The sequence below is a fragment of the Mus musculus genome, chromosome 1 (genome assembly GCF_000001635.26).
Source record: "Mus musculus strain C57BL/6J chromosome 1, GRCm38.p6 C57BL/6J".
Classification (NCBI taxonomy): Eukaryota; Metazoa; Chordata; class Mammalia; order Rodentia; family Muridae; genus Mus; species Mus musculus.
Genome location: NC_000067.6, coordinates 92549835 through 92621335, shown reverse-complemented (window position 1 = coordinate 92621335; position 71501 = coordinate 92549835). Strand labels below are relative to the sequence as shown.

Genomic DNA, 71501 nt, shown 5'->3' with positions numbered 1-71501 from the left:
GAAAAGTAGAAGAAGAGAATAGAGACAGTTTGAGTTACCTGTCATAAATGGCCACCAGAGCTGGGGTAGTGTTGGGGATTAATTAAATATAAGCATTTTGTTGATTGATAAACTTGATCAAGACACGACAATGCCTAGCCTTCCTCCTAGGGAGGAAGCTCAGCACATGGCCAGAGAAGCAGGTGGCTCGAAAAGCCAGCCCAGCTTTGACTTGGGAAACAGTTGGCGTTCTCTGTTGGTCTTTGTGCCATGGGAGCCCTCACTCCTTTCAGCCTTTAGGGTTCTGCATGCAGAGTAAGCTTTGCTAATTCTTATAGTTCATACTAGGTCCATGATGTGTCCATGAAATAGTTTAAAGGTAACTGAGTCCCACACTTTCGTTTCCATTTTGAAGACAGAAAAGGCTGGTTCTCACTGCTCAGTGATCTACACAGAAGCATTCCCTCCGGCTGCAGGGCAGCCTCTCACTGCCTTCACAAGGCTGTGTCTCTGTCCTAACCTCTGCAGAGCATCTTTCACATCCTTGTTGCGTAGACTGTAGATGAGGGGGTTGAGCATGGGGATGACCAGAGTGTAGAAGATGGAGACCACTTTGCCCTGCTCCATGGATGTCAGAGCACCTGGCTGTGCATACATGACAAATAGAGTCCCATAAAACAAAGACACCGCTGTCAGGTGAGAGCCACAGGTGGAGAAGACCTTGTGCCTCCCAGATCCCGAGTGCATCCTGAGGATGGTCACGGTGATGTAGCCATAGGAAACCAGGACAGCTAAGGTGGTGCTCACAATGATGAACCCACAGAGGCCGAAGAGAAAGAGTTCATTGAGAGCCGTGCTGGCGCAGGCCAGCTGAAGCAGTGGGGGCACATCACAGTAGAAGTGGTCAATACGGTTGGAGCTGCAGAAGGGCAGCTGGAACGTGAGGCTGGTCTGCACAATGGAGTTCAGGCAGCCCACACAGAAGGTACCCAGGACCAGACGGGTACAGGTTGTAGGGCACATGGTCACAGGGTACCTCAGGGGACTGCAGATGGCCATGAAACGATCATAGGCCATCACAGCTAAGAGGAAAGTCTCAGTGGTAGCCAACAAGGAAAAGAAGAAGAACTGAGTGGCACAAGCCTCAAAGCTGATGACTTTGGAGGTGGAGAGAAAGTTGGCCAGGGCATTAGGGGCAATGGCAGAGGAGTAACAGAGGTCGACAAAGGACAGGTTCTTGAGGAAGAAGTACATGGGGGAGTGCAGGCGGGCATCCAGGGTGATGACCACGATCATGGTGAGGTTGCCCAGGACAGTCACCACGTACAGGACAAGGAAGACAGCAAAGAGCAGGGCCTGGGTCAGTGCACCTCCCCCAAATCCCACCAGCACAAACACTCGCAGGGACACTGGAGTGAGGCTTCCATTTCTGTGCACTGCTGTGGCCATGAGTGGGGTCAGATGCAGCGAGGGAGATGGAGGCAGAGAGGGAGGAGATCTCACTGATGCAGTTAGATGCTCCACAGACTGTGGGAAGCTGCTGGTGACATGCTGTCCACTGTGCAGAGTTCACTGGCTGCTCTGATCTCCTGCCAGATGGGCTGGTGTGGGCTGAAACAGTGACATTTTCCTCTAGTTTACATAGTTTGTGACAACTTCTCCTTATGAATGGGGCTGAGCTGTGCTCTAAGGATTTAAAGAGGCCCCTGGATTCCAGTGACCCTCAGGTAACAAGTAGCCTTTTTAGCATCCTGGTGTTACATCTGGTTGCTTGTTTTCCACTGTGGAAGACACTGCTTTTTGTACCCTTGGCTGCCAAGATCCACCCCACATTCCCCAAATGTCATGTTACTGACTAAAGAAGGTTTATGATGGCCTCCTACCCTTCACGCCTTGTGCTGGCTGACCCTTCCATCTGTAGGCTGAACACAGAGCAGGGATCAGCCCTCTCTACATTGAAGCTGCATGCCTTGTGGCTTGCAGAATGCTGACCACATCTCCGTAGCTCAGCCTCCAAACCTGGTCCTGAGTTTGTGCAGAGACTGATTGATTGGTTGTGAGAGGTTCCTGCTAATATCTAGGTGCTGGAGACTGTCGTATGTGTACCCTAGGACTGTGTACGGAGAATGCAGGACTGTGCCCAGACATATTTGGGACACAGATATATCCTCCAACCCTGCCCCACTGGCAGCTCTTTTCCATGCTTCACCTCAGCTTTTGGGGTTTATAGGGCTTTACTCTGCCACTGAAAACTAGACAAAGCTGGCCCCTGCTCTGTCCTTGGGCTATTCATGATCACTTTCTCTTACTCATAGTGACCATAGTAGTGACAGGCAGGGGAGTCCTCTGTGAGGCTGGCTGGCACTTTTCTGTTAGTTCCCAGAAGGTATGCAAGAGGATGCATTGCTGAGGAGCCTGGCTAAGGAGAGATCTGTATCTTCTCCACTGTTCTGGGCTGCCTCAGGTGGCTCAGAGATCTGGGCTGGGTGAATCCAATGATGTATCTACTGCTTCCCTCAACAGTCCAGGAGGTGGAGTGAGAAGAACCCAGCTGAGACAACCACACACTGTGAGACTCAAGGTATGAATGTATTGACTTTGCCTTCACACTCTCTGAGATTCCCTAAACCCTCCCATTGCTGGATCACACTTCCTTTCCCAGTGAGTGTAAAATGCCAGGGAATATTAATGTCGAGGCTGTCCCTTGATTCCTGCTGGAGGAAAAACAAATATAACCTCTCAGCGTTTCAAGGATACAGGGTGTCCTCAGAATCCGTGGAAATGGCCGCTGGCCAAGGGCTGAGGAGGCTGCTCTGCTGTGAGAGAGCTGACTGACAATGCCTATGAAGGGACAGCAAGGGACAGCTTCTCCTCCCCTTGGCCCTGACCCTCCTGATCCAGCAGAACTACTGTCTCCTATGGTGTGGTTAGATGCAGCCTATCCATCTGCAGAATTGAACAAGGGTAGAGCCCCACTCCCACCCCTCACCAAACTATAACTCTGACTTGTATGAAGGCCAGGGATGATCAGGACATGCCAGCTTACTGAGTCAGGCCCCGGAGACGTATTGAACCTACCTTTTCTAGGTAGAGTCAGGTCTACTCCAAGGTCACAGAGCCAATATACAAGTTTCCAGTGCCCCCGTGCTGCTGCGCCTGGTCTCTGTGGAACATGAAGAGGTGGATGTCGGTTGGTCCTGTCTCCTTTTCAGATCAGTTGTGGCTTTCTGGGCAGTGGAACAGAGTAAACATGGACACAGGAGGACACCAGGGTCCCTGCGAGACTTTAGCTGTGCAGATTCTGGCTACATTAGATGTGGGTCTTCTGAAGAGAGATGCAATACTTGCTTCCTCTCTTGTCCCCACTAGCTGGGCAATGTGAGGAGATGCCTGCCTTCGGGGTCACCCTGCTTGAGAAGAGCCTCTGTATCTGATAGAACAGGGATGTGTAGCCTCCAGTGGCTAATTAGGGAGGCACTGGCCTCTGGCAGTTGGGATTCCAATTCCCTGGGCTTCTGGGCTGCAGCCTGCCTGCGGCCTCTGCCTCTGTTATGGATGGAGTTTGTGACCCCTGGGAAGACTCAATCTAATTGTAATTAAAAGAGATTTATTGATTAACTGCTAGCAGGATGAATAATCTCTGAGCCAAATTTGAAAGTGCCACGAGAAGGGGGTGGAGGGGTGAAGGAAAGATTTGTAATAAAGGGGGAAACCACAAGAAAACCTTCTATACCTACTCAAACAAGCAAAAACTGGTCTGATCTGCCAAGGTAAGTGATCCAAAACAATTTTAGGGTATCTGTATAAGCAAGTTACAGAATCCCAAAAAAGAGCTGTTAGTCATATCATAACAAGTAGGTGGGAGTTGCTGAGTCAGGGTTATTGGGAGCCTATCTTCTAGGGACTGGATTTAGAGACAAATGGCCAGTGGGTACCAATGGATGCCTAGCATAAAATGGAGTTTCTTTAGCCACCACACAGAGATGTGGCAGAATGGCAGGAAGCCTGCAGTCCTCAGCAGAAGTAATTGAGAGAGACCCTGCATCCAGTGTACCTCATCAGAGCAGTCACCCCTGAGGTAGGGACGATATGGCCTGTGACATTGCTGCTGCTGCTCTGTCTGGCCATATCGATGTGAGGAGCCTGTTCCGCAGCACTGGGTCACCCCACTCTTTCCAAGGCAGCACTTGGCTCCTCTCGGTGCTATTAGGACTCTAGGTAGATGAGTTCAATGTTCTTTCTTCTTCTGTTGTGTTAGCCACGTGAGTGAAATCTTTTGTGGGGAGGGGGAGGTTGAAAGTTTGTCTCTGTGTCTTCTGAGCATCAGTTCTATGCTCTCCCAGCTTGACCTAGTGTATCTTTGCTAATAATTCTTCAGGTCAAATTAAATCCAAAACATCTGGGAATACAACACAGCTCGGTTTATCTCTATCCAACCCTCTGGCCAGGGTGATGGTTCCAAATAGCACTTCCTATGAGGATATGTCATTTCCTTTCTGCCAGCCCACTAGGCCACAGTCTTTGAGAAAATCCCCAAGTGCACCACTGGACCATAGAGTTTTAGCTATAGTTCAGCGAATAAAGATCACATTTAAGCGGCCTGCTTAGGCTGTGGCGGAGTGACCAGTGGCTTCTTGTCATACCACAGTCCATATTTGCTCACCACGTTTGCTTCTGAGTTGGAATCTACTTTCCAGTGTTTCCTTAGGTATCCATGAGTTACAAGCCCTTCAGCCTAGGAGTTTTGTCCTGGGTGGTTTTGTTTTGTTTTATTATGGTCAACATGACACAAGCTATGCTCAGTTGGGAAGAAGAAACCCCAATGGAGAAAATGCTTTCACCAGATTGCCCTGGGGTTCTTTTTCTTGATTGTTGAAATCTGGAATAGCTCCTACCACTGAAGACAGTGTCATTCTTGGGCAGAGGTTCCTGGTGTGTGTGTGTGTGTGTGTGTGTGTGTGTGTGTGTGTAAGAAAGCAAGTTGAACAAGTTATGGAGAGCAAATCAATAAAGCAGTGTTCCTTAATAATGTTTGCTTCAGTTTTTGACCCCAGGTTTTTGCCTGCCTTGGCTTCCCTCAATAGACCATGACTCAGGATGAGTAAGCCAAATAAAACCTTTCCTCTGCCAAGTTGGTAATGATCGTTTATCACAGCAATAGAAAGCAAGCTGAGACAGCCCTGTTGAGGTTGGCTTTGGTCAATCACAGCAATGTGACTAAAACACCAACATTGGAAGCAGAGTCTTAAGTCATATTTTATATAAAATAGCACTTTAGCATCTAGCAACATTTTTAATTTGGTCACAAAATAAAACAAATGAATGAGTGACCCAACTTTTACTCTGTGACTCACAACATCTGTCAGAGCCCGTGGTCCTACAGAGAAGAGGCGGTGGTGAGAGAAGATGATTTTCAAGGAAGAATGGAGAATTGGATGGTTAAAGAGCAATTTAGAAGCAAAAGAATGGAGAAGATCTAACATGGAAGTGTGCAGGTGTGAGCCACAAGGAGTGCCCGGAGTCCCAGCCCTTGGAAGGTGGAGGCAAGAGGACTAGGCATTTGACACCATCCGGGGCTACACAGTGATTCTCTGCCTCTAAGGAAAAAAAATTATATGAAAAGAGACAATCTGGCAGCTATGATTATGGTAATTTACAATATGCACAAAAGCAGACTAGCATAGCAAGCTTTAAGTACCACTCATTCAACTTTAATAGTAATCATCTCAGTGAGCTTGGGCAAGTACTATGGAATCTCCCCTCCCCCACCCCAGCACCCAGAGCCTTGCATTATCTCAAAACAAGTAGCAGACATCATATAATTTCTTTAATATGTATTTTCTGTGCAGCTTTAAAATGTAAAGCATTTATTTTTTAGAAGGGTGCCCAGTAGCATTTCCATTCTCTAATGGAAAATAATTCCCCGATGTCATCAAGTATCCATCAGCATCCACACGTGCTACAACCTCATTATATGATGTGATTTTTGTGCAGCTCTTCAAATAAGCTCAAACAATGATCTTTCAGATCTGTGATGGCTTCTACGCAGGGCTCTCCTATCACTTTATTTTGTTGCTATTGTTTATGAAGAAGCAGAGGATGATGGTTGCATTTATTTTTAAAATAGATATGTAGACTCTCCCATGGAGCAAACGTAATAGTGTCATTCCACTGATGCTCTGAGACACAGCTCCATCCTGTCTGTCCCCTGTCAGTTGAATCTAGAGCCCTGATTGGAATCCAGTTATAGTTATTATCATTATTTAGGCATCGTTGACCATCTGTATAGTGGTAGGCATAGGACTCTTCTCAGAAGAAGTTGTACCTGTTTGTTTTCTTCTGTATGGAAACAGTCACGGATGGCACTGCCCAGTTTCATTAATTCAATGAGGGTTCCAAAATGGTGGCAGCGATAGTGTTCTGTGAATAGAACAGATTGTTCTTTGGTGCATAGATAAATACTGTCCTCTGAGAAAGAACCTTTGTATTTTCTTTGGATCTTAAAGGAGACTATACATTTAATTTTGGCCTTCATGTCCTCATGTGTACACTTATGTGGGAAATGCTGGAAAACATTTGGCTCCATCTACCTCTTTAGAGACCATCTCATAATGCCAAGTTGGCTCATCATTACCCTCTAGTGGTCATTACTTTTTGTGTCAGCAAGAACCCAAGAGCAGATCCGTGTTTCACTCCACTGTAATTGTGAATTTGCTTGAGCTAAAATGATATGATATTTTCTTATATATTTCAGGAAAAATGTATACCATTAAGAACAAAAGTAATACAGGATTAACATATATAATGAAATTCAAAATAGGTATGAAACAAACTTTTATCATGTAATATTTATACAAACTGTTCTTTATAAATGTTCATGCAGATATGTAGCCTGTCATTAAACACATATAAATGAAATAAAATAAAATAAAATAAAATGGTCTCTTTTTTACCCATTTGGAGTCACTTTAATTTGGCTTCATAATCAAGTAAATAGAATGAAAGCATGAATCAGTGCAAAGTATCAGGATATGCATGGTGGTCTATGGCAGTAATCATTAACTGTGGAGGCTGTGTCAGGAGGGTCACATGTTCGAATCCAGCTTGAGCTACTAGTGAGACCCTGTCTCAGAAGCAAACACAAACAAATGAGAGCCCAACAGTGATCCAGAGTTGTGCCAGCTTGGACGTAAGAGCCTAATTGGTGTGGAAGAGACACAACTTTCCTATGAATATTTAGAAAATATGGAAGGAAAATGCCTGAAATTGTTGTCATGAAAACTTTGATTATCTGTTATCGCAGGGATTAAGGAAGATGTTCACCTATAAAGAGATGTGTCATAATAAAATGTTCAGTCAATCAGGACAGGTGAAGAATATGTTGTCTATAGTCAAGAATGTCTTAAAATGTATAAAGAAGGTGGATGAAGATGTCACATGCTTTGGTAGGGCAGAGAGGAATCAAGCTGGAACTGAGCTACAAGCTCAGGGGTTGGCTGCTTGGATGCTATAGCAGCAGAAAGTGCTGCGCAGGCTGCCTGAGAATTATCACCCTTGACTGTACTCAGTGGTGGACACTGCATGCTTACTGACTTGCCACGTAACATGAGCCCACCAGCGCAATCGTGGTGCAAGAAACCAACCATATTCTGATTGGATTTGAGGCCCACACTACAGGAGAGGTTTCACATCTGATACTGTAAACCTAGTCACACCCACCTTGTGCAAGTGAAGGAATCACAGCTGCTGAGACTCAAGAGCACACTGGCTATGCTGTGCACGGAAAACAATGCCTCATCTTCTTGATCTTACATTAAGTCTTTCCCTTCTCTGTAAGGTTTCTTGAGCCTTAGATGGCGTAAGAGAGATGTTCCGTTTGGGGGTGAGCTTTCAACAGTTGTTTATTCTCAGTACTTTGACCAGCTATGAGATCTCTGCAATAACCACTGTCCACTGCACAAGGCATGCCTGTCAAATCGCCTTATAAATATTCATGTTTATGCTAATAGAATATAAGAAGTTAATAAATATTTATGTTTATGCTAATAGGTTATGGACCGCTAATGACTCCTGGGGAAAAGGCCAGAGATGGTCATAACTGGTAGTCCTAGGCAAGTTTTCCAAGCTCCTGTAAATAACTCATGCTTCTGTAGTGACTCTAATTAAGCTCATTTGTTTACACCCTTAAAAATGGAACTAAAAGAAATGGGGACAGGAAAAGTAAGGCTATCAATAGAAATGGGAGGGAGAAGTAAGGGCAATGGGGGGATTCTGATCAAAATACATTCTATGCAGACATAAGGATGTGCAACTAGTACACATTAATTTTCAATAAGATACATAAGAGAAATATATATATATATATATATATATATATCTTTATGTCTCTCAGAAACAAACAAAACAGGGACACTGGCAGATGACTTAAAACTGAGTAAAAACATAATAAAACATAACACATACAAATTATATATATGTGTATATATAATTTCTAATTATATGTGTATATATATATATATATATATATATATATATATATATATAGAGAGAGAGAGAGAGAGCACTAGGGCAGAGTGTTTATCAAGACAGGGTACTTTCCTGAAACTCATTGTGTAGATCAGGATGGCTTCAAACTCACAGAGATCTACCTGTCTCTGCCTCCCCAGTGCTGGGATTAAACCATGTGCCACTATGCCTAGCTTGCTTTTCTTTTTTTCTTAATGGACCCCAGATCTGCTTCACCAAGCTCACCCTGAACTGGCTACTACTGAGTAGAGGTCTCTGAGAAGGACATTTGCTGCATAGCTGGCACATTGGGTCACATCTTCTGATGTCAATGACACCTTTAGGGGATTCTCTCTCTCTCTCTCTCTCTCTCTCTCTCTCTCTCTCTCTCTCTCTCTCTCTGAACAAAGCACATTAGACTGCTTACCCATCCTGGTGGTGCCTGGTATCCTCTGAAGTATCAATGATGAGTTTTTTGTGATGGCTGCTTCTCTACTCAGAGAGCCTGGTCCAGTTCACTACTCCTGGGACTGAATTTTGCACATAGCAGAGTTTCTTTCTGGCTTGTGTTGCTTTCATTTCTTCACACACACACCCTTTCTGGCTGAAGATCTACCTAGAATCTACTGCATGCCAGCCACGTTAGAGGTGGAGACTCCCACAGAGGTTTCTGTCTTCTCTTCTTGAGCCAGATGGGAGCACTCACATTGCTTGAAAGATGAAGCTATGGATGTTCTAAGCCACTGCCATGCATTGGATAAAGTAGGAGAGCTGTCCAAGGCATTGTCTCGGTGAGAGACCACATTAACCAGCACACTTTAGATCTAAGCCTTATTTAGACGGAAGCCTCTTGTCTTCCTCCAGTGCATGCCAAGACTCCCGTGGTTGCCCTCCCAGGCTTGTGCTAATTGCTATGGGCAAAGCTCAGCCTCAGGAGTAGGGAACTGGATCAGACTCTCTGAGGATCCTACCACACAGCTTTACAACGGCAACCTCACACTTTCCCTTCTTAGACCCCCATTTTTGCTAAGACTTCTAGGCCCTAACTGAACAGCATCCTGTGGAAGGGGGACTATGACTTTCCAATTTGTTGCCTTGCTATCCTTTGTAACGTTAGCTAAGGAAGGAAATGTCCTTTGTGTTCAGAGCCATTTTTCTTATTGGTATCATCTGATGGATAAAGTTAATGTACTTTCTCTAGGAGAGATCACAGCATGTGAAGATATACTTCTCTTTGTTCCTGGCATTGTAAGGAGAAACAGAGATAGGAAGTTCCTCTTCTTGGTCAAAATATCGAATAATGGCTTAAAGTATTTAAGGTCTTTTCTTTTTAAAAAAAAATATTTACTCTTCTAAAATTATTTCTATTTAAGACATTAACAGGAAATTTGAGACACTCTATGAAACTCTTTCCATGGACACTTCATTTCTTCTCTCAAACAATAGGATCTAAAGTGAAAACAGATGAGCTTAGACCCAACAGGGTTTCATTATTTGAGGCTAAGGCCCGGGCTGCCACGTGCATCTGATAAGGCCTTTATCAGTAAATAAATTAGCGGTGGGTGGTCCTTGCTTGTGGGGTCTGCAGCACAGGTGAGAAAAATTAACCACTAATGTACCATCAGTGCCCAGTAGGTGGCAGTGTAGGATAGGCTAGGGCCATGCAGGTGAGAACCAGGGCGCCTCAAAAATGTCTCCTGATTCTTTTTGCTTCCCTAGCATTTTAGATACACAGGCAAACACGGGGGCAAGGCAAAGCTCTGCACAACCTAACAGCTATTTCTAGAAACTTGCCATTAGTCTGCATTTACATAATTGAGGTCATTTTAAAGGCAGATGGTTAAAAACAGAAACAGATCTTTGTTTATAACACAGTTGGGCATTGATATAAATTAGGAAGTAGAGAAACTCAGCTCAAAAATAGAACCTTAAACTACTGTAAAACCCTGCAGTCAGATTTCCCAAGAGGAAAGACAAGATCGTCTGAGATACCTGATGCTTAGATAATTCGTGTCACTGTTTCAGAGCCCAAAGGTGTGATGGCTTGTGAGATTTGCTGAGCCCTGTGCTTGTAGAAACAGAAGGTTCTTTAGAGGGTTGAAGTCGTTCTGAATGTGACATACACAGGCTGCTGCACTTGGCCCCCAACTGAAGACACTATTGAAGGTTTAGGATGAGAAGCCTTGCTAGAAGGAGGTCACTATGGGGAGAGCTTGAGATTTTTAAACCCTGGCTGGTTTCTGTCTGCTCTCTTTGTCCCAAGTGTGGATACAGTGTGACCTCCTGCATACATTCCTGCTGCTGTGCTTTCGCTACCCTGATGGACTGTGCACCTCCTAACTGTAAGCCAAAATAAGTTCTGAGTTGTTTTGGTCAGGTACTTCATGTCACAACAAGAAAAAAAGAGACTAGGGGTTACTCTGTGGGTAAAATGCTTACTGGGAAAGCCTGAGACCTGTGTAAAACACCCCCAACCTCAGTATACTGCCTGGCACCCTGGTACAAGACCGCGCGCAGCTGCAGTCAGCTGTGGGGGAAGGGGTGTCTGGATTTGAGGTTACTTCTTAGGACTGGCCTCCCCTATTTTGTGAGAACTTGAGGTGCTCTGATTGCAGCAGAAGAAAAGTCTCAAATATGACAACAGAAGATCAAACCCAAGCCCTGATACTCTTGGTCGGGGGTGCTCCTAGTATCTTAATGCAGCCTGTGTACAGATGGGATGTGCTGGTAATTTTCTGAATCTTTCTCCTCTATACTGTTCAGCATAGAGTTTGCATCCCTCTTCATGCCAAACTGGCTCTGATTAAGGAGGAATCCTCTCCCGGGAAGTCTGTAAGCTGACTCTTCACTTTTTGCACTACTAACATCTACAAGGTGAAGAAGAGTCTGCACTTGAGTAAGGGTGAGCCAAAAGACGCTGCCAACTGTTCTTTTCTAGCATTGAGTTCTAACACTGCGGATAACATCACATGGATTGTTCCCTCTTAACTGCTAAAACTGCGTAAAATGGCAGAGAGAGACAGAGAGACAGACAGAGAGAGACAGACAGACAGAGAGACAGAGACACAGAGAGAGAGAGACAGACAGAGACACAGAGACAGCAGTCAGAGACAGACACACAGAGGGAGAGGATGGTGGGGGAGATAATATCACTGAAATTGAGATACATGCCATTTACAAAACAGAATGTGCCAGAACTGTTTAAATAAAGGAAGACTTTGACTAGTTAAACCTGAAACCTGGGAATGAGGTTGGGGTCTGGAGGCCAGGAGAGGAAATTGACAGAGACCTGCAGGGTGCCCAGAAAGGGCAAATGGGATGATTTTACACCTTGACCTCCTCTGTCTACTCTCTACTTCCCAATGGCAGATGCCTTCAGCCTTCAGCCATGCTTAGAGATCAGTTCCCTCTCTGTAAGTCTCCTGGGCAGGAACAGGATGGAACTGGGGGCTGGGATCAGACACACAGGGAAGTGACACAGACAAGCCCCACGGGTAGAGGAAAGCAGGCTATTGTAAAGTAACGTTCACCAAGGCTTCCTCCTTACTCGGAGACATCTGTGGGGATGAGTAAGTCCTTGCTATAGTTACAAGCTGCCAGGCCAAGGTTGAAGATTCCACGCACTGGGAATCTTATTGTAGCAGCATCTCTAACCCCTGGCTGGTGGTTGAAGAAAGGTGCTGGGAGCCAATGGCATCTAAGCCCCTCATGCCTCCAGCAGTGCACTATGCCTTCTGTCAGAACGAAAGTGTAAGTGATTCAGTCTTCTTTGCTCTTTGGAGCCTTGAAGAATGTGCCTCATTCACATTTTTTAAATGCTTGGCTAATGATATACATTCAAGAAAGCCAGGGAAGATGGTGAACAGATGGATGTGTTGATGGATACATGGAGGGATGGATAGAGAAAAAGAAGACAGGAAGGCAGAAAATCGGAAACAAGAGAACAAAGAGAACAGGATGGGTAGACATAGTATCAAAAGTAGATACTCTGTTTCCTAAGGATCCTTCCCTTCTGTGACCCTAGCATGGCTCCCAATGATGTCACTAGCCACTCTCCTTCACCAGACTGTGCCTCTGTCCCAGCCTCCTCAGGGCGTCCTTCACATCCTTGTTCCGCAGACTGTAGATGAGGGGGTTGAGCATGGGGATGACCAGGGTGTAGATTGTGGAGACCACCTTGCCTTGCTCCATGGATGCCACACCTCCTGGCTGGCCATATATAACAAAGCCAGTTCCATAAAACAAGGACACAGCTGTCATGTGAGAGCCACAGGTGGAGAAGACCTTGTGTCGCCCTGACCCTGAACGCATTCTGAGGATGGTGACAGTGATGTAACCATAAGAGATGATGACCACAAACACAGCACACACAATGATGAAGCCACAAATGCCAAACATGACAAGCTCATTGATAGCTGTGCTGGCACAGGCCAGCTGAAGCAATGGGGGCACGTCACAAAAGAAGTAGTCAATGTAGTTGGAGCTGCAGAAGGGCAGCTGGAACGTGAGGCTGGTTTGCACAATGGAGTTTAGGCACGCCACACAGAAGGTACCCAGGACAAGACGGGCACAGGTCATAGGGCACATGGTCACAGGGTACCTCAGGGGACTGCAGATGGCCATGAAGCGGTCATAGGCCATCACAGCTAAGAGCACAGCCTCGGTGGCAGCCAACAAGGAGAAAAAGAAGAACTGAGTGGCACATCCTGCAAAGCTGATGGTCTTAGAAGAAGAGAAGATGTTGGCCAGGGCATTAGGGATAATGACAGAAGAGAGGCAGAGGTCAACAAAGGACAGGTTCTTGAGGAAGAAGTACATGGGGGAGTGCAGGCGGGCATCCAGGGTGATGACCATGATCATGGTGAGGTTGCCCAGGATGGTCACCACGTACAGGACAAGGAAGACAGCAAAGAGCAGGGCCTGGGTCTCTGCACTTCCCCCAAATCCCACCAGCACGAACCCCTGCAAGGACACTGGAGTGAGACTTCCATTCCTGTGGACTGATGTGGCCATGAGTGGGGTCAATTGAAGAGAAGAAGGTGGAGGCAGAAAGAGGGAGCAGTCACTGGTGCAGTCTCAGGTTCCGCACACTGAAGGAACCTGCTGGTGACATGCTGTCTGTTGTGCAGAGAAGCTCACTAGCTGCTCTGATCTCCTCCCAGATGAGCAGATATGACCTGAAAGCAGACATTCCTTCAGATTTACTGAATTAGTAAGGTTTTTCCTGAGCCCTCCCTCTGTAGAAGCATGAGCTGTGCTCTAGGATATGAAGGGACTTGCAGACCTTACAGACTCTCAGAATACAGGGTTTCAGTAACCCTGTGCCTGCCTCTGGGCTCGGCCCCCTCACTTCCATGAGAAGTTCCCAAGCAGTTTTATTGATGTTGCTGTCTTCTGAGTTCCACTAACTGCACTCCCCAAAATTACCACCCCTAAACTGAGTTACTCTTCTTACTGATTCACAACTCTCTGTCCTCCAACAAATTGCCTGGGTGATTCTCTCACCTGTAGGATGGAATCAAAGCAGGAAACCATTCTTCCCACACTGAGGCTTAGCCTCTGTGTCCCCTACATTACTCTAACTTCACCTCAGCAGCTGTGGCTCCAGTGCTGGTGTGCAGTGGCGATCAGTGTGCAGATTCTGCTTGCTTGATGTGTGTGGTTGCTGCTGCCAATGTCCAGATGTTGGAGATATCGGTGAGGGGGCAGCCCTGTGTTCTCAGTTGCACCAAGACTAGGGCCTGGACATGTTTGGGACATGCTGATGGCTTCTAACATGATGTCATTGCCAACTCTGTTACCTGCTCTAACACTAGCTTTGGGAGCTTCATAAGGCCTTACTCTTTCCCATGGAAAACGAGAAGAAGCTGGTGACTGTCCAGTGTCTTTTGGCCGCTCATGGACACTTTCCGTTGTTATTATTATGTGCACAATCAGGAATACATACAACTGCCCCATGGAGCTGGCTGTGATTGTTACTGTTTTTTTCAGGATGATTTTTTCCAGGGGCTGATGGAGTTAGGAGCTTGGCTACAGAGAGATAGAATGTATATTCTACATTATTCTAGGATCCCAGGAAGTCCCTGAGCTATATGGGTCCAGTTGTTGCAATGTCCACCATACTGGGCATACAGTGAGAGCATGGAATCTGGAGGCCCTCATCTAATCCCTCAAACATATACTTCATAACTTAATCTCCATAATTGCATGGCCAAAGGTGTGCATGAAGCTTTGTACTCACTCCTGAGGCAACAGACGTGGACCTAGGTACTTACCACATATGTCAACTTTGTGCTCGGTGTGCTGTGTGTAGATAGGTCCATGCCACAGCTGGTGCTAGGCTTCCTGTTGGAGCAAGGACAAGCATCATCTCTCCAGCTTGCCAAGGATGTGATCCACCTAGAGACATAAGTGGAAGAGGAAGGGGGCCGTGGACAGCTCTGCTGTGGGAGATCTGGGTAACAGGGACTGTGAGGAGGCAGCCTGTACCCATCTCAGCCTCGCCCCTCCTAAGTCAGCAGTATCACTGTCCTTTGATGGATTCAGAGCTTCTGCCCAGCTGGCTGCAGAATCGGAACTGATGGTCAAGATGATGTACCCTGGGTCCACCCTCCCAGCACTATCAGCCCTGACTTGGAACAATGTGAGACTTGGCCACAGAATAGAAAGGCTTTGTCTCACGAGCTAAGTTCACAATTACTGCTGAGCACACAACCCTGATGTCCACAGTGTGTCTCTTCTGTTCGGCATTCTGAACACATTGACCTTACCTTATCTAGCTGAGACCCAGGACTCACCCAAAGTCAGATAGCTATCATGCCTCCTCCCAAGATCCCCATGCTATTGAGGCTGGTCTGTGCTGAATATAGACACCAGGGTTCCTTTTCCTTCTGAGGTTAGCTATGGCTTTCTGGACAATAGAATGAGGTAAGTATGGGAAGAGGTGGAGATTTGCTCCTCATGAGAGTCTGTGTTTGCAAATCCTGCATGCAGTAGGTTCTGTGTCTTATGAGGTATGAGCTGTGGCTTTCCTGGCCTTCCTTACTCTCCCATACCTGTTATCAGGGCAGTGTTTGGGCATCAATACTTGGGTTCTTTTGGGGAGTATATTGCGGGTGGTAGAGTTGAGACTGGCAATCTCCAGTGGCCAATTAAGGAGACACTGTCTTCTGTGGCATATGGGACTCAAACACCATAGCCTCCAGAGGTATAACAATGGCTCTGGACAAGATAAGCCACATAGCCTTTCTCTCCTGGTGAGTTTGCAGGAAGGTTGTGGTCCTCAGGGACTTGAGAGGGCCCTATCAGGATGCCAGATGATTCAGAGCAATCTTACCAGTATCCTCATTAAATTCACTATCTGAGTAAGACATCATGGCCTCCTGGCCATCGCCTTTCCTCCTCCTCCTCCCCCTGATTATGCTGACCTGAGGAAGGAGTTATGGAGCCCTGAATGGGACTGTTCAGCCTATTCCTCCATGACCATCAGTCAACCTTCTCAGGCCATTGAGCCCTCAGTGTTCTCAGGATCCAGTGTAATTGGTCTCAATTCTCTTTCTGACCCTTTGTTTCTGTTGTTTCAATCTAACACAAATCCCACTTCAGGGGATTAAAAATTCAAGCCAGTAAGTACTGGTCCACACTAAAGCGATAGCTCTTCTCTTTGGCGAGTGATCCCCTGCACCCTTGGTGCTTAGCCATGTCTCCCACCCCTGCTTCATCCTTGCAGACTCCATCTGCTGTGATGAGGATGGAGCACAACACTTACTCGTTCTTGACTTGATACTGTCCTTCATTACACTTCGTGGGAGATAGCTTGGTCAGTGCCTGGGCTTGACACATCCACTCTGTTCCTCCATTATCTTCTCTCACCTCCTGATACTTCCTCTGAATCTCTTTTTCCTTACAAGGCCTCTTCTCCCATCACTGTCGTGTGTGTGTGTGTGTGTGTGTGTGTGTGTGTGTGTGTGTGTGTGCATGTGTTCCACTGATGTCCATTAGACTCACTTCCATGGGCACAGGTGGCACAGGGTTATTCACTTGATCAAGGGCTACTCACACAAGGCTACACCACCGATGACTGTGACCTACCACCTCCTCAACCACTAACAGCCAATGTCTCCTAGGGGAGGGTGGGACCTTGTAAACACTTCCTTATCCAATATCAGTGACAAATGGCCGTGGTCTGCGCTTGTAGACACACCTTTTTGTTAGTTCTCGAGAATAGCAGCTATACCAAGTCTGGAAGTTAGTATTTCATGCCTCTTCCCCCAGTGTACATTTTTACCCTCTTAGTTGTTTTAGTTGTGTATTTTGTTCCTTGAGAGCCCTTCTAGAGGCATTTCAGTACAAATTAAATTTCCTGAAGGTGCTTGGGGACACACAGTAGAGCCCTTTATTATTTTACCAGCAGTCCCAACTCCCTAGCCTTAGGAGAAGACTGTGCATAACACTTGGCTTCTTCTAAAGGTTCAGAAATGGTGGTGTCAGGATTGTGCTGGGAGAAGGTGTAGCTTATAAAATTTAGAGCCAAGAGTCTCAGTATTTAAGTAATAAAACAAGGAAGAGGTTGGGAAAGGAAGAAAGAGGGCATGACACGTGAATAAATGGGTGAGCATGCATGGTGGAGGTAAGAGGGGTTGTGTAGAGGTCACTGAGGTAGAAGTACAGTAAAGATGGTTAGGGTAGCAAGGTAAGGGGCAGTCGTGCAGTCATGATGGTCTGCTGGTGAGACAGTAGTTAGAGCACAGTGATGGATGTCAATCTATATGACTGTAAATAAGAACAAAAATCAACTAAAAACAGAAAATGATGAACTAAAGGTTCTACAAAACCATAAAAATGCAGGAGGGCAGTGACCTGAAATGGAAGGCATACTAAAGAGGTCTGAAATTTCCCCTGAGGATGGCATGATTCCTCCCCACTTGGTCTGTTATTTGCCAGTCTTCACATGTGATCAAAAGGGACACTGTGTCTTCCATCTACCAGCCCGCATAGGAAGGTGGGAGGACCACCATGTCATCCATCTGTCAATCTGCACACAGGGGTGAACGGTACACCAGGCTCAGCAGTTTATACATATTAAGTCTTGTGCCATTTCAAACAAGATTGTCCATAAACATAGACTTCTTCCTGCTAGAGTGTCCTTGCCTAGGTCCTAGTGCCTCTCCAGCAAAACACAATCTAGTGTCCTGTGAAGGGACCGAGCTTTCCAAAGTCAGCACTTACCATGAGTTGTATTCTGGACAGATGTGGAAAAGCCCACTTGAATACCTTTGTGGGTGGCAGAATGTCAGGCTCATTAAAAGATGAATCTTAATTTTTATAGCACTTGTAGATGTCTAGCAATATTGAGCAGAAAACACAGAAGTTCCCCCAACGTGTTCTGAGTTCCCACACCTGGAGTCTCAGCATCCACTAATGTGGGATGTACATTGTGGTAGATGAAGTCATACTGGCATGTCAGAGTCACCCAATTCACAGGAGTTGTACATTCTATAGCTCTGGACTAATGTGCTGTTCCATGCACCAACTCTTACAGCATGCAGAATAGTTGCTATGACCTAGAGCTCCCATTGCTACACCTGTTCACCCTACTTTCCCTGCAACTATTGATTACTTTCTCCATAGCTTTGCCCTTTCCAGAATGTCATTCCCCTGAGGTCTCACTGCTGATGGGTGGGACCATACCTTGACCAGACTACTTAGTTATGCTTACATACTGCCTTCTATTGAAACCTAAACCTCATGTCAGAACCCTAGAGATGGGCTTGGGGTTGGGGAAAAAGTCACCAGATATCTTTGTGCCCCTTTAAATATAGTCACTTTGAATGTATTTCCTGAATTTGTCCTTAGCCAGTGGGTGAGAAGAAATGAGTGCTTCTCCTTTTCCTGCTAAATGTGCCTTTAGTTGGTCTGTTGGGAATAAATGACTGAGCCTATGTTTTTATGGCTGCCAGTATGCAGGCTTTGATATTCAAAATTCTGGTAACAATTTTGGTGATCCAGGTCCAGGAGAAAAGATGCACTAATAGTCTTGGTTACTCATCAAACTAACCTTAGAAAAGAAGAAAGACTGAATATCCATATACCTGCTGGAATCACTCTATTAATGGGGGTTTCCCTATCTTCCCACTTCAGGCAGTATCAGCCGTGTCTTTCCTTGTGTTAGGTGAAGCAGAGCTCCTAGAGTCTAGGCTTTATTCTGGACTCCCAAGAAAGCGCTACTCTTGGCAAGTTTACTTCCCCTGGGCCACTGAGGACCCAGTGGGGACCTTTTGGATGTATATTAGTAGCCACTATTTAGAGTTTGGCTTTGACTTTGGGATTATGGGCCATTTCAGTTCTGTGGAGCTATGGGCTTTTGTATTACTTGTATGTCAGGCCTTGGACCATTCAGCTCTCTGTTGTTTGACCGGGAAGATTTTGGAATGTGATAAGCCATTCAGGGTCTGTTGAACCACTTGAGGCATGCAGGAGACGATGCAATACTAAAGTCCTGGCAAATGTAACTAGGAAGGGCGCTCCTCGGGTCCTTTTGAACAAAGGCTCTGTAGTGAAGCTTCATGGATGTTCATCATGAATCCATGTCCCTAGAATAAAACATGGTGCCCGGTGTCTTTCCAGACTCAAGAGCATCCCAAGGGCTCTTATACCTGTAAACTCAAGTCTTAATGTCTTGAAGTTTTTCATTAGTAAATAAGTGGGTAACTAGATAGACAGAAAGACAGACAGATGCATCTCAAGTTCTTAAAAGTGGAGGTAGGCTACACTTCTGGATCTTGAAGGAGTTATAAACTTGTGTTTTGATTCCTTTGTTTTAGACAGCATTGGTATTGTCATGTGTGACTAAATAGTGTGGTTTCCACCTATTTCCCCCCTCTTTCATGAGCTGTCCTTGTGTGTCTTGTCACATTTTCAGCATCTAACATCACCATGCTTTTGCCTGTTAGTTCTCAGGTACCATGTGGTAGGAAAATGATCCACTTGGGAAACATCAGACCCCCTAAACTGTAAACCACTTAGCAGACTGTTACTCTTTCTCTCCCTCTCTCTCTCTTTCTCTCTCTCTTAAGACAGGGTTTCTCTGTAGCCCTGACTGTCCTGTAACTCACTCTGTAGACCAGGCTGGCCTCGAGCTCAGAAATCCATCTGGCAGACTGTTTAATGATTTTTTCCTAGTAGCAACAGCTTTTCTTCTAGATTCCCACTGAATAATGTTCCTCTAGTCCTGAAGCCCATGTTACACCTCATCTCCCTTTAGCTAGGCAGGCAGAGGCTTTTGCTCATGGGGGAAGACGATCTATGGCTTTGTTCATCCTGAAGAGGCTTCAGCACATGGACCTTAATAATCACAACTAATTAAGATAAAAGAATACAAGTCTGAGGTGCTGTGAAGCAGGATAGCCTCTCTCTGGAGAGGCTCTCCCAGTGCCTGACAGATACAGAGGTGAATCCTTGCAGCCTACCACTGGATTGAGTACAGGATCCCCAATGAAGGAGCTAGAGAAAGGACCCAAGGAGCTGAAGGGGTTTGCAGCCCCATAGGAAGAACAACAATATGAACCAGCCAGTAACCCCAGAGCTCCCAGGAACTAAGCCACCAACCAAAGAGCACACATGGTGGGACTCATGGCTCCAGCTGCATATGTAGCAGAGGATGGCCTAGTCGGACATCAATGGGAGGAGAGGCCCTTTGTCCTGTGAAGGCTCTATGCTCCAGTGTGGGGGAATGCCAGGGCAAGGAAGTGGGAGTGGGTGGGTTGGTGAGCAGGGGGAGGGGTGAAAGGATAGGGGAGGGTGTTTTTAGGAGGGGAAACCAAGAAAAGGGATAACACTTGAAATGTAAATAAAGAAAATATCCAATAAAAAAGAAAAAAAGAATACAAATCTGAGGTGGAGTGAAGCAGAATAGAAAGACAGAGGGAATTGGGGAGCATGAGAAAAGAAAAAAAAAAGAAAAGAAAGAAAAAAATCTGACTCTTAGGATCTGAGTCACACTGACTACTGGCTGAGAGTTAATATTTTTCTTATAATTGACCAGACAACTACACAGTGTCTGTATCCTTTCCTGAGAGAGATCTCAAGCAAGAGTGTTAAAGCAGCTGGTGAACACTTCTATCAGTTTTAAACTGTCTTTTCCTTTGCCCTCATTCACAAACCTGACCCATGAACCTCATAGACTGCCTTCCAATCTCATTTACAAAAAGAAGTTCCTTGAAAGAAGTGAGTGGCCGTAGTGGTGGCCGGCTGTGGGGATGCAGGGCTGCCTCTCCTGATGCTTGGCTCTCATGGGTTTTGATTCTTCACCAAGTCTACTTTGGGTCTGTCCTGACCGTGTTCCCAATTCCTCTAATTAAAGAAAGACAAAGGAACTCTTCTGGAATGACTCTGAGTGACGACTGTTCCTGGTGAGCAAAGTCTTACCCTGGTGGCTACATTATTTTATTGCCACTCACTAAAGTGGTCAAATTTCTCCAAATGACTCTTAACAAGACACTTTTAGAAAAATCTCTGCCTTCTCTATTAGTTTTATAATGGGGATGTCACACATAAAATTTAGATCATCTAGAATTTCAGTAAGTTTAAAGATTTTAGTCCATTATAATTTGGCTTCCTGGGTTCTACCTTAGGCATTTGATAGTATTTTGCTTTCTTAACTGTAGTATCAAAGTGTTTTTATTTCTGCAGACTATTTCTCCTCTACATCTTTATTTTCACAAGTACATGTGCATGCCAATTTAGAACTGGGTCACTCTAGTACTATGAAAACTATGGTCAAGAAATCTTGGAAGATAAGGACAAGAAGGGATCACATAGAAATGATTGAATTTGGACAAGATTTTTCTTCCTTGATTCGAGACACTAAATTCCATATAGAATTTAAGAATGTTTATCTTCCATCCTGGAAGTAGGAAGGTTGATATTCAGGCTATGACTCTGAAGCAGTGCCATTCCAGAGTGCAGCTTGGTAGTGTCTAAGGAAACTTCTGCTGCAATTGCCATACAACACTCAGGAACTCACCTACTATATTCTTAAAGAGATAGTGATATATCAGGGCCTGTTGACATATCCACACCTGCTGATACCCTACTTACTATTGTGAAACATTCATGACATAGAAAAGTATTTATTTAAACATATCTCCTTGGTGGCATTGTGAAAGATGGGCTAAGAAAGGCATGGTGGAAGCAGGAACTGACAAGAATTGGTGGCTAGGTAGGGTAGAGGGAGGTGGAGGTCTATTATACCTTACAGTGTATATTGAATTTTATGTTGAAGTTACCCAGTCAATGGACCAAAAGGAAGAAAGAAAGAGCAGAGAGGAAGAGAGTGCTATGCTAACTAGCAGGTGAACAGATACACCCAGAAGTGATGTCATGGAAAGAGACTAGGAAGAGAAAGTGAAGAAAACGTATTTCAAGTAATATTAACCGAAAGCTTCTTTTGAGGAGCAGAACATGACACCCCAATTCAAGAAGTTATAAAAGGTTTCCAGGGACCAACAGTTACAATGTCCTTATCAGGATACTTTGCAAGTTGGTAACTTATCAAAATTAAGATATAAACGCAGAATTTGTAAGACAGAAACTGAGAAAAGACATTGCATGCAAGGAAACAGATACAAGGCCATAGGGTATTTCTTGGCATGTACTCTTTAGTGTAGACATAAAAGAGGGAGGAATTTCTCATACTTGACTTAGCTTATAGAAAGAGTGGAAAGAGGCTTGCCAGGTGGAAATATTTCTAAAGAGTTGCACTGAGCATCTGAAACTAAACATTTCCATCATGGAAATGTGAGAGGTGAGAGATGCTACCGTGTAGTCTAGCAAATGAGAAGGGAGAGAACAGAGAAAAAAGAGGACTATTGAACAGTGTTGGAAACAAGTGGTCATTTGAACATGTGAGGACTGGAGAGGACCAGAAGACTGGAGGATGTAGGGCACTCATTCCCCACTGCTAAGACCAACTGGGCCAGCGAGGTGGGTGGTACACATGAGGGGAAGGGGAATGCAGAAAGAGAAGACAGAGAGGGAGAGAATATCATTAACCATGAGATGTGTGCCACTCAGAGTGTATTGCCCCAGAGCTGTTCAAAGAGAGGAAGACTTTAATAGCACCTGAACATAAAACCAGGGAATGACATGTTACTCTGGAGGCCGAGAGTAGATAGCTAAGGAAGAAGATGGAGACCTGTAAGGTTTGTTTGGAGGGAAAATGGGAAGAAACCTGCTTGGAGGTCGGTCCCTGAAGGTTTTCTGGGCAGGACTATTGGGGGGATGAAGGCTAGAATCAGACACATATAGGGCAGGCACATAGACAGTTCCTTGAGCAGAGACCAACTGGCTGGTGATACCCAGGACAGTGGATGGATGTGAGACCCAGAAGCCACACAGTGAGAAGACAAGAAGAGGGGGGATGCAGATGGGGAACAAGACAGGCAGGCACACTCAGGACTCAGGTGCGGGCGCCTGGTCAGTACCAGAGAGAACCTTAACTCAGCAAAACTCCAGAATCTGCAAAAAGAAAATGGTGGTCCTTCCTCCACTCTTCGCATCATTGTAGCCACTGAGACTTCATCTTTTCTTGGAGACATAGCTGGTAATAAAGGACCCCTTGGTTTAGTCATAAGCTGACCAGCCAAGGTTTAAAGGTTCTGTGAATTGTGAATCTAATTGTGGCTTCATCTTGCTGTACGTTGAGCGGATATGTTGGGAGCCAGATACGGTATGGGCTCCTCATGATTCTAACATGTGATGTCCTACAAGGTGCACAGCTTCATTAGCAGAGGAAGTGGGGAAGGAAGTAGTAATATGTAAACCCAGAAGGAAGTCTGTAGAGCTATCCTTAGCTAATCATTATACCAGATCAATGTAAAGCTGGGTCAGCACACGGCTTCTAAGGGCCACAGCCTTGATGCTCATGTTCCTGCTCACTAACATTAGGTTCAGAGATGAATGAAAGTGAAGGGGCCAGAGGGAATCTGCTGCCTTGTAGTTTCACTGGGAGATGTTGACAGTGGTTTCCACCCTTGCCTCAAGGACTCCTGTCTTAATACTCTGCCTTCTGTCAAAGCAAAATTGAAAGGCATTCATGATTATTCCCAGCTATGAACCATTTGCTTTATTGTGGCAAGCAAAATGCCTTACTCACATTTTATAAGTATCTGAATAATAATTTTCATTCATTAAATATGTGGTAGATGGTTACATGGACTAAACAATGGAGGAAAGGAATAAAGGTAGAATTCAGTAAAGCAGAAAAGAAAGAAAAACAGAATGAAAAGGGGGAAAAAGGCAAAATAAAGACATCGATTATCATCCAAGGATGTTTTCTTTCCGTCATGCTGACTTGATCCCTACTTGCCTCCTTTCTTCACAAGGCTGTGTCTCTGTCCCAGCCTCCTCAGGGCGTCCTTCACATCCTTGTTCCTCAGACTGTAGATGAGGGGGTTGAGCATGGGGATGACCAGGGTGTAGAAGACAGATATCACCTTGCCCTGTGCCATGGATGCCACTGCTCCAGGCTGGGCATACATGACAAACACAGTTCCATAAAACAAGGACACAGCCATCATATGAGAGCCACAGGTGGAGAAGACCTTGTGCCTCCCAGATCCCGAGTGCATCCTGAGAATGGTCACAGTGATGTAGCCATAGGAAACCAGGACAGCTAAGGTGGTGCTCACAATGATGAACCCACAGAGGCCGAAGAGAAAGAGCTCATTGAGAGCCGTGCTGGCGCAGGCCAGCTGGAGCAGTGGGGGAACGTCACAGTAGAAGTGGTCAATACGGTTGGAGCTGCAGAAGGGCAGCTGGAACGTGAGGCTGGTCTGCACAATGGAGTTCAGGCAGCCACCACAGTAGGTGCCCAGCACCAGACGGGTACAGGTTGTAGGGCACATGGTCACAGGGTACCTCAGAGGACTGCAGATGGCCATGAAACGGTCATAGGCCATCACAGCTAAGAGGAAAGCCTCAGTGGTAGCCAACAAGGAGAAGAAGAAGAGCTGAGTGGCACAAGCCTCAAAGCTGATGACTTTGGAGGTGGAGAGGAAGTTGGCCAGGGCATTAGGGGCAATGGCAGAGGAGTAACAGAGGTCGACAAAGGACAGGTTCTTGAGGAAGAAGTACATGGGGGAGTGCAGGCGGGCATCCAGGGTGATGACCACGATCATGGTGAGGTTTCCCAGGATGGTGACCACGTACAGGACAAGGAACACAGCAAAGAGCAGGGCCTGGGTCTCTGCACCCCCCCCAAATCCCACCAGCACGAACCCCTGCAAGGACACTGCTGAGAGGCTTCCATTCCTGTAGACTGCTATGGCCATGAGTGGGGGCAGCAGAAGAGAGGAAGGTGGAGGGAGAGAGAGGGAGCAGGTCTCATTGGCGTCGTCAGATGTTCCACAGCCTGCAGGAACCTGTTGGTGCCACTGTGCAAAAGTTCACCAGATGCTCTGCTGTGCTGGTCTGACCTGAAAGTGGACATTTCCTCTGACTTTTTTGTTCATGGGATGTGCTGAGCACTGTCTGTGTAGGACGCTGGACTGTGGATCTAAGGGTGCAAAGAGGCTTCCTGAGCCACGTGACTATTAGGTACAGACTTTGGCCTCCCTACAGCTGCCTCTGGGTTGCTTGCTATCCACCTCCAAGGACATTCCTGAGTGACACCATTCAGGAGCCACCCAAGAGCCCCACCCTACCCTTTCATGTTATTTACAGTCTGTAAAATGAACATGAGGATCTGCTGACCTCCCAGCAGCCAGATTGGGTCATCTTATCTTTACCGGGTTGGAAATCAGGGTAAGAAAATGACTCTTACCACCCTGAGGCCATGCCTTTGTTCCCTATAGGGCTCTGCTCTCCCCTAGGCAGCTCTTACTCTAGGCCTGGTCCATAAATGCAATGAACATGCAGCGCCTCTGCTTGCTTGAGCATGTTAGGGGTTCCTGTCAGTCAACACCTATATATGATGTGTGGGTGGCCTAGGCCCATGTTCTCTGAAACAGCGAGGCTGGTACCATGCATATTGGCTTCCAACTCGATCTCCCTGACATCTCTGTTACCTGTTTCACTTTGGCTTTGGGGGTTTACCTTTCCAGTTGGAAAAGCAGACAGGCTAGCCTCTGCTTAACACCTGCTGTCTATTCCCAGTCACTTTCTCTTCCTCTTAGGGATCAGAGCAGTAGGTGAGGAACACCCTCTTGGGACTGGTCATGGGACCATTCTGTAGGTCCCTGAGATGGATGCAGGAGGCTTCTGGAGTTGGGAGCCTAGATAGCTAGAGGCAAGTATCTGCTTGACATCACCTTTTGGGCTCAAGGATGCTGTGAACGAGATGGGTTCAGTTGTTGCAAAACTCACCACTGCCATCCTCCATATACAACATACAGTGCAGACATGGATCCTGGAGGACCCTGTTGGAGTCCACCATCTACTATGAAGTCCAGTTTCCCAGTGCAAGCACAAATGATCATTTTCTCTTCATAGGTACATGGGGCTTTTGTGCTCACTCTTGACACGCCCACCAGGGGAGTAGGGGGTCTCAGAACTAACCACACAGGTTTCCATTGTAGTAAACGTGATGAAAATATGCGTGCCATGTCTGGATTTTTGCTTCCTGCTGCAGCAAGGACAAACATGATCTCTCCAGTTTTCAAGGGATACAGGATACCCACAGAATCAGTGGAACAACTGGTGACAGGGAATTGAAGGGATAGCCTGTGCTCACCTAGGCCCTGCCACTCCTGAGCCTGTACCATGATTGAACACAGAGCTTTACTACACATATCTGCAGAATGGGAGCTTTTATTTAACAAGCTAAGCCTAGGGTGGAGGCTCCAGTACTAGCTCTGAACAGGGTGAAGATCAGAGCTATTCAGAACAGGCACATTCCTACCACTAAGACAATCTATGTCTTCCTGCTGAATGTTGACCCCGCTACCCTCTAGCCACCAACTCTCCTACATTTTCAGTCCTGACAGGTGACACACTTACCATATCTAGGTGAGAGTCTGGTCTGCAACAAGGTCACACAGCCAACAGCTCTCTCCGGGCATCCTCAGGCTGGCAAGCATGGGCTTCTTTGAAGATGGGCATCAGTGGTCCCTGTTCATAAGGTGATTTACAGCTTCCTTGGCAGTGGAATGGGATGATTGTGGACAGGTGGGCACCCGGGTGTCTGAGGGTCTGGTGTGAATATTTTTGATGTCTCAGGCTCTGGGTCCTGTAAAGAGGGAAGACACCTTCCTTGCCTTGGTTCTTCTCTGTTCCCTCTCAGACAGGCAGTGCATGTTGGGTTCGTCTTGCTTGGGAGTATTCTCTGCATCTGGCAGGGCTGGGACTCTTGGCCTCCAGTGTCCAATTACAAGGACACCATTCTCTGTTGTGGCTGGAACTTCACCCTGCCTCTGAGCTCCAGAGGCTAAGCATTGGCTCCAGCCAATCTCTTTCTCATGGTATCCTCTCTTGGTCTATTGGCAGGAAGCTTTGGTCCTCAGAGACTTGGGGAAGGACCATTGGGAGTATGGCAGAGTCATCTCAGAAAGACCAATGCCCCTCATTAGAACAGTCTCCCAGGTGGTGTAGTTCCCACCCCACCCCCTCTGTTGCTGTTCCCATCTACTTAAAGAATTCAATTCCTTTAAGCAATACACTTCCTGCTTAAAGGGATTCAAAATCCAATCCAGTAGTAATAGCTGCTATGCAAACTAAGGGAAAGTGCTTCTCTTGGACTGCAGTGAGCCTTTGCTTGCCCCAGTGCTTGATCATGTGTCCCTTGGGTGACTGCATGCCTGTGGCTTTGGTTGGTGTCTTCATACACCTGGGTCAGTTCTGGACTTGACACTTTCCCTGATAACATATTAGTCAGGACTCACATATTATTTTTTTAATAGTTTTATTTTCGAGCTACATACAAGTGTCAAACAGCTTCTCGCTCACACCCCTATACCCCCCGATAATTAGCTCACTCCCCTGCTGTTGCTTCCTGTCCCTCCAGTTTTACTTCTACCCTCATGCCATAGGTGCACATAGGGTTTCATGTATTTGTGTAAAATCTGGTATCCATGAGTAGGAGAAAACATGGCACTTGTCATAGGTTACTTAATATGACTGGCTCTAGCTGCATCCATTTTTGGCAGATGAAATAGGTTGATTCTTCTTGCAGTTGGCAAAATCCCATTGTGTGTTTGTGCATACCATGCTTTTCTCATCCACTCCCCTGTTGCTGGACACCTAGTTTGGTTGTATGCCTCAGCTATTATAAATGGTGCTATAGTAAAGTGTGATGTGGAAATGTCTCCACGATGTGCTAGTTTGGAGTCCTCAGAAGAGCTTCATCTGGACCATATGGAAGATCTGTTGGTTTTTTTTGAGAAGCTTCCATACTGAATGGACTAGTTTACATTTTCACCAGCAGTGTCTAGTGGTTTCCTCAGATTCACATCCTCACCAGCACTTACTGAGTTTTTATTTTCTTAATGGCTCCCATTAAGACAATTTCATTTTATTAACAAAATTGTCGTAATCTGAAGTAAGACTGAATTTAAGTGTTGTTTCTTTCAAGATTTACTTATTTGATTTTTCAAGATAAAGTTTCTCTGCGTAGCCCTGACTCTCTTAAAGCTCATTCTGTAGACCAGGCTGGCCTTGATCTCAGAGATCCGTCAGCTTCTGTCTCTCAAAGAATGAGATTAAAGGCATGTGCCTCAACTGCCACGCATTCCAGTCGAGTCAGCGGAAGCCGAGAGGTTTAAAAGTCACTCATGAGGAAAAGAGTTTCAAGGAAGCTCTCCTCCTGGAGTCTGGCGTTCCCTTAATTCTCCATTCCAATGTACCCACGTGCTCTCTTTCAATATCATTCTATTATAAGTGCCTTTTAAGATTGAATTCTGACATAGCTAAAGCCTCAGGTTTCCAACAGTCCTAGATCGTCCTTGAGCAAGACCTTGGGCTTGGAATTCAGTACTGCCCCTGGTATTACACTATCTCTTTGAGTAAAAGTTAGGTCACTGCCCTTCACAGGAATCTACCATCACCAAGGAAGAAAGAAGTTTCTGACCGTAGAAGAAACCAGAATAGATACTTAGAACTATAGCTGAGTTACACCCATATACAGGAATTTACAATGGTTTAGGAAGTAGATCGGGCTGTGGTTTTAGAGTATTGCATTATTCATGAGATGGTTAGCTAGAATGGAACTCCCTAGTTAGCACCATGACTTGGGTGTTAAAGCCCTTGCCCTAGGAGTGAAAAGTTCTCACACCTGGCGTCTAAGATTATAGCTGACCTTAGATAGGGCTGACTCTGTCTCAGTTATTTTATTGCCCAGTTCTGCCAGTCTTTGAGTTTTCATTCCTCTATTCTGTGTAAGAGTCATTAAGCATCCGGTTACCCCATTTGTACCTTGCGGGTATGTCACCCAACTTCTTTATTGTCTTTTGCATAAAAAGTCTGATGCTTGATTTGAAAAATACATTCAGATTCCACACGACTTCTCCTGTGTGCGTCTGTTTGTCACTCATCCTACGCTTTGTCCACCCGCGGCTAGAGACCCGTTCCACACAGACAAAGGGGCCCAGAGGGTCTGCGGCACTCAACCTCCCATTTTAAGATTTATTTTTTATTTAATGTGCATTTGCCTGCATGTATGTATGGACATCACATGTGTGCAGTGCCCATCACAGCTGGAAGAGGATGTTAAACCTCCAGGGACCAGTGTAACAGATAACTGTGAGCTGCAAGTATGTGCTGGTTCCTCTGCAAGAGTGCCAAGTGCTTTTAACTTCTGAAACATCTCTAACCCCTTCCCTGTTGTCCTAATTTGCATCTCTCTGACAGCTAGTGAAGTTGAATATTTCATATGTTTATTTTGGCCATTTGTGTTTCATATTTTGAGAAGTGTTTATTTCTTTCATTTATTAATTGGGTTATTTGATTTTGTTAAAACATATTTCCTTCATTTTACTTTGGTAATTTCATACATGAATATAATGTTTTGATCAAATCTATACTTTAACTGCTCGACTATCCTATCACTTTTGCTTCCCAATTTCATGTGTTCTCTCTCTCTCTCTCTCTCTCTCTCTCCTCTCTCTCTGAGTCCAATTAGTGCCACTTGTATGTACATGGGTGTGGAACCATTTGTAGGCATAAAGTTTTTGCAACCTACTTTAATAAGCATTCAACCACTCCTCTTACTCACCACCAACTGGAGGTAGTGGAAGAGAAGTTATCAGGATATGGGGGAAGTGGACCTGTTTAGCAAAAGTTCTTTGGGGGCAAGCTTGATCTTCTTTGTTAGCAGTTCAGTCCTGTAATGAACACCAAATACATGATCCAGGGTAGTACTCAAAGGCTCATGGGAGGATGGATGATCCAGGGTAGCGCCCAAAGACTCATGGGAGGATGGATGATCCAGGGTAGTGCCCAAAGGCTCATGGGAGGATGGATGAGTTCCTTTCATGCATTGCCCATTTCAGTCAACTAGCTTTTGAAATATTTATCTGATTAAATTTTTATTTTTAAATTGTTTTTAAAAGCTATTTTTATATTTTATTGAGAATTTTGTACAATATATTTTGGTTATATTATTTCTCCTTCCCCAACTTCTAGATCTTTACATCCCTTTCTATCCACCCAATCCCAAGTTTTTTCTCTCTCTTAGAAGAAAACAAAACTAAAACCCCCAAAAAATATCAGCAACAACTTCTTCACCATTTCAGTTGAGCTTTTCTCCAGTAATTCAGCCTCTTTGTTGAGTTCTGTTTTCATATCTTTATTGTCTCCCTTATCTCCTTTCCCTTTGGTTTTGTGCCGTGGGAATATGGCCGTGTCTTCTTTGAGTTGTTTGAATGTATTTATCATTGTTCTTTTGCACTCTCCCAGGAAGACCTTTGAGGGCATTCTCATTGGGGTCCGTTACTATAGGAGTAGTCATTTTTGGAGGACACATGATGTCTTAGTTTTTTGGGTTGTTTCTGGTTTTGTACTGGAAGTTGAACATCTGGAATTGGCTGGTTGAATGGAATTATGGACCTGAAGCTGATGGTCAAGGGGAAGCTTATATACTAGCAGGGGAGTCAAGGAGAAGTGTGGAAGTGTAGGATAGAGTCTATGGAAACTTCTTACCTGTTGGTGCTAGGTACTGTGCAGACAGGAGAGTCTGGGCCCAATGGTGGGGTCTGCCAACTCCCTTTCTGTCAGCAATGGTAGCTGGGCTGGCTGGGAAAGTTTGGGCCTAGTGATGGGACTTGGTAACTCTTTACCTCTTGGTACCAGGGGTACGATGGACAGGGGAAGTTTGGGTGGAGTCTCATGTGAGCCTAAAATGCCATTTGTTGTAGGTGTTGTCATGTGTCTCTGAATTGCTATCCTTGTTGTATGCATATTTCCATCTGATATTAATACAGAATTTTGATTTCCCCCCTGTCAAGATAGTTGTCTGTGTTTTTTTTCTTTCTCTTTCTTCTGTTTATTCTTTAAAGAAATCAATTATTCAACATTGCCATCTCAAGCCCATCCTAGGTAAAGCACAGAAATCCAAAAATTAGTTTCAGTTTGGCTTGGGACTAAACAAATGTCAAAGACAACAGTTTAAAATCTAACTTCAGGGGTGTTTACTTAGGCTGTACAACAGCAACAGCAAAAGTTTGGGAATGAACTGAACCAAATAAATATGTGATCCCAATGCACTGTATTCTGTCAAAAGTCTATGTTCAATGTTCCTTCAGATATTGATAAATCTGCTTTGCTGTGTTAGTGTTGTGACCAAGATTCCAATTTGAATGTTGCCATAAATGCATTTGTTCCTAGATGCTCTCTGTGGATATGTGTTAGCTGGTGTTTACATAATAAAGTCTTCTCTAAAAGGATTTAGTTCAAATTGATACATAAAATGAGAGTTCACATATAATTAGCCTAAGTTTTCTTTAGCTAATAATATAACAGATAAGTAGATAAAGCAGAAGGCCCAGGTCCAAGCTTGGGCTCTCAATAGGCTAGGCTTAGCCACCTATATGCTACTTATAGAGTCAAGAGATGGCTTGAGTCAAAGAGAGGAAGTTTAATTAATATAAATACATTGTTCAGAGTAAATAGCAAGGTCCAGTGAGTGACCTGAGTCCATTAGTGGGGGTACTGATGAGAATTTTATGTTGAAATGGGACAGGGATTGGGACAGAGGACAAGTGATGTGGTGTGGTTGGTCATGCTCATCACAGAGGGTCTCCATCATAGTTCTAGAGAACAGCCCAAGAAACCCTCTGCTGTTTGAAGGAAAAATTGGTTCTCAGGAGGTAATTATTTCGCCTCCAAGGAGCAGCCTCATCCTTGTAGATAATTGTCCTAATACAGGGGTCTATCCTGAGAGACTATGCTGCTCCTGGCATACAAGAGGATGGAAGAAATCACACATAAATGCCAGAAGGAGGAAAGTATGCAGGAAGTTACCCAGAAGCAAACAAGAAAACAAGATTCAAACCACATATAAACTGCCCTAGTGATGAGATTGTCTTCCACACAGCCCTTCCTTCTATCTCCAGGATGCCTTCCTTTATATAGCTGCATGTTTCTGTCTCTGTCTCTGTCTCAGCCTCTCCAGGGCATCCTTCACATCCTTGTTCCGCAGACTGTAGATGAGGGGGTTGAGCAAGGGGATGACCAGGGTGTAGAAGATGGAGACCACCTTGCCTTGCTCTTTAGATGCCAAACCTCCTGGCTGGCCATATATAGCAATCCCAGTTCCATAAAACAAGGACACAGCTGTCAAATGGGAGCCACAGGTAGAGAAGACCTTGTGCCTCCTGGATCCCGAGTGCATGCTGAGGATGGTCACAGTGATGTAGCCATATGAAATCAGGATGACTAATGTTGCCCCCATTAGAATGAAACCACAGATGGCAAACATTACCAGCTCATTGACAGAGGTGTTGGCACAGGCAATCTGGAGTAGCGGGGGCACATCACAGAAGAAATGGTCGATGTGATTGGAGCCACAGAAGGGAAGTTGAAAAGTGAGGCTGGTCTCCACAATGGAGTTGAGGCAACCTCCAAAGTAGGCAGCCAGCACAAGGCAAGCACAGACTGTGGAGGACATGGTCACTGGGTAGTGCAGAGGACTGCAGATGGCCATGAAGCGGTCATAGGCCATCACAGCAAGAAGTAAAGCCTCACTTGTTCCCAGAAAGGAGAAGAAAAACAGCTGTGCAGCACAACCAGCAACTCCAATGACTTTGGAGGAATAGAAGTTGGCCATTGCTTTGGGGGCAATGACAGAGGAGTAGCAGAAGTCAACAAAGGACAGGTTCTTGAGGAAGAAGTACATGGGGGAGTGCAGGCGGGCATCCAGGGTGATGACCACAATCATGGTGAGGTTGCCCAGGACGGTCACCATGTACAGGACAAGGAAGACAGCAAAGAGCAGGGCCTGGGTCTCTGCACCTCCCCCAAATCCCACCAGCACGAAGGCCTGCAAGGACACTGGAGTAAGGCTTCCATTTCTGTGGACAGCTGTGGCCATGAATGGGGTCAGCTGAAGAGAGGAAGGTGGAGGCAGAAGGGAAACAGTCCTCAACTCTAAAGGCACCTGTCCCATGGAGTGCTGAGATGCATCTGTGACATACTGTTCACAAGCCCGGAGGCCTGGATCGCCTTCCAGGTGGACCAGTGTGGTCTGAAAGAGGGTATCTCCTCTGAGGTACTTAGTTCCTAAGGAAGTGCTGAGCCCCGTGCAGAAGCCTGAGCTGAGCTCTGAGGATACAAAGAGGGTTTCTGCATTGAGTGACTCTCAGGTACAGAGTCTCCACACTTGCCTCTGAGTTGCTTGTTCTCCACCTCCAGGGATATCCTGAGTGATGTCATTTTAAGAAGAAGAAAAAAACACACTCCCAAGTTCTGCCCTTCCCTTCTGTCTCATCCACTGACCTTAGAATGGACAAGAGAACCTGCTGACCTCCCAGAAACTGGGGTAGGTGATCTTATCATCTTTAGGCTGGACTCAGAGTAGAGAAACAGCTCTCTCCAGACTTGGGCTATATCTGGGTCCCCTGCTAGACTCTTGACCTCATCTGACTCCCAAGACTGCTGGACAGCTATGATCTGTGCAGACTCAGCTTCATTGAGGGTGTGAGGGGTTCCTGCTAGTGTCATGATATTAGAGATTGTGGCCTAGGTCCATGCCCTGACTCACACGAGGCCTGGGACCCTTACATATTTGGGACAGGCTCATGGCATGGGACCTGATTTCACTGCCAACTCTGTCTCCTTATCTGGGTCAGCTTTGGGGGTTTAAAGGATCATGTCCCACCACCTCCAAAGGCTTCCTGTGTCATCAGTACAGAAGTCCTCTGAGTCTCACCCCATACCTCATCATAGTCCCTGACTCAAGAATATTACAAGGGCCTCCTGCCCTTCCAGAAATTGAGCTGTGTGATCCTTCTCTCTCCAGGCTGAAAAGAGAGTGGGGAGCAGCCCTTCCCAGGCTGATGCTGAGCCATGGTCTGTCCCATGGAGGACCACGTTTTTTTCATTCTAAGCATAGACTTGAGTAGCCATCAATGTATGCAGGAGGCTAGGGGATTCCTGTCAACATCTTATTGTTAGATAGAACATGGAGATGAGATAGCCCAGTTCTATCCCGTCAAAAGCACCAAGGATGGGTCTTTGGTATATCTGGGACATCCTCATGCCCTCAAAACCCATCTCACTGCTAATTATGCTCTGTACCTCAACTCAAGTTTGGAGGAATTAAAAGATCTTACTCTTTCCCATTTGAAAACCAAATAGAGTTGGTTCTGCCCAGTGCTCTCAGACCATTCCTCTCAATTTCTCTTACAGTGCTCACAGCATTGAAAATCTTGAAGTATCCTAAGTGGGGCTCACTGTGGTCACTACCATATTGGTACACACAGGACTTAGCTGGGAAGTTGCCAGGCTGAGACACATCGGTAGATCTGTGTGATGTCCATTCTCTATCATTCCAGGAGTTAGGAAAGTTCTCAGTCTGGGTGAGCTCATTTTCTGTGCCCTCCACTCTCCTCTCCAGTTATCCACAGTTCTCATATGTGTGTCGGTTGGTGGTTGGGGGTCCCATCTGAGCCTACCATGCACTGCAAAGCTAACTTTCCCACTGTAAGCTGAAGGGGGGATGGAATGGCTTTGTGCTCACACTCTTGACACAATCACCAAGGGTCACAGTACTGAACACACATGGATTTCCATACTAATAATTATAGAAAGGAAGGCTGGTCTGCTGCTTCTTGTTAACCCCCAAACAAGCCTGATCTCCCCCAGCTTGCTTAGCTATTGCCATTTCTGGGATGTGAAGAAAGCATGGGTTGAGGACATTTCTCTGCTGTGAGAGAACTGGGTGATCATGACAGTAAGGGACAGTCATTGCTCACCTCAGCCCTACTCCTGATGAGCCAGGGGAGCCACTGCCTCCTCTGAGCTGCCTGGATACAGAGCTTCAGTCCACCTGCCTGCAAAATTGGAGCTAGTGTTCAATAAGATTGAACAAGGGTAGGGTCCCCTCAAACCTGCACACCCTGAACTGTGCCAAGGCCAGAGATGATCAGGGTAGGATATGTCAGCTTACTGAGGCAAGCTCTAAGTGAACACTGTTTACCCTTCTGATCTCTGTCTACAAAGTTTCTTACTCCTCACAAGTGACACAATGAACTTACCTTTCATATGGGAGTCAGGTCTACCCCAAGGTCACACAGCCAATATCCATGCACCCAGTGCCCCTGTGCTGCTGAGCTTGGTCTGTGGTGGCTGAGGTGGGCATCAGTTGATCCTGTCCCTTAATCAGATCATTTATGGGTTCTTAGGAAGTGGATTGAGATGACTGTGAGCAGAGGTGGTCACCTGGGTCCCCATGAGGATCCAGGATATGCAGGTTATGGTTGTGACAGGTTCTTCAGTTTGTAGAGAATAAAACCTGCTTCCTTACCTTGCCTGCTCTCCTGTCACTGAAAGTAGAAACCTATGTGGAGAGGTCACTATGCTGGTGAGGACTCTGTGCTTCTAGCCTTGCTGGGGCTCTTGGCCTCCAATGGCCAATTAGGAAAGTGCTGTCCCACTGACAGCTGGGAATCCAATTCCCTGGGCTCCAAAGGTAGAAGACTGGCTGTAGCCAATCTCTGCCTCAGCACCATCCAAGTCCTATGGGTCGCCGGAAGCCTCTGTTCACAGGGACCTCTGGAGGTACCATCAGGATTACAGCAGAGGCAACTCAAGAGCAACTGTGTTCAGTGTAACTCATTAGAGTCAACCAATGGTCAAGGTGGCCACAGCCCATCCTCCTGTTGTTCCCTTCAACTTTCCATGTTGATGTGAAAACCACATTGTAAAAGTCTTCCTGGAAGGCAGCTGGACAGTTCAATTCCCCTAAATGAGCACTGGCTTTTCTCAAGTCACTAACTCTGCAAACCCAAGTCTTCCCGTGCCATTAGAAGCCCGAGTAAATGAAATCCATCCCTCTTTCGTCCTTTTTCTGATTGTTTCTGTCTGAAGAAACACAATCCAGTAAGCAGTGATCCAATAGAAGAGACAGAAAAGAGAAAGGCCAGCGTCACCCTCCTCAGCAGTTAGCTGTGTCCCCACACACATCTTGGGGCTCCATATGTCCTCATGTCCCAAATCTCGACACTCCTTAGTTCTGCTCTTAAGATCTTCCCTGGGATTGAGGAAGCAACCACGTTCTTATTGGTAGAATGACAAGGGCATGAAGTCTTCATCTGCATTCTGAGAGTCAATCTCTATGTTCTTTCCCATCATGGAAGCATACACGAGGACACAACAGAGCCCCTGCTAACACGTTTGTCATTCATGTCCTATAGGTAGCATCCTAGGTTTTTTTAATTAGATATTTTATTTATATACATTTCAAATGCTATCCCCAAAGTCCCCTATACCCTCCCCCCGCCCTGCTCCCCTACCCACTCACTCCCACTTCTTGGCCCTGGTGTTCCCCTGTACTGGGGCATATAAAGTTTGCAATACGGAGGGGCCTCTCTTCCCAGTGATGGCCAACTAGGCCAAATTCTGCTACATATGCAGCTAGAGACATGAGCTCTGGGGATACTGATTAGTTCATATTGTTGTTCCACCTATATGGTTGCAGACCCCTTCAGCTCCTTGGGTGCTTTCTCTAGCTTCTCCATTGGGGGCCCTGTGTTCCATCTTATAGATGACTGTGAACATCCACTTCTGTATTTGCCAGGCACTGGCATAGCCTCATATGAGACAGCTATAACAGGGTCCCTTCGGCAAAATCTTTCTGGCATATGCAATAGTGTCTGGGTTTGGTGGCTGATTATGGGATGGATCCCCGGGTGGGGTAGTCTCTGGATAGTCCATCCTTTCATCTTAACTGGGGGCTTGCTTACAGTTTTGGAGGGTGAGTGTACGATTTTCATGGCAGGAAGCAGACAGATATAGTGTTAGAGCAGTAGCTGAACATCCTGAACTACAGGCAGCAGGCAGAAAGAGTGAGAGCAGCAGGGCCTGGGCTTTCAGACCTACTCCTAGTGATAGACTTCCTCCACGAAGGCCACGCCTCCCACTCTTTCCCAAATTTTCCCACAAACTGGTGACCCTGCACTCAAATACATGACCATGTGGGAGCCATTCTCATTTAAGCCACAACAGGGGTTTATAAATTGCTTTTACTACATATGAAAAATAGCTAAGATTTTACTTTCATTCTCAGAGGAGTCTTTGGTCTTTGACTTTCCAATGATGAGCAAAGTGTTCAGAGTTTGTGGATTGTTATATATGGCTAAATGTATCTTCCACCATGCACTGATCATATGTCTTAGGGGATAGGGGTAGAATGTTGAGGTTTGGGTACAAGAATATCTTTTGTGAATGCATGTGTGAATTTCCCTGGGATGGTAGCATGTTTGGAGGGACTAAAAATTATATCAAGTGCTGTTAGTGACTTTTTAGTGAGTTTGTTACACCTTTTCTTATCCCAGCTCTGAAATAAGTGAGACTGAACTATTAGATTTCTTTATCTAGCTTTAAGGGCACAACAACTGAGCAGACTTGGGAAGTAGGAATTATGAAGGATTAACCTACTTTGTCCTTTCAAAGTTCAGCAGCTGATTTCTCCGTATCTTGTTTGTCCAGTTTGGATAGCATTCAGTCTGTAACTGTGGCAAGGGCGTTTTCTTTCCCAGTGACGAGCTTGCCACAATGAAGCAACTTCATATGGAAGTCATTGAACCTGGAGTGAGGTTGCTGCCAGGAGCAGACCTGTCTCATTGTCAAAAAATGACTTTAGTTTAATAAAATTACCAAAGTAAAATATAATCTAAAAGTAGAGTTAATAATTTGCCCCATTTCTTATTATTCCTATATTCTCCTCTTTCAATCGATCACAAACATTCATCACCCACAGAACAACCAGAAACCATTCACCCCACCTCTGGGAAATAAGGAGTAGTTTTCTTAAGATTTCTCACTGCTGATTTGGAGTGTCATTCTTCTTTTTTGAGGGCTCCCTAAAAATTGGGATTTTTACCAGTCTAAAGAGCTACCTGTAACATTTGTCATCCAGTCTCTGGATGCTGAGAAAGTTCAGAGCTTAACTGAAGTCATGACTGGAACAGTCTGAAAAGTGGACCAATTGGGGTTGGCAGCTGCCTCTAAGCTGTCCCAGAAGCAGGTTTTGGTGAGGCAGCCTACAGTAGGATCAGGCAGAATGCTGGAGCAAACATGCTTCACCATCTCATCATCATGAGTGAATTTTATCAAGCCTGCCTTCTGGTTGTTTTTCTCTGTGAATGTATAAGCTTTTAGAGGTAATACACATTTTGCATTTACACAATTGTGGAATGTGTAGTGTGCACAATTTGGCTAAAGATGATACCGTGCTCTCTGTTTCAGTAGAAGGCATTTATTTTACTTTATAAGTTAGTTTGGACTGTATAACCAAACTGAAATATAAATTTTTCTATGGCATTCGAACAGATGGTATGATAAATTCTGAGGATTCTGTAGCCAAAGATTCATTCATTGTCCATGCATAGCTGAGGTCCTGGCTGGAGACACTTTCATGTCTCAGCAGTCCCACAGTTATTTCCATGTGGAGGACTTAGCAAATCATGTCACTTGTCCTGTTTGGTCTTAATTTCTCTCTTCCTATTTGTAGCGAAGATCTACACGAGGTTTCCCATGGTCAAATCTGATTTTTATTGGTTTGGATAGAATCCATAAGTTCCCCCCCCCGCACCCCCACCCCAGTGTGGAAATAGCATATTCTCTACCCTGACACAACACTGTTTTATAAAGTTTTATCTGTCTCTGGGAGAAATTTTAATCATCTTTTGTTTATTAATCGTCTCTGTCTTACATCTGCTCCTGTATCCATTAAACCTTCATTCTCAATTCTATCGAAATTTGATTTTAATATTGGTACCTTATCATTTTAGTCATTTGCCAAAATAATTTTTTTGTCTATTCTGAGTTCTATTTTGTCTACTAAAGATGATCTGCCATTGATACCTGAATTATTAATGTTTATATCCAAAGCTGTTTTGTTTAATTGTTCCACAGATGAGTTTCTCCACTGTTGATCTGAGATGGCCAACTTGAATTTGATATCAGAGGCTTCTAGGGGCATTTCCCTATAAGAAGTTTCCTTCTTTTTCCCTTGCTGGTCTACATTCATTAGTCCTTTGTTATACCTTCTGCATATTCTAGAAGGCTGGGTTCTTCTTTTTGGGTTTTTCTAGGAATGTTTTGCCTACACGCCCTTTATTTATTTATTTATTTATTTATTTATGGTTTAGTTTGGGTTTTGGTTTTTTTATTAGATATTTTCTTCATTTACATTTCAAATGCTGTCCCTAAAGCCTCCTATACCATCCCCTTGCCCTGCTCCCCAACCAGCCCACTCCTGCTTCCTGGCCCTAGCTTTCCCCTGTACTGGAAATAGCATATGATCTTCACAAGACCAAGGGCCTCTCTTCCCATTGATGGCTGACTAGGCCATCCTCTGCTTCATATGCAACTAGAGACACAGCTCTGGGAGTACTGGTTAGTTCATATTGTTGTTCCTCCTATAGGGTTGCAGACCCCTTTAGCTCCTTAGGTACTTTCTCCAGTTCCTTCATTAGGGGCCCTGTGTTCCATCCAATAGATTACGTGTGAGCATCCACTTCTGTATTTGCCAGGCACTGGCATAGCCTCCCAAGAGATAGCTATATCAGGGTCCTGTCAGCAAAATCTTTCTGGCATATGCAATAGTGTTTGGATTTGGTGGTTGTATATGGGATGGATCCCTGAGTGGGGCAGTCTCTGGATGGTCCTTCCTTCCGTCTCAGCTCTGAACTTTGTCTCTGTGACTCCTTCCATGGGTATTTTGTTCCCCATTCTAAGAAAGAACGAAGTATCCACACTTTGGTCTTCCTTCTTCTTGAGTTTCATGTGTTTTGCAAATTGTATCTTGGGTATTCTAAGTTTCTGGGCTAATATCCACTTATTAGTGAGTGCGTATCATGTGTGTTCTTCTGTGATTTGGTTACCTCATTCAGTATGATATCCTCCAGGTCCATCCATTTGCCTAAGAATTTCATAAATTCATTGTTTTTAATAGCTGAGTAGGACTCCATTTTGTAAATGTACCACATTTTCTGTATCCATTCCCCTGTTGAGGGACATCTGGGTTCTTTACAGCTTCTGACTACTATAAATAAGGCTGCTATGAACATAGTGGAACATGTGTCCTTATTACATGTTGGAACATCTTCTGGGTATATGCCCAGGAGAGGTATTGCTGGATCTACTGGTAGTACTATGTCAGACTGATTTCCAGAGTGGTTGTACCAGGTTGAAATCCCACCAACAATGGAGGAGTGTTCCTCTTCTTTCACATAATCGCCAGCATCTGCTGTCACCTGAATTTTTTATCTTAACCATTCTGACTGGTGTGAGGTGGAATCTCAAGGTTGTTTTGATTTGCATTTCCCTGATAATTAAGGATGTTGAACATTTTTCAGATGCTTCTTAGCCATTTGGGATTCCTCAGTTGAGAATTCTTCGTTTAGCTATGTACCCCATTTTTAATTGGGTTATTTGATTTTCTGGAGTCCAGCTTCTTGAGTTCCTTGTATATATATTGGATATTAGTCCTCTATCAGATTTAGGACTGGTAAAGATCCTTTCCGAAATTGTTGGTGGCCTTTTTGTCTTATTGACAGTGTCTTTTGCCTTACAGAAGCTTTGCAATTTTATGAGGTCCCATTTGTCAATACTTGATCTTACAGCAGAAGCCATTGCTGTTCTGTTCAAGAATTTTTCCCCTGTGCCCATATCTTCGAGGCTTTCCCCCACTTTCTCATCTATAAGTTTCAGTGTCTCTGGTTTTATGTGGAGTTCCTTGATCAACTTAGACTTGAGCTTTGTACAAGGAGATAAGAATGGGATCAATTCGCATTCTTCTACATGATGACCACCAGTTGTACCAGCACCATTTGTTGAAAATGCTGTCTTTTTTCCACTGGATGGTTCTAGCTCTCTTGTCAAAGATCAAGTGACCATAGGTGTGTGGGTTCATTTCTGGGTCTTCAATTCTATTCCATTTGTCTACCTGTCTGTAGTTGTACCAGTACCATGCAGTTTTTATCACAATTGCTCTGTAGTACAGCTTGAGGTCAGGCATGGTGATTCCAACAGAGGTTCTTTTATTGTTGAGAATGGATTTTGCTATCCTAGCTTTTTTGTTATTCCAGATGAATTTGAAAATTGCCCTTTCTAACTCAGTGAAGAATTGAGTTAGAATTTTGATGGGTATTGCACTGAATCTGTAGATTGCTTTCGGCAAGATAGCCATTTTGACTATACTAATTCTACCATCCATGAGCATGGGAGATCTTTCCATCTTCTGTGATCTTCTTTGATTTCTTTCTTCAGAGACTTGAAGTTCTTATCATACAGATCTTTCACTTCATTAGTTAGAGTCACACCAAGGTATTTTATATTACTTGTGACTATTCTGAAGGGTGTTGTTTCCCTAATTTCTTTCTCAGCCTGTTTATCCTTTGTATACAGAAAGGCCATTGACTTGTTTGAGTTAATTTTATATCCAGCTACTTCACTGAAGCTGTTTATCAGCTTTAGAAGTTCTTTGGTGGAATATTTAGGGTCACTTATAAATACTATCATATCATCTGCAAATAGTGATATTTTGACTTCTCCCTTTCCAATTTGCCTCCACTTGATCTCCTTTTGTTGTCTAATTGCTCTGGCTAGGACTTCAAGTACTATATTGAATAGGTAGGGAGAAAGTGGGCAGCCTTGTCCAGTCCCTGATTTTAGTGGGATTGCTTCAAGTTTCTCTCCATTTAGTTTGATGTTGGCTACTGGTTTGCTGTATATTGCTTTTATTATGTTTAGGTACAGGCCTTGAATTCTTTATCTTTTCAAGACTTTTATCATCAATGAGTGTTGGAGTTTGTCAAGTGCTTTCTCAGCATCTAACGAGATGATCATGTGGTTTTTGTCTTTGAGTTTGTTTATATAGTGGATTACGTTGAAGGTTTTCCGTATATTAAGCCATCCCTGCATTCCTGGACTGAAGCCTACTTGATCATGATGAATGATCATTTTGATGTACTCTTGGATTCGGTTAGCAAGAATTTTATTGAGTATTTTTGCATCAATATTCATAAGGGAAATTAGTCTGAAGTTCTCTATCTTTGTTGGGTCTTTATGTGGTTTAGGTATCAGAGTAATTGTGGCTTCATAGAATGAATTGGGTAGTGTTCCTTCTGTTTCTATTTTGTGAAATAGTTTGAGGAGAATTGGAATTAGGTCTTCTTTGAAGATCTGATAGAACTCTGCACTAAACCTATCTGGTCCTGGGATTTTTTTGGTTGGGAGACTATTAATGATTGCTTCTATTTCTTTAGGGGATATGGGACTGTTTAGATCATTAATCTGATCCTAATTTAACTTTGGTACCTAGTATCTCTCTAGAAAGCTGTCCATTTCATCCAGGTTTTTCAGTTTTGTTGAGTATAGCCTTTTGTAGTAGGATCTGATGATGTTTTGGATTTCCTCATATTCTGTTGTTATGTCTCCCTTTTCATTTCTGATTTTGTTAATTAGGACACTGTGCCTGTGCCCTCTAGTTAGTCTGGCTAAGGGTTCATCTATCTTGTTGATTTTCTCATAGAACCAGCTCCTGGTTTGGTTGAATCTTCGAATAATTCTTTTTGTTTTCACTTGGTTGATTTCAGCTCTGAGTTTGATTATTTCCTGCCGTCTACTCCTCTTGGGTGAATTTGCTTCTTTTTGTTCTAGAGCGTTTAGGTGTGCTGTCAAGCTGCTAGTGTATGCTCTGTCTAGTTTCTTTTTGGAAAACTCAGAGCTATGAGTTTTCCTCTTAGGACTGCTTTCATTGTGTCCCATAATTTTGGGTATGTTGTGGCTTCATTTTCATTAAACTCTAAAAAGTCTTTAATTTCTTTCTTTATTTCTTTTTTGACCAAGGTATTGTTGAGTAGAGTGTTGTTCAGCTTCCACGTGTATGTTGGCTTTCTATTCTTTATGTTGTTATTGAAGATCAGCCTTGATCTGATAGGATGTATGGGACAATTTCAGTATTTTTGTATCTGTTGATGCCTGTTTTGTGACCAAATATATGGTCAATTTTGGAGAAGGTACCATTTTCTTTTAGGATAAAATGTTCTGTAGATATCTGTTAAATCCATTTGTTTCATAACTTCTGTTAGTTTCATTGTGTCTCTGTTTAGTTTCTGTTTCCAGGATCTGACCATTGATAAGAGTGGGATGTTCAAGTCTCCCACTATTATTGTGTGAGAGGCAATGTGTGGTTTGAGCTTTACTATAGCACAGATATTCAGAATTGAGAGTTCATCTTGGAAGATTTTACCTTTGATGAGTATAAAGTGCCCGTCCTTGTCTTTTTTGATAACTTTGGGTTGGAAGTCGATTTTATTCAATATTAGAATGGTTATTCCACCTTGTTTCTTGGGACCATTTGGTTGGAAAATTGTTTTTCAGCCTTTTACTCTGAGGTAGTATCTTTTTTTCCCCTGAAGTGGGTTTCCTGTAAGCAGCAAAATGTTGGGTCCTGTTTATGTAGCCAATCTGTTAGTCTATGTCTTTTTATTGGGGAATTGAGTCCATTGATATTAAGAGATATTAAGGAAAAGTAATTGTTGCTTCCTGTTATTTTTGTTGTTAGGGTTGGGATTCTGTTCTTGCAGCTGTCTTCTTTTAGGTTTGTTGAAGGATTACTTTCTTGCTTTTTCTAGGGAGTAATTTCCATCCTTGTGTTGGTGTTTTCCCTTTATTATCCTTTGAAAGGCTGGATTTGTGGAAAGATATTGTGTGAGTTTGGTTTTGTCATGGAATACCTTGGTTTCCATCTATGGTAATTGAGAGTTTGGCTGGGTGTAGTAGCCTGAGCTACTATATATTTGTGTTCTCTTAGTGTCTGTATAACATCTGTCCAGGATCTTCTGGCTTTCATAGTCTCTGGAGAGAAGTCTGGTGTAATTCTAATAGGTCTGCCTTTATATGTTACTTGACCTTTTTTCCCTTACTGCTTTTAATATTCTATCTTTATTTAGTGCATTTGTTGATTATAATGTGTCAGGAGGAATTTCTTTTCTGGTCCAGTCTATTTGGAGTTCTGTAGGCTTCTTGTATGTCCATGGGCATCTATTTCTTTAGGATCATCTAGTCTCTGGTGAGAAGTCTTGTGTAATTCTGAAAGATCTGCCTTTATGTGTTACTTGACTTTTTTTCTCTTATTGCTTTTAATATTCTTTGTTTTGTGCATTTAGTGTTTTAATTATTATGTTATGGGAAGGATTTTTTCTGGCCCAGTCAATTTGGAGTTCTGTAGGCTTCTTGTATGTTCATGGGCATCTCTTTCTTTAGGTTAGGGAAGTTTTCTTCTATAATTTTGTTGAAGATATTTACTGGCCCTTTAAGTTGAAAATCTTCATTCTCATCTATACCTATTATCCGTAGGTTTGATCTTCTTATTGTGTCCTGGATTTCCTGGATGTTTTGAGTTAGGATCTTTTTGCATTTTGTATTGTCTTTGATTGTTGTGTCCATATTCTTTTTTTTTTTTTTATGGTTTTAGAGCTTTATTGTAGAAAGGCAGAGAGAGAGAGAGAGAGAGAGAGAGAGAGAGAGAGAGAGAGAGAGAGAGAGAGAGAGAAGGTAGAAAGAGGGAGAGAGACCGGCCATGGCCACATGGAGATGGGGGGAAGGGAGAGAGAGGAGGAGGGCTAGAGAGGAGAGTAAGAAAGGTAAGGCCTTAAAGAGCATGTTCATATTCTTTATGGAATCTTCTGCACCTGAGATTCTCTCTTCCATGTCTTGTATTCTGTTGCTGATGCTCACATCTATGGTTCCTGATTTCTTTCCTAGGATTTCTATCTCCAGAGTGGTCTCCCTTTGGGTTTTCTTTATTGTTTCTACTTCCATTTTTAGATATTCAATGGTTTTGTTCAATTCCATCACCTTTTTGGTTGTGTTTTCCTGTTATTCTTTAAGGGATTTTTATGTTTCTTCTTTAAGGACTTCTACCTGTTTGGCACTGTTTTCCTGTAATTCTTTAAGGGATTTTTGTGTTTCCTCTTTAAGGACTTCTACCTGCTTACCAGTGTTCTCCTGTATTTCTTTAAGTGAGTTGTTAATGTCTGTCTTAAAATCCTCTACCAGCATCATGAGTTATGATTTTAAATCTGAATCTTGCTTTTTGAGTGTGTTGGGGTAGCCAGGACTCGCTGTGGTGTGGGTGCTGGGTTCTGATGATGCCCGGTGGTCTTGGTTTCTGTTAGTAAGAGTCTTATGTTTGCCTTTTGCCAACTGGTAATCTCTGGTGTTAGTTGTTATAGTTTTCTCTGGCTGGAGCTTGTTCCTCCTGTGATTCTGTTAGCCTCTGTCAGAACTCCTGGGAGTCCAACTCTCTCCTGAGTCTCAGTGGTCAGAGCACTCTCTGCGGGCAAGCTCTCCTCTTGCAGGGAAGGTGCACAGAGGTCTGGGTCTCAGCTCTGCCTCCTGGCTGAAGATGAAGGCCCAAAGGGACCCTGTCCAAGAAGCTATGTTGCCTCTGCCACCCACTCACTCTCCTTTGCAGACTGGTCTCTGAGGGACCCGAGATACAGGATGGCATTTTCCTACAATCCCTTTTAAATGACCTTGTTTGCCAAAATTAAAACATTCAACAATTGGATTTCTAATAACATGTAGAGATCAGTTTTCTATTGAAGTTTTCACACTTTTAATTCTAGCCTTCTTATGAGTTGTAATTTAAATTCTTGCTGAGAGTGAGTATTGTGTGTCAGAAAGTAACTAAATCCATACATGCATTCCCACGTGCAGAGTGAAAGCAGTCCTCCCTCAACTTGCACTCACACGAAGTCTTACAAACCATGCAGCCTTCACTGTACACAAGGACATGATGCTGAGCAGCAGACATCAAGAATAAGACAAACACCTTGGCTGTCTTATAGGAAGCTCTCAGAAGGGAGTGGTAACTCTGGTCAGATCTGGACAAGTGTTGAACTTGAAGCAGAATTCCTGGGGTTGAGTGGAGGACACAGTGGGGTTGCACATCTTTTCCTAACTACAATATAATGAAGTACCAAGATTGTGGGGTTACAAATTGATTCCAACATATGCATATATACATATGTAATATGTATATATATTCACCACTACATTAAATTCAGACTCTTTGTGACTTACAATCTATGCTAGATGTGTTTCACCAGAGCCATGGAACTCACTATGAGGAAAACTTGGCAATATGTTTAGAGTTATTTTATGACTTTTAAATTTTTATTTATGTGTGTTATATTTATCTTTTAGTAAGGATGAGTATGTATGTACACCTAATGAAGTAAAAAGTGGCTGTGGATTTGGAGTTACATCTGATCAAATATGATGGTTTATAAATTACATTGGATGCTGACCTTTATTGCCCATGAACATGATATACTGTGTTTAATCCGAAATTATTCATCCTCATTAATGTTGCTGAGTGTTTCCATTCTAGAAGTGCTTGATATGGATGGAAATGTAGAAAGGCAGCTGGAACGTGAGGCTAGTCTGCACAACGGACTTGAGGCAGCCTCCACAGTAAGTACCCAGGACCAGATGAGCGCACACCATGGGACACACAGACATAGGACACCTTAGGGGACAGTAGATGGCCATGAATGGATTATAGACCATTACTGGAGATGGGGTTACACAATGATTATGAGTCTCCTGGCATAGGTACTTGGAACTGAGTTCTGTGAGAACACCAAGCACTCTTAAGTGATAAGCCACTTCTCCAGCATCTGGAGTCAAATTTGGCAAGTCTAAAGCTTCAGAGAGAGCTTAACTAAATGGAAACAGGAGACAGTTGTATGCTCAGAAGGAGTTACCAAGATAGACATCAAAGCGGGATTAGAAAAAGCTTTAGCAATTTATTCTGTTTTGTACATCAGTCCAAATATCTATTTCCTTTCAGAGAAAAAAATCATGTTCACTGCAACACACATTGAAAAGTGGCTTTGAACTTTCTCTCCCCCTCAACAGATCAGCACTATGCTACCTGCTTAGTTAGTACCTGGTCTATAATGTGACCCTAGGAACCATTGCAGGATGGATGAATAGAAGATGTTGTACAGTATTTCATTAGAAGTCCTCCCTCCAGCCCTCATTGCACATCCTCCTTCACAAGGCTATGTCTCTGTCCCAGCCTCCTCGGGGCGTCCTTCACATCCTTGTTGCGCAGACTGTAGATGAGGGGGTTCAGCATGGGAATAACCAGGGTGTAGAAGACAGAGACCACTTTCCCCTGCTCCATGGATGTCAGAGCACCTGGCTGAGCATACATGACAAACACAGTTCCATAAAACAAGGACACAGCTGTCATGTGTGAACCACAGGTGGAGAAGACCTTGTGCCGCCCTGACCCTGAGCGCATCCTGAGAATGGTCATTGTGATGTAGCCATAGGAGATCAGGACCACAAGAGTGGTAGACACGATGATGAGCCCACAGATGCCAAACATGACAAACTCATTGAGAGTTGTGTCAGCACAGGCCAGCTGGAGCAATGGGGGCACATCACAGTAGAAGTGGTCAATACGGTTGGAGCTGCAGAAGGGCAGCTGGAACGTGAGGCTGGTCTGCACAATGGAGTTCAGGCAGCCACCACAGTATGTGCCCAGGACTAGTCGGGCACATGCCATGGGACACATGGTCACAGGGTACCTCAGGGGACTGCAGATGGCCATGAAACGGTCATAGGCCATGACTGCCAACAGGAAGCCTTCAGTTGTAACCAGAAGGGAGAAAAAGAAGAACTGAGTGGCACATCCTGCAAAGCTGATGACCTTAGAAGAAGAGAGAAAGATGGTCATGGCTTTGGGAGCAATGACAGAGGAGTAGCAGAAGTCAACAAAGGACAGGTTCTTGAGGAAGAAGTACATGGGGGAGTGCAGGCGGGCATCCAGGGTGATGACCACGATCATGGTGAGGTTGCCCAGGACGGTCACTACATACAGGGTCAGGAACACGGCAAAGAGCAGAGCCTGGGTCTTTGCACCTCCCCCAAATCCCACCAACACAAACCCCTGCAAGGACACTGCTGAGAGGCTTCCATTTCTGTGCACTTGTGTGGCCATGAGTAAGAAAAGTTGTGGATAGAAGGATGCAGAGAGGGCGAGCTGATTTCACTGTTGTAGTTGGATGTTCTACAGGCTCCCAGAACCAATTCTCGACATGCTGATCACTCTCCCAAAAAGCCTGCTAAAGGCTGTGATCTGCCAGATGATCTGGAGGTGGCCTGAAAGGGGACATTTCCTCTGATTTACTTAGTTCTCAAGAATTTATTGAGCCTTCCTTCTACAGGAGGCTGGGCAGTGATCTGAGGATGCAGAGAGACTTCAGAGCTGAGTGATGGAGTATAGATAGCCTTTCAAGGGTCACATGCCTGCCTCTTGGTCACTTCTGTGACATCACAGAAACACCCCAGAACAGCTCCACTAGTACAGCTGCCTACTGAGTTCACCCGGACCAACCAGCCCTCCTCGATTCAAAATGTTCATAAGGACCTCCTATCCTCAAACAGGCTGATCATGTCTCCTCCAGGAAGAGCCCCTCTTAGTCAAGAGTACAAACAGCACTCTCCATGCTGAGACTGAGCCTCTGTATACCCTGCAGGCTGCTCAGCAACTCTAGCTCCAAGACCTGTCCACAGTAATAACCAATGTACAGATCCACAGCTTGCTGGAGGATGTGAGCATCTCCAGCTGATGACTAGATGCTGGAGACTGTGGTGAAGAGGCAGCTGAGGCCCATGTCCTGAAACACAGCAGGTTTTCAGACAGATTTGGAACATTCTCCCACTAGATCACATGGCCAATTTTACTTCTTATTCCACCTCATTTATTTGAGTTTATAAAGTCTTGTACTTTGCCATTGAAAAATGAGAGGGGTGGGAGAGGGAGAGGGAGAGGAAGAGGGAGAGAGGGAGAGAGTTGCCCTCTGGTCTTCTGGCCATTTACAGCCATTTTCTCTCCTTTTTTAATTGGATATTTTCTTTATTTACCTTTCAAATGTTATCCCCTTTCCCAGTTCACCTCCTCCCTCAAAGCCCCTATCATGTCCCCCCCTCCCTGCTTCTATGAGGGTATTCACAGTGCTGACTGCCTAGGTTTCTATGGTGATGTGTGTGATGTGTAAATGAAAGTTGGTCCTTTGTTTCTAGTTGTAACAAGGACAAGCTTGGTCTTCCCAGGGTGTTGAGGAAAAACATTATCTAAGAAAGAAAGGAAAGGGAGGCATGGGGTGAGATCCCTTGTCTGCTGTGGAAGATCTGGAAGACATTGTGTGAAAAGGGGAAGCCTGTGCTTCCCGTGGCCTTGTCCCTCCTTAGCAAGGACCATCACAGTGTCCTGCGAGCTGGTTGGATGAAGAGTGTCAGCCCACCTGCCTGCAGAATTGGAGCTGGTGTTTAATAAGGCCCACAAATGGCATACTCCAACGTGTGCCAAAAGCAAGGATGATCAGATTAAGACATGTCAGTTTGGTGGGTTTGGTGCATGGCAGGCACTGTGCACACTGTGTGCTCCACGTTTCTTCTCTCCATCCATATGGATGGTCTCCGAATCCCCACAGGTAATACAATGAACTTACCTTTCCTAGGTAAGAGTCCGACCTACTCCAGGGTCACACATCTAACACTCATGCTCCCTGTGCCCAATGATGAAAAACCTGTTCTATGATAGATATGGAGTGGCAGTCATCAGATGTCTCTGGACCGTCATCAGGTCAGCCATGGAGTGAGATGACTGTGAACAGAGGTGGGCACCAGGTCTCTGTAAGGAACTGACCGTGATGGTTCTGGCTGTGCTAAGTTCTGGGTTCTGTAGGAAAGAAGGCAGAGCTTCCTCATTTGCCGGCTCTCATGTCAACCCTAGCAGGGCATTGTGTGGAGTTGCCTGCCCTTGGGGTCACTCTGCTGGATGCGATGCTCTGCACCTCATAGTGCTGAGGCTCTTGGCCTCCAAAGGCCAATTAAGGTAATGCTGGCCGCTGGCAACTGGGACCCTAAATCCCTGGGCTCCAGAGTTGGAAGGCTGGCTGTGACCAATCTGCTTCTGTGTTACTGGTCTCTATGGGTTGGTCTGAACCTTGCAGTCCTCTGGAAACCTTGAAGGGACCACCAGAATTATAGCAAAGAAACTCCATACCACCTGAATCCATTGTCCCTCATTCCAGTAGCCACTTCTATAGGGCAATGTTGTGGTCCACTGGCCACAGCCCATTCCCTTGATTTTCTCACCAACTCACTCCATTTGTGTGGGAAAAACTATGTAGTGAGCCCTCCCTAGGGTAGATGGCCAGGTCACTCCTAAGTGGCAACTAGAGCTATACAGTCTGTTGAGTGCAAACCAATACCCTTGATTTTAGTAGGAGCCTGATTATGTTCCTTTCTGGCTGTTTCAGGTTTGCAAAACACAACACAATTTCTACATGGAGGAATTCAAGCCGATAAGCAATGACCCAACCTTAAAGAGACAAAAAAGAAAACTCACAGTGGCCAGAGTAACCTCCTTCTGTCCCTAGTAGCTAGTGTGCCAGGAAGAGCACACTCTGCAGCCTCAATACCCAACATCTATGATACTTCCTTTTACATGATTCACACATGATTTTGCTACCATGGCTGACTGCTCCTTCATGCATCTGTCATCCATCTCTCACTGGCCACTTTATACCACACAGCCCAGGCAATGGTGATACTGTTCTTCTGGGGTGCTGTTACTTTGGCAGGCAGGGCACCTGAACATCAACAAGAGTGTTACCTTCCCTGCAGACTGTATCCACAGGCCATATTATTAAGGTCAGCACCCCACCGTGCTGTCCCTGTGACCTGGGGCACAGATGCTCCCATTTCCTTTAGGCCCTTCCCACAACTGCACTCCAGGTTTGGTTCCCTCCTGGAAAGACAGCACTCAGGACTTGTTTATCCTCTCTACCTTTCCTCTTACTCATGTTTCAATTCCCCCCACAATTACTGAGCCCTTTCTTGTTTGCTTTTGTGAACTCATTGCATATAACAGACCCTCACATTTTACATATATTGCAAATATCTTTTCTAGCTCATTGCTGGTCTCTGGCCCTATCACCCCACAGTGACTCCTATAGATCTGTCTCCTATAAGAGTGTCTCCATGTGCACTCTGATGTCCTTGGAAATGGAATTTCTCTCACAGATGCACACTTTTTTCCGTTTTAAACTTTTTAAATTAATTAGTTTATTTCACATCCTGATCAAACCTTCCCCTCCCTCCTCTCCTCCCTGTCCCTTGCTCTCACCTCTCCTCTCTGCCATCCTCACATCCTTCCTTTCTCCTCAGAAAAGGGCTCAGAAAAAGGCAGGCCTCCTATAGATATCAACCTGTCTTGGCATAGCAAGGTGTAATAGGACTAAGCACATCTTCTCCTATTGTGGTTGGACAACACAGGCCAGTGAAGAGAAAGGTATCCAAAGGCAGGCAACAGAGTCAGATACAGCTTCTGCTCCTACAGTTAGGAGTCCTACATGAAGACTGAGCTGAATAACTGTTACATATATGTGAAGGCCTATGTCTGTCCCATGTATACTCTGTTTGGAGGTTCAGTCTCTATGGGTCTCTCTGTGCTCAGGTTAGTTGGTTCTGTATGTTTCCTTGTGGTGTCCTTCACCTCTCTGTCTCCTTCCACTCTTTGTATCTCTCTTTCAGGTAATTCTCCAAGCTCTGCTTCAGGTTTGGCTGTGGGTTTTTCATGTTTCCATGAGTTGCTGGGTGAAGCCTCTTAGATAACAGTTATGCTATGTGCCTGTCTGGAAATATAGCATGCACCATTAATAGTGTTGGAGTGGACTCTCTCTCTCATGGCATGAGTCTCAAGCTGGGCCAGTCATTGGTTAGCCATTCCCTCAATTTCTGCTCCATCTTTACCCCTGCATATCTTGTTGACAAGAGAAATTGTGGTTCTAAAGTTTTATGACTGAGTTGGTGTCCCAGTCCTTCCATTGGAAGTCTTTCCGGTTACAGGAGATGGCAATTACAGGATCAATATCTCCCATTGTCAGGAGTCTTTGCTAGGGTCAACTGTAGATTACTGGGAGTTTCCATTGTCCAAAGTTTCTTACTCTTCCCAGAGATGCCCCCTCTCCAATCCTCTTGTCTCTCCCAGTATTCTCTCCCTGGATCTTCTCCCAAATTGATTCTTACTGATCCCTCCTCACTCACTCCCCGACCTGATTTCCTAGCTCCATCCCTCCTGATGTCTACTCTGTTTCCCTTCTCAGTGAGATTAAAGTGTCTCCAGTGGGACATTCCTTGTTACTTAGTTTCTGTGGTTCTATGGATTGTAGCACGGTTATCCTGCACTTTCTGGCTACTATCCACTTATAAGTGAGTACATACCATGTTAATATTTCTGGGTTTGGGTTACCTCAGTTAGCGTATTTTCTAGTTCTATTTGCCTACCAATTTCATGATGTCACTGTTTTTAATAGTTGAGTAATATTCCATATGTAAATGTACCACATTTTCTTTCTTTATTCTTCAGTTGAGAGACATCTAGGTTGTTTCTCTTTAGATCTGTACTTCTATATGGAATCGGGTTATTTGGTTTGTTAATGTCTAGTGTCTTCACTTAGTTATATATTTCAGATATTGGCTCTCTGTCAGATATTGAGTGGATGAAGATCTTTTCCCACTCTGTAGGCTGCCATTTTGTCCTTTTACAGAATCTTTTTAGTTCCACACAGTCCCATTTATTAGTTGTTGATTTTAGTGCCTGAGGTGTGATGTTCTGTCCAGGAAATTATCTCCAATCCATTCAAGGCTACTCCCCAACTTTCTCTTTTATCAGATTTAGTGTATCTGGTTTTATGTTGAGGTCACTGATCCACTTAGACTTGAGTTTTGAGCAGGGTGATAGATATGGATCTATTTGCATGCGTCTCTGTGCAGGTAAATAATAAGACCAGCATCATTTGTTGAAGATGCTTTCTTTTTTCCATTGTATAGACTTGGCTTCTTTTTTTTATTAGGTATTTAGCTCATTTACATTTCCAATGCTATACCAAAAGTCCCCCATACCCACCCACCCCCACTCCCCTACCCACCCACTCCCCCTTTTTGGCCCTGGCGTTCCCCTGTACTGGGGCATATAAAGTTTGCAAGTCCAATGGGCCTCTCTTTCCAGTGATGGCCAACTAGGCCATCTTTTGATACATATGCAGCTAGAGTCAAGAGCTCCGGGGTACTGGTTAGTTCATAATGTTGTTCCACCTATAGGGTTGCAGATCCCTTTAGCTCCTTGGGTACTTTCTCTAGCTCCTCCATTGGGAGCCCTGTGATCCATCCATTAGCTGACTGTGAGCATCCACTTCTGTGTTTGCTAGGCCCCGGCATAGTCTCACAAGAGACAGCTACATCTGGGTCCTTTCAATAAAATCTTGCTAGTGTATGCAATGGTGTCAGCGTTTGGATGCTGATTATGGGGTGGATCCCTGGATATGGCAGTCTCTACATGGTCCATCCTTTCATCTCAGCTCCAAACTTTGTCTCTGTAACTCCTTCCATGGGTGATTTGTTCCCAATTCTAAGGAGGGGCATAGTGTCCACACTTCAGTCTTCATTCTTCTTGAGTTTCATGTGTTTAGCAAATTGTATCTTATATCTTGGGTATCCTAGGTTTGGGGCTAATATCCACTTATCAGTGAGTACATATTGTGTGAGTTCCTTTGTGAATGTGTTACCTCACTCAGGATGATGCCCTCCAGGTCCACCCATTTGGCTAGGAATTTCATAAATTCATTCTTTTTAATAGCTGAGTAGAACTCCATTGTGTAGATGTACCACATTTTTTGTATCCATTCCTCTGTTGAGGGGCATCTGGGTTCTTTCCAGCTTCTGGCTATTATAAATAAGGCTGCTATGAACATAGTGGAGCATGTGTCCTTCTTACCCGTTGGGGCATCTTCTGGATATATGCCCAGGAGAGGTATTGCAGGATCCTCTGGTAGTACTATGTCCAATTTTCTGAGGAACCACCAGACTGATTTCCAGAGTGTTTGTACAAGCCTGCAATCCCACCAACAATGGAGGAGTGTTCCTCTTTCTCCACATCCACGCCAGCATCTGCTGTCACCTGAATTTTTGATCTTAGCCATTCTGACTGGTGTGAGGTGGAATCTCAGGGTTGTTTTGATTTGTATTTCCCTGATGATTAAGGATGTTGAACATTTTTTCAGGTGCTTCTCTGCCATTCGGTATTCCTCAGGTGAGAATTCTTTGTTCAGTTCTGAGTCCCATTTTTAATGGGGTTATTTGATTTTCTGAAGACCACCTTCTTGAGTTCTTTATATATGTTGGATATTAGTCCCCTATCTGATTTTGGATAGGTAAAGATCCTTTCCCAATCTGTTGGTGGTCTTTTTGTCTTACTGACGGTGTCTTTTGCCTTGCAGAAACTTTGGAGTTTCATTAGATCCCATTTGTCAATTCTCGATCTTACAGTACAAGCCATTGCTGTTCTGTTCAGGAATTTTTCCCCTGTGCCCATATCTTCAAGGCTTTTCCCCACTTTCTCCTCTATAAGTTTCAGTGTCTCTGGTTTTATGTGAAGTTCCTTGATCCACTTAGATTTGACCTTAGTACAAGGAGATAAGTATGGATCGATTCGCATTCTTCTACACGATAACAATCAGTTGTGCCAGCACCAATTGTTGAAAATGCTGCCTTTCTTCCACTGGATGGTTTTAGCTCCCTTGTCGAAGATCAAGTGACCATAGGTGTGTGGGTTCATTTCTGGGTCTTCAATTCTGTTCCATTGGTCTACTTGTCTGTCTCTATACCAGTACCATGCAGTTTTTATCACAATTGCTCTGTAGTAAAGCTTTAGGTCAGGCATGGTGATTCCACCAGAGGTTCTTTTATCCTTGAGAAGACTTTTTGCTATCCTAGGTTTTTTGTTATTCCAGATGAATTTGCAAATTGCTCCTTCTAATTCGTTGAAGAATTGAGTTGGAATTTTGATGGGGATTGCACTGAATCTGTAGATTGCTTTTGGCAAGATAGCCATTTTTACAATGTTGATCCTGCCAATCCATGAGCATGGGAGATCTTTCCATCTTCTGAGATCTTCTTTAATTTCTTTCTTCAGAGATTTGAAGTTTTTATCATACAGATCTTTCACTTCCTTAGTTAGAGTCACGCCAAGATACTTTATATTATTTGTGACTATTGAGAAGGGTGTTGTTTCCCTAATTTCTTTCTCAGCCTGTTTATTCTTTGTATAGAGAAAGGCCATTGACTTGTTTGAGTTTATTTTATATCCAGCTACTTCACCGAAGCTGTTTATCAGGCTTAGGAGTTCTCTGGTAGAATTTTTAGGGTCACTTATATATACTATCATATCATCTGCAAAAAGTGATATTTTGACTTCCTCTTTTCCAATTTGTATCCCCTTGATCTCCTTTTGTTGTCGAATTGCTCTGGCTAATTCTTCAAGTACTATGTTGAAAAGGTAGGGAGAAAGTGGGCAGCCTTGACTAGTCCCTGATTTTAGTGGGATTGTTTCCAGCTTCTCTCCATTTACTTTGATGTTGGCTACTGGTTTGCTGTAGATTGCTTTTATCATGTTTAGGTATGGGCCTTGAATTCCTGATCTTTCCAAAACTTTTATCATGAATGGGTGTTGGATCTTGTCAAATGCTTTTTTTGCATCTAACGAGATGATCATGTGGTTTTTGTCTTTGAGTTTGTTTATATAATGGATTACATTGATGGATTTTCGTATATTAAACCATCCCTGCATCCCTGGAATAAAACCTACTTGGTCAGGATGGATGATTGCTTTACTATGTTCTTGGATTCAGTTAGCGAGAATTTTATTGAGGATTTTTGCATCGATATTCATAAGAGAAATTGGTCTGAAGTTCTCTATCTTTGTTGGGTCTTTCTGTGGTTTAGGTATCAGAGTAATAGTGGCTTCATAAAATGAGTTGGGTAGAGTACCTTCTACTTCTATTTTGTGAAATAGTTTGTGCAGAACTGGAATTAGATCTTCTTTGAAGGTCTGATAGAACTCTGCACTAAACCCGTCTGGTCCTGGGCTTTTTTTGGCTGGGAGACTATTAATAACTGCTTCTATTTCTTTAGGTGATATGGGACTTTTTAGATGGTCAACTTGATCCTGATTCAACTTTGGTACCTGGTATCTGTCCAGAAATTTGTCCATTTCGTCCAGGTTTTCCAGTTTTGTTGAGTATAGCCTTTTGTAGAAGGATCTGATGGTGTTTTGGATTTCTTCAGGATCTGTTGTTATGTCTCCCTTTTCATTTCTGATTTTGTTAATTAGGATTTTGTCCCTGTGCCCTCTAGTGAGTCTAGCTAAGGGTTTATCTATCTTGTTGATTTTCTCAAAGAACCAACTCCTCGTTTGGTTAATTCTTTGAATAGTTCTTCTTGTTTCCACTTGGTTGATTTCACCCCTGAGTTTGATTATTTCCTGCCGTCTACTCCTCTTGGGTGAATTTGCTTCCTTTTTTTGTAGAGCTTTTAGATGTGTTGTCAAGCTGCTAGTATGTGCTCTCTCCCGTTTCTTCTTGGAGGCTAGACTTGGCTTCTTCATTAAAAAAAAAAAATCAAATATCCATAGGTATGTGGATTTATATCTGGGGCTTCACTTCAATTCCATTGATCAACTTGTCTGTTTTTATGTCAGTATCATGGAGTTTTCTTTTATTACTATTGCTTTGTATTATAGCTTGAAATGGGATTTTGGTACTTCCAGAAGTTCATAGTGTCTCCTGGGCTCCCCACCTTTGGCTCTACTTGCCCTCTCTCCTGCCCCTTCTTGTGGCTGGGGCGGGGGGAGTCCAAACTTATTCTCTCCCCTGCTCAGTCAGTGGCTAATCAGCTTGCTTTATTGACCGATTGAGGTAACAATGTTTACACAACATCAAGACAGGATATTCTTAGACTAAGGATTGCAAATAGCTATGGGGACACAAAAATCAGCATTTGTTAATACAAGAATAATATCTATACAATGCCCAAATGTATTGTGCCTACATTACTCCCTTTTATTTCAATTATAGGCCTTTTCTACTTGACAACTTTGGATAAAGTATTCTATTATCTATTCCATTTTGGTGAGTTCAAAGTTCTGTATCTAAATCATTCTTTATCACAACTTGCATAGACCTTAAAACATTTTCTTAAATCATAAACAATTTAAGCTTAAATGGGACACTATAATCATCTATTCTTCAACCTCATCAGAGACCTGAGAAGTTATGTCTTATTGTGCCTCTCATCATTATGTCTCTATTTTCTTTAAACTTATCTATTTTAAATTATTTCTATCTGTCTACAAAATTTCACATCCAGTCTCTTTTCTTTTTTAGCATTGAAACAGATCTTTAAACATTTTTTAACCTAGTAAGATGTTTTGTTGTTTTCATGTCCTAGGTTTTTACAAAATATTTAGATAGATAATAGTATCATGTCTTCACAATTACAGAACTTCTATGAAGATGACTGTTTCTCTCATCTTGAAAACATGTTACTTCACCCTTGGCTATGACGAAGATTTACCCACCTTTTCAGTGGTACATCACAGGAGGAAGGCAAGATACTCGTTCCCAGTTTGTTTATAAGTGTCAATCAGGAGATCAGCATCTTCCAATGATGTACCAAACACACCAATCAAATTATACCTGTCAGTCTATTGAGTTTATTATCCTTCTTTATGATACAAACTTCCATCTTTGACCATTAGAATTCCTATCAGGTCAATACCACGAAGATTAAAGTGTATATACTGAAACCAAAATATAGTGTACAGTCAGTGCTTTAAAAAGAGGAAGTGTTATGAAATACACATAACAGAAAGAAAAGCTGAAGTGGGGGGTTATATTGGGAACATACTTGGAAAAAAAAGGAGGAGTGATATAAATATCTAAGTAATTTTTTTCTTTTTAAAATTTTTATTGGATATTTTCTTTATTACATTTCAAATGTTATTTCCTTTCCCAGTTTCTCCTACTCCCAGAACCCCCCTATTCCATCCTCCCTCCCCCTGATTCTGTGAGGGTGTTCCTCCACCCACCCACCCACTCCCACCTCCCTGCCCTCTATTCCCCTACACTGGAACATCTATCGAGCCTTCATAGAACCAAGTACCTTTCCTCTTATTGATGTATGACAAGGCCATCCTCTGCTACATATGCAGCTGGAGCCATTGGTACTCCTTGGTTGATGGTTTAGACGCTGGGAACTCTGGGGATCTGGTTGGTTGATATTGTTGTTCTTCCTACAGGATTGCAAACCCTTTCAACTCCTTCAGTCCTTTCTCTAACTCCTTTATTGGGGGCCCCGTGCTCAGTCCAATGGTTGGCTGCAAGCATCTGCCTCTGTATTAGTAAGGCTCTGGCAGAGCCTCTCAGGAGACAGCCATGTCAGGATCCTTTCAGCATGCACTTCTTGACATCCACAGTAGCGTCTGGGTTTGATAACTGTATATGGGATGAATTCCCAGGTGGGACAGTCCCTAGATGGCATTTCTGTAAGTGTCTGTTCTACATTTTATCTCCATATTTGCTCCTATGAGTATTTTGTTCTCCTTTTAAGAAGAACTGAAGCACCAACATTTTGGTCTTCCTTCTTCTTGAGCTTCATGTGGTCTGTGAGTTGTATCTTGGTTATTTGGAGCTTTTGGGCTAATATCCACTTATCAGTGAGTGCATACTATGTATGTTCTTTTGTGATTGGGTTACCTCACTCCGCATATTATTTTCTAGTTCTATCCATTTGCCTAAGAATTTCATGAATTCATCATTTTTAATAGCTTAGTAGGACTCCATTGTGTAAATGTACCACATTTTCTGTATCCATTTTCTGTTGAAGGGCATCTGGGTTCTTTCCAGCTCCTGGCTATTATAAATAAGGCTGCTATGAACATGTTGGAACATCTTCTGGGCATATGCCCAGGAGTGGTATAGCTGGGTCCTCAGGTAGTACTATGTCCAATTTTCTGAGAAACTGCCAAACTGATTTCCAGAGTGGTTGTAACAGCTTGTAATCCCACCAGCAATGGAGGAGTGTTCCTCTTTCTCCGCATCCTCACCAGAATCTGCTGTCACCTGAGTTTTTAATTTTTACCCATTCTGACTGGTGTGAGCTGGAAGCTCAGGGTTGTTTTGATTTGCATTTCCCTGATAACTAAGAATGTTGAACATTTCTTTAGGTGCTTCTCAGCTATTCGATATTCCTCAGTTGAAAATTCTTTGTTTAGATATGTACCCCATTTTAATACAGCTATTTGATTCTCTGGAATCTAACTTCTTCAGTTCTTTGTATATATTGGATATTAGCCCTCTATAGGATGTAGGATTGGTAAAGATCTTTTCCCAATCTGATGGTTGCAGTTTTGTCTTATTGACGGTGTCCTTTGCCTTAGAGAAGCTTTGCAGATTTATGAGGCCCCATCTGTCAATTCTTGATCTTAGAGCATAAACCATTGTTGTTCTGTTCAGGAAATTTTCCTCTGTGCCCATGTGTTTGAGGCTCTTCCCCACTTTCTCCTCTATAAGTTACAGTGTATCTGGTTTTATGTGGAGGTTCTTGATCCACCTAGACTTGAGCTTTGTACAAGTAGATAAGGATGGGTTGATTTGCATTTTTCTACATGCTGACCACCAGTTGAATCAGCACCATTTGTTAAAATGCTGTCTTTTTTTTCCCACTGGATGGTTTTAGCTCCTTTGTTAAATATCAAGTGATCGTGTGTGTGTGTGTGGGGGGGTGGTCCTGCATCACTGGATCCTGCTGGTTCCAGTTACTTTCAGTGGTGTTTGAACAGATGTTATGTCCTACTCACCCCTGACCCTCCAATTCCGGGTGTGCTAGAGTGCCTAGGAGTGGAGCCTCTTCTGGATGCTGTGGGACTCAGTAAAATTTTATGTTAAAAGTTATTTATATAGATTTATTTCATATGAATATATTTTGTGCAACTGTGATATCATAAAAATCATGATCTCCTGCAGACAGACCTCAGTTGGGTCCTAGATCCGCAGGAAAACTCTAGGTTCCAGTTACAGGTGAGCAAGGAGTTGGTGCGGATGACAAACAGACACGGACACAGAGAGAGTGTGTATTTGAATGTAATTTTTCAAAGCAAGCACCAGACTTTTAATACCTAAAATAGGGAAGTTAGGTGACACACCAGTTAAGGTAGAATGAGGTTATTGGATGCTTAATGACTCTTACACAAAACAGGAATGCAAACATAAAGACTGGCAGGAACTGGGCAATAAAACAACTGAGAAAAAGTCAGCTCTATCTAAGGTCAGCTATATTCTTAGAAGCCAGGTGTGAGGTCTTACAATCCCAGGGCAAGGGCTTTCACACTCAAGTCATAGTTCTAATTAGGGAGATCTGCTCTAGCTAACCTTCTCATGAATAATGCAATACTCTAGTTTCTCCTTAAACCACAGCTCTATCTACTTCCTAAACCATTGTAAATTCCTGTATATGGAAGTGACTCGGCTTTTATTCTAAGTGATTGTGTGGAGGACTTTCTACTAATAAGTAATGTAGTCTGCCATACATAACTATAATAAGAATTCTAAACTTACTTTGCTAAACTTGCCCTGAGGTTTCTAACACTATGTAGTAGATAGTAATGCCTGATGTTTTTTCACTATCTCTCTCACAATACTAGAGGCAATTCTGAATGTTACTAAATAGGTAACATTCTTACTGGATTCCAAGCCCAGGGTTGGCTCAAGGACTACCTAGGGCATTGGTGAAGGCCAGGAAGCAAAGTTCAATTTTGTTTAGGTATTTGGCAAGTCATTGCTTGGAGGCACCTATAATAAAACAATACCGAAAGAAAGCATCCATTCACAAGGACAAATTTGGAGCATTCATTATCCAGGATGCCACGGTTCCAGGAGACTACATTTCTGTAAACTTTTTGCCTTGGGACTGCATCCAGGTTTCTAGGCCTGTCACCTGAGTTACTACTGGAGTGGGTGTAGCAACGATCTGCAGAAGACAAGCTAGAGATATGGGCCAGCTGAAGTTTTCAGTTCAGAATCACAAGAAGGAGCAAAATTGTCTCAGCTCAGGCAGGCAGCAGACGTTCCTTTGTATTCAGTGAATGGCCAGGCCTTTGGTGCTATTCGAGCTGGCAACTGATTAAACAAGCACCACCCACATTAAAGGGGAAATTTACTTTACCTAGTCCATGAACTGCAAATGTATCCACAGCATCTTCAAAGAAACACCCAGAATAATATTTGGCCAATTATCCAGATACCCAATGTTCTAGTCATGGTAACACATGAAATGATCCTCCATGACATGTTAGGTACATAAACATCTCAGAAATGATGGCATCGAGCAGTGTGGAGATCCACAAATGCACATGGTAATGTTATGAGGACTCTCAAGGATTCTTTACAGTGCAAAAAGGGAATGGACATAGGACCCATCTGCTAGCCTGTGAATTCATTCAGGAAGACACAGTTCCTATGTTGTATATATCAGGGAAACATAAACCACAATAAACCCATAAGAGAACCCAAGAGCTCACATCTGCACCCAGGACTTCATGCCTACACATAGTACTGTACTCAAGAGTTGACACCTATACATATTAGCTCACAGCCAGGAATTCAAGTTGTCACCATGAACTCACATCTGTACACAGGAACTCATACTCTTTGTAGCCTCAATGCCCAATGAACATGGCACTTCCTTTTAGTGACCACGATTTTGCTACCATGGCTGGCTGCTTCTTTATGCATCTGTCATCCATCTTTGACCAACCCCTTTATATCATACATTCCAGGCAATAGTGATACAGTTCTAGGGTGCTGTTACTTTGGCAGGTAGGGTACCTGAGCCCCAACAGGAGTGTTACCTTCCCCGCAGACCATATCCCCAGGCCTAATACGACTGAGATCAATACCCCACCGTGCCCCCCCTGTGACCTGGGGCACAGATGCACCCATTTACTTTAGAGCCTTCCCTCAAATGCACTCCAGGTTTAGTTCCCTCTGGAAAGACAGCACTCAGGACTTGTTCTTCCTCTTTACCTTTCCTCTTACTCATGTTTCAATTCCCCCACTCAATTGTTGAACCTTTTCTTGTTGGCTTTTGTGCACTCACTATATATAACAGACTCTCACATCTTACATATATTGCAAATATCTTTTCTAGTTCACTGCTCGTCTCTGGCCCTATCACTCCACAGTGACTCCTATATGACCATGTCCTATAGAAATGTCTCCATGTGAACTCTAATATCCCTTGGAAATGGAATGTCTCTCATGGATGCACACTTTTTTGTTATTCTTTATTCTTTCTATCTATCTATCTATCTATCTATCTATCTATCTATCTATCTTTCATCTCCCATCCTCCCTTTCTTCTCAGGAGAGGCTCAGATAAAGGCAGGCTTCCCATGGATGTCAGCCTGGCTTGGCATATCAAGTTGCAATAGTATTAAGTACATCTTCTCCTATTGTGGCTTGATATAGCAGCCCAGTTAGGGGGAAAGAGCCAAAGGCACGCAATAGAGTCGGATATACCTCCTGTTCCTGCTGTTAGGAGTTCCACATGATGACAAAGCTGCACAACTGTTACATATGTGCAGAAGGCCTAAGTCTGTCCCATGCAGTCTCTCTGTTTGGTGGTTCAGTCTTTGTGGGATCCTGTGGTCCCAGGTTAGTTTATTCTGTAGCTTTTTTTTGTGTTTTCTTGACCTCTCTGGCTCCTTAAAATTTTTCCTCCCCTTCTTCCATGGAATTCCCCAATGTTTGCCTGTGGGTTTCTGCATCAGTTTACATCAGTTGCTGGGTGAAGCCTCTCAGATGACAGCTAGGCTAGATTCCTGTCTAGAAGTATAGCAAAATATCATTAATAGTGTCAGAGCTGGGCTCTCTTCTCATGGCATGGAGAAGTTGTGGGTCTAAGCTTTTGTGGCTGAGTTGGTTCTCAGTCCTTCCACTGGAAGTCTTTTCTGGTTACAGGTGATGGCTATTTCAGGCTCCATATCCTCCAATGGGAGGAGTTTTAGCTAGGGTCATCCTTAGGTTCCTGGGAATTTCCATTTTTCTAGGTTTCTTGCTCATCCCAGAGATGCCCCCTTCCCAATCCAGTTGTCTCTCCCAGTACTCTCTCCCTCTATCCTCCCTCCAGTTCATCCCCTCTACTCCCCTTTTCAACCCCTCCCCACCTGATTCCTCCATCCACCCCTGGTGACTATTCTATTTCCCCTTCTCAGTGAAATTCAGTATTCCTCCTTGGGTCCTCTTTTTACTTAGCCTTTTAGGGTGTGTGAATTGTAGCATGGTTATCCAGTACTTTCTGGCTCCTACCCACTTATAAGTGAGTACATATCATGTTTGTCTTTCTGAGTCAGAGTTATCTTACTCAGGATTATCTTTTCTAGTTCTATCCATTTACTTGCAAATCTCATGATATCATTATTCTTAATCGCTGAGTAATATCCCATCATGTAAATGTACATTTAGGTTATTCCTCATTTCTGACTATTACAAATAAGTTGTTGTGAACATAGTTGAGCAAGTGTTCAGGGTATGGTGAAACATCTTTTGGATACATGTGAATGAGTGGTATAACTGGGTCTTGAGGTAGAAGAATTATAGCTGGTTTTCTGAGAAACTGCCAAATAGATTTCCAAAATGGTTTTACAAGTTTGCACTCCTGTCAGCAATGGAGGAGTGTTTCTCTGGCTCAATTTTTTTCAGCATGCATTGTTAACTTTTTTTTTTTTTAAATCTGGGCCATTCTGATAGATGTAAGATGGAATATCATAGATCTTTTCATTTGCATACCCTGATGACTAAGTATGTTGAACATTTCTTTAAGTGCTTCTTGACCATTAGAGATTCTTCTGTTGAGAATTTCCTGTTTAGATATGTTCATCACTTTTTAATTGCGTTATTTGGTTTGTTAATGTCTAATTTCTTGAGTTCTTTATATATTTTGGCTATCATCCCTCAGTCAGATATAGAGTTGGTGAAGATGTTTTCCTATTCTGTGGGCTCCCATTTTGTCCTCTTGATGGTGTTCTTTGCCTTACAGAAGTTTTCCAGTTTCATGAGGTACCGTTTATGAACTGTTGATTTCAGTGCCTCAGCTGTTTATGTTCTGCTTAGGAAGTTGTTTCCTGTGTTAATGAGTTTAAGGCTACTCCTCACTTTCTCTTCTATCAGATTTAGTGTATCCGGTTTTATGTTGAGGGCTTTGCTCCACTTAACTTTTGTTTAGGGTGATAGGTATGGATCTACTTCATGCTTCTAAGTGCAAACATCCAACTAGTCCAGCACCACTTGTTGAAGATGCTTTCTTTCTTTATTTTTTTTCCATTGTATGGTTTTGGCTTCTTTGTAAAAAGAAAAAAAAATCTTAGGTGTGTGGATTTACTTCTGGGTCTTCAATTGGATTCCATTGATCAACCTATCTGTTTTTGTGCCAATACCATGTGGTTTTTATTACTATTCTCTCTATTACAACTTGAAATCAGGGATGGTGATACTTAAAGATGTTCTTTTATTATATAGGATTGCTTAGGTTATCCTGGATTTTTTGTTTTTCCATATGGAGTTGAGCATTGTTCTTTCAAGATCTGTAAAGAATTGTGTTGGAAGTTTGAAGAAAATTGTGTTGAATCTGTTGATTGATTTTGATAAGATGGTCATTTTTACTATGTTAATCCTACTGATCCATGAGCATGGGAGAACTTTCCATCTTCTGATATATTCTGCAGTTTCTTTCTTCAAAGGCTTAATGTTCTTGTCATACAGGTCTTGCACTTGCTTTTTTTAGTGTTACAACAGATATTTTATATTATCTGTGCCTGTTGTGAAGGGTTGTTTCCTTAATTTCTTTCTCGGCATATTTATCATTTGTATATAGGGGGCAACTAATTTATTTAGTTAACTTTGTATCCATCCACTTTGCTGAAGTTGTTTATCAGCTTTAAGAGTTCCTTGATCAATTTTGGGGGTCACTTATGTATACTACTATATCATCTGGAAATAGCAATACTTTGACTTCTCCCTTTCAGTCAGATCCCCTTGATCTCCTTCAGTTATCTTATTGCTCTAGCTAGAACTTCAAGTACTGTAGTGCAGAGATAGGAAGAAAGTGAGCAGCCTTGTCACTGATTTTAGTTGATCTAAGTTTCTCTTCATTTAATTTGATGTAGGCTGTTGGCTTGCTGATTGCCTTTGTTGCTTATTGCTGTATATGTGCCTTTATTTAGGTATGTACTTTGTTTCTCTGATCTCTCAAAAGAATTATCATAAAGAAATGTTGGATTTTGTCAAAGGCTTTTTTCAGCATTGACTGAGATGACCATTCTTTCAGTTTCTTTATATGGTGGATTGGTGGATTTTCATATGTTGAACCATTCCTGCATCTTTGGTTTGAAGCCTATTTGATCATGATAAATGATGTTTTTGATGTGTTCCTAGGTTTAGTTTGTGAATTTTTTATTGAGTATCTTTGCACCAATGTTCACAAGGGAGACTGGTCTGAAATTTTCTTTCTTAGTTAAGTCTTTGTGTGGTTTAGGTATCAGGGTGGCTATGGCTTCACAAAATGTGTTCAGCAGTGATCCTTCTGTTTCTGTTTTGTGGGATAATTTGATGAGTACTGGTATTACCTCTTCATTTGAATTGTTGTAGAATTCTGCACTAAAATCATCTGGCCCTAAGCTTTTGTTCTTTTGATAGGATTTTTAATGACTGCTTATATTTCCTTAGGGGTTATAGGCCTGTTTAAATTGTTTACCTGATCTTGATTTAACTTTTGTAAGTGATATCTATCAAGAAAATCATCCATTTCATTTAGATTTTCCAATTTTGTGGAGTACAGGATTTTACATAAGACCCAATAATTCTTTGGGTTTCCTCATTGCTTTTTGTTATGCCCCACTTTTCATTTATGATTTTGTTAGTCTCGTTCTGCCTTTTAGTTAGTTTGGCTAAGGGTTTGACTCTCCTGTCCATTTTCTCAAACAAGCAACTATTGGTTTCATTGATTCTTTGTATCATTTTCCTTGTTTCAAATTGATTGATTTCAGCCCTGAATTTTACTATTTCTCGCCTTCTACTCCTCTTGGGTGTGTTTGCTTCTTTCTGTTCTAGGGCTTTCAGATGTGTTGTTAACTCTATAGTATGATAGCTCACTAATTTCTTTATGAAGGTACTTAATGTTATGAGATTTCCTCTTAGCAGGGCTCTCGTTGTGTCTCATAAGTTTGGGTATGTTGTGCCTTCTTTTTCATTGAATTCAAGAAAGTCTTTCATCTGACCACCTTCGGAGCCAGAGGACAGGTGTCCGCCCGGCCCGGGAGGCTTCTGCCTCAAGTTCCGCAGGAGCCACCTTGGTTCCAGGATTCCGCAGAGGGCAGTCTGCACAGGTGAGAGTGTGGACTACAGAGGCTAGCAGCTTCTGGGACAAGCGAGAGCCACGGAGCTTCTGGGGCAGCACCGTTTTCAGGCTCCAGACATCCGGCCACCTTCCTGGCCAGAGGACAGGTGTCCACCCATCCTGGGAGGCCTTTGCCTCAGGATCCGTGGGAGCCATCTTGGTTCCAGGACTCCGGGGAAGGTAGTTTACACAGGAGAGAGTGTGGAGTACTGAAACAATGGCTTCTGTGACAGGCCAAAGCAACACACCTTCTGGGAAAGATCCTGTTTTGGGCCTTCATCTTCGGCCAGGAGGAGGTCCAAACACCAGATAACTGTGCATCTTCCCTGAAAGAGGAGAGCTTGCCTGCAGGGACTGCTCTGACCACTGAAACTCAGAGGAGAGATCTAGTCTCCCAGGTCTGCTGATAGAGGGTAACAAAATCACCAGAGGAACAATCTCTAAACAGAGACAACTATAACAACTAACGCCAGAGATTACCAGATGGCGAAAGGTAAACGTAATAATCTTACCAACAGAAACCAGGACCACTCACCATCATCAGAACCCAGCACTCCCACTTCACCCAGTCCAGGGCACCCCAACACACCCGAAAAGCTAGACCTGGATTTAAAAGCATATCTCATGATGATGGTAGAGGACATCAAGAAGGACTTATATAACTCACTTAAAGAAATACAGGAGAACACTGCTAAACAGGTAGAAGACATTAAAGAGGAAGTACAAAAATCCCTTAAAGAATTGCAGGAAAACACAACCAAATAGGGAGAAGACATTAAAGAGGAAGCACAAAAATCGCTTAAAGAATTGCAGGAAAACACAACCAAACAGGTAATAGAATTGAATAAAACCATCCAAGACCTAAAAAGGGAAGTAGACACAATAAAGAAAACCCGAAGTGAGGCAACGCTGGAGATAGAAACCCTAGGAAAGAAATCTGGAACCATAGATGCGAGCATCAGCAATAGAATACAAGAGATGGAAGAGAGAATCCCAGGTGCAGAAGATTCCATAGAGAACATCGGCACAACAATCAAAGAAAATGGAAAATGCAAAAAGATCCTAACTCAAAACATCCAGGAAATACAAGACACAATGAGAAGACCAAACCTACGAATAATAGGAGTGGATGAGAATGAAGATTTTCAACTCAAAGAACCAGCAAACATCTTCAACAAAATTATTGAAGAAAACTTCCCAAATCTAAAGAAAGAGATGCCCATGAACATACAAGAAGCCTACAGAACTCCAAATAGACTGGACCAGAAAAGAAATTCCTCCTGACACATAATAATCAGAACAACAAATGCACTAAATAAAGATAGAATACTAAAAGCAGTAAGGGGAAAAGGTCAAGTAACATATAAAGGCAAACCTATCAGAATTACACCAGATTTTTCACCAGAGACTATGAAAGCCAGAAGAGCCTGGACAGATGTTATACAGAGAGAACACAAATTCCAGCCCAGGCTACTATACCCAGCCAAACTCTCAATTACCATAGATGGAGAAACCAAAGTATTCCACAACAAAACCAAATTCATACATTATCTTTCCACGAATCCAGCCCTTCAAAGGATAATAACAGAAAAAAACCAATACAAGGACAGAAACCACGCCCTAGAAAAAGCAAGAAGATAATCCCTCAACAAACCTAAAAGAAGACGGCCACAAGAACAGAATGCCAATTTTAACAACAAAAATAACGGGAAGCAACAATTACTTTTCCTTAATATCTCTTAATATCAATGGACTCAACTCCCCAATAAAAAGATATAGACTAACAAACTGGCTACACAAACAAGACCCAACATTTTGCTGCCTACAAGAAACTCATCTCAGAGAAAAAGATAGACACTACCTCAGAATGAAAGGCTGGAAAACAATTTTCCAAGCAAATGGCCTGAAGAAACAAGCTGGAGTAGCAATTCTAATATTTAACAAAATCGAGTTCCAACCCAAAGTAATCAAAAAAGACAAGGAGGGGCACTTCATACTCATCAAAGGTAAAATCTTCCAAGAGGAACTCTCAATTCTGAATATCTATGCTCCAAATACAAGGGCAGCCACATTCATTAAAGAAACTTTAGTAAAGCTCAAAGCACACATTGCAACTCACACAATAATAGTGGGAGACTTCAACACACCACTTTCACCAATGGACAGATCATGGAAACAAAAACTAAACAGGGACACAGGGAAACTAACAGAAGTGATGAAATAAATGGACTTAACAGATATCTACAAAACATTTTATCCTAAAACAAAAGGATATACCTTCTTCTCAGCACCTCATGGTATCTTTTCCAAAATTGACCACATAATTGGTTGTTGTGTCCGGCCAGCAGACCACAACCTGGGTTCTAGCCTGGAAAGGCATTTTGGAAACCTGGAAGAGAAGAGGGGCTAGGTGGCGAGAGAAAAGAATGTAGCCAAGACAGTTACTCTGATCAAGGCTCAAATTTTATTGTTGCGACACTAGTTATGAAGGAAGGGGGAGGGGACCCGATTCCCGCCGAATAATCTCTGGTCCAGTAGAAAGGTGCACGTGTGTGGCTCCGCAGGTTCCAGCAGTGGGCGTGGCAGAACGAATGAGCAGGAAGCTCCACCCCTGAGCAAGCAGGTTTCAGGCTAGGGGAGGGGAGACTACAATTGGTCACAAAACAAGCCTCAACATATACAAAAATATTGAAATTGTCCCATGCATCCTATCAGATCACCATGGACTAAGGCTGATCTTCAATAACAAAATAAATAATAGAAAGCCAACATTCACGTGGAAACTGAACAACACTCTTCTCAATGACACCTTGGTCAAGGAAGGAATAAAGAAAGAAATTAAGGACTTTTTGGAGTTTAATGAAAATGAAGCCACAACATACCCAAACGTATGGGACACAATGAAAGCATTTCTAAAAGGAAAACTCATAGCTCTGAGTGCCTCCAAAAAGAAACTAGAGAGGGCACACATTAGCAGCTTGACAACACACCTAAAAGCTCTAGAACAAAAGGAAGCAAATTCACCCAAGAGGAGTAGAAGGCAGGAAATAATCAAACTCAGGGGTGAAATCAACCAAGTGGAAACAAGAAGAACTATTCAGAGAATCAACCAATCGAGGAGCTGGTTCTTTGAGAAAATCAACAAGATAGATAAACCCTTAGCCAGACTCACTAAAGGGCACAGGGAAAGCATCCTAATTAACAAAATCAGAAATGAAAAGGGAAACATAACAACAGATCCTGAACAAATCCATAACACCATCAGATCCTTCTACAAAAGGCTATACTCAACAAAACTGGAAAACCTGGATGAAATGGACAAGTTTCTAGACAGATACCAGGTACCAAAGTTAAATCAAGATTAGGTTATTAATCTAAACAGTCCTATATCCCCTAAAGAAATAGAAGCAGTCATTAATAGTCTCCCAACCAAAAAAAGCCCAGGACCAGATGGGTTTAGTGCAGAGTTCTATCAGACCTTCAAAGAAGATCTAATCCCAGTTCTTCACAAACTATTCCACAAAATAGAAACAAAAGGTGCTCTACCCAATTTATTCTATGAAGCCACAATTACTCTGATACCTAAACCACAAAAAGACCCAACAAAGATAGAGAACTTCAGACCAATTTCCCTTATGAATATCGATGCAAAAATCCTCAATAAAGTTCTTGCTAACCGAATCCAAGAACACATCAAAACAATCATCCATCCTGACCAAGTAGGTTTCATCCCAGGGATGCAGGGATGGTTCAATATACGGAAATCCATCAACGTAATCCAGTATATAAACAAACTCAAAGACAAAAACCACATGATCATCTCGTTAGATGCTGAGAAAGTATTTGACAAAATCCAACACCCATTCATGATAAAAGTCTTGGAAAGATCAGGAATTCAAGGCCCATACCTAAACATGATAAAAGCAATCTACAGCAAACCAGTAGCCAACATCAAAGTAAATGGTGAGAAGCTGGAAGCAATCCCACTAAAATCAGGGACTAGACAAGGATGTCCACTCTCTCTCTACCTATTCAACATTGTACTTGAAGTCCTAGCCAGAGCAATTAGACAACAAAAGGAGATCATGGGGATACAAATTGGAAAGGAATAAGTCAAAATATCACTATTTGCAGATGATATGATAGTATATATAAGTGACCCTAAAAATTCCACCAGAGAACTCCTAAGCCTGATAAACAGCTTCAATGAAGTAGCTGGATATAAAATTAACTCAAACAAGCCAATGGCCTTTCTCTACACAAAGGATAAACAGGCTGAGAAAGAAATTAGGGAAACAACACCCTTCTCAATAGTCACAAATAATATAAGTCACCTTGGCGTGACTCTAACTAAGGAAGTGAAAGATCTGTATGATAAGAACTTCAAGTCTCTGAAGAAAGAAATTAAAGATCTCAGAAGATGGAAAGACCTCCCTTGCTCATGGATTGGCAGGATCAACATTGTAAAAATGGCTATCTTGCCAAAAACAATCTACAGATTCAATGCAATCCCCATCAAAATTCCAACTCAATTCTTCAACGAATTAGAAAGGGCAATCGGCAGATTCATCTGGAATAACAAAAAACCTAGGATAGCAAAAACTCTTCTCAAGGAAAAAAGAACCTCTGGTGTAATCACCATGCCTGACCTAAAGCTGTACTACAGAGCAATTGTGATAAAAACGGCATGGTACTGGTATAGTGACAGACAAGTAGACCAATGGAACAGAATTGAAGACCCAGAGATAAACCCACACACCTATGGTCACTTGATCTTTGACAAGGGAGCTAAAACCATCCAGTGGAAAAAGGACAGCATTTTCAACAAATGGTGCTGGCACAAATGGCAGTTATCATGTAGAAAAATGTGAATTGATCCATTTCTATCTCCTTGTAATAAGGTCAAATCTAAGTGGATTAAGGAACTCCACATAAAACCAGAGACACTGAAACTTATAGAGGAGAAAATAGGGAAAAGTCTC

The 71501-nt window shown here is 43.4% G+C and overlaps 5 protein-coding genes across 5 annotated transcripts; all 5 read right to left on the bottom strand.

Moving 5' to 3' along the window:
- Positions 1-334: 334 nt before the first annotated feature.
- Positions 335-1455, bottom strand: Olfr12 (olfactory receptor 12). The gene has a single exon (NM_206896.2). The coding sequence runs from the start codon at positions 1426-1428 to the stop codon at positions 427-429; it is 1002 nt and encodes a 333-aa protein (NP_996779.1). The 5' UTR covers positions 1429-1455; the 3' UTR covers positions 335-426.
- Positions 1456-12528: 11073 nt separating this feature from the next.
- On the bottom strand, positions 12529-13497 carry Olfr1410 (olfactory receptor 1410). Its single transcript, NM_146491.1, has one exon. The coding sequence runs from the start codon at positions 13495-13497 to the stop codon at positions 12529-12531; it is 969 nt and encodes a 322-aa protein (NP_666702.1).
- Positions 13498-23843: 10346 nt separating this feature from the next.
- On the bottom strand, positions 23844-24815 carry Olfr1411 (olfactory receptor 1411). The gene has a single exon (NM_146490.1). It carries the CDS (start codon positions 24813-24815, stop codon positions 23844-23846), a length of 972 nt encoding a protein of 323 aa, NP_666701.1.
- Positions 24816-32038: 7223 nt separating this feature from the next.
- Positions 32039-33004, bottom strand: Olfr1412 (olfactory receptor 1412). The gene has a single exon (NM_146277.1). The coding sequence runs from the start codon at positions 33002-33004 to the stop codon at positions 32039-32041; it is 966 nt and encodes a 321-aa protein (NP_666389.1).
- Positions 33005-47129: 14125 nt separating this feature from the next.
- On the bottom strand, positions 47130-48211 carry Olfr1413 (olfactory receptor 1413). The gene has a single exon (NM_147037.2). It carries the CDS (start codon positions 48161-48163, stop codon positions 47192-47194), a length of 972 nt encoding a protein of 323 aa, NP_667248.1. The 5' UTR covers positions 48164-48211; the 3' UTR covers positions 47130-47191.
- Positions 48212-71501: the final 23290 nt, after the last annotated feature.

What these genes read in the sequence shown, in the direction of transcription:
- Olfr1412 (NM_146277.1), bottom strand. Translation starts at nt 33,004, where the DNA reads ATGGCCACAGCTGTCCACAGAAATGGAAGCCTTACTCCAGTGTCCTTG.
- Olfr1410 (NM_146491.1), bottom strand. Translation starts at nt 13,497, where the DNA reads ATGGCCACATCAGTCCACAGGAATGGAAGTCTCACTCCAGTGTCCTTG.
- Olfr1413 (NM_147037.2), bottom strand. Translation starts at nt 48,163, where the DNA reads ATGGCCACACAAGTGCACAGAAATGGAAGCCTCTCAGCAGTGTCCTTG.
- Olfr1411 (NM_146490.1), bottom strand. Translation starts at nt 24,815, where the DNA reads ATGGCCATAGCAGTCTACAGGAATGGAAGCCTCTCAGCAGTGTCCTTG.
- Olfr12 (NM_206896.2), bottom strand. Translation starts at nt 1,428, where the DNA reads ATGGCCACAGCAGTGCACAGAAATGGAAGCCTCACTCCAGTGTCCCTG.